The 69,142-nt window shown below is 45.3% G+C and overlaps 9 protein-coding genes across 9 annotated transcripts; 7 read left to right on the plus strand and 2 right to left on the minus strand.

Annotated features, from left to right (window-relative positions):
* The first annotated feature begins 1,040 nt into the window (after nt 1–1,040).
* LOC121347557 (olfactory receptor 6B1-like) lies at nt 1,041–2,000 on the plus strand. Its single transcript, XM_041426271.1, has one exon. It carries the CDS (start codon nt 1,041–1,043, stop codon nt 1,998–2,000), a length of 960 nt encoding a protein of 319 aa, XP_041282205.1.
* A 4,108-nt stretch (nt 2,001–6,108) lies between these two features.
* LOC121347558 (olfactory receptor 6Y1-like) lies at nt 6,109–7,056 on the plus strand. The gene has a single exon (XM_041426272.1). The coding sequence runs from the start codon at nt 6,109–6,111 to the stop codon at nt 7,054–7,056; it is 948 nt and encodes a 315-aa protein (XP_041282206.1).
* Nucleotides 7,057–13,229: 6,173 nt separating this feature from the next.
* On the plus strand, nt 13,230–14,162 carry LOC121347693 (olfactory receptor 12-like). Its single transcript, XM_041426540.1, has one exon. The coding sequence runs from the start codon at nt 13,233–13,235 to the stop codon at nt 14,160–14,162; it is 930 nt and encodes a 309-aa protein (XP_041282474.1). The 5' UTR covers nt 13,230–13,232.
* A 2,889-nt stretch (nt 14,163–17,051) lies between these two features.
* Nucleotides 17,052–22,541, plus strand: SDR39U1 (short chain dehydrogenase/reductase family 39U member 1). Its single transcript, XM_041426541.1, has 7 exons — nt 17,052–17,109; nt 17,385–17,491; nt 17,806–17,888; nt 18,940–19,061; nt 20,116–20,259; nt 20,474–21,227; nt 21,340–22,541. Exons 1-6 carry the CDS (start codon nt 17,079–17,081, stop codon nt 20,887–20,889), a joined length of 903 nt encoding a protein of 300 aa, XP_041282475.1. The 5' UTR covers nt 17,052–17,078; the 3' UTR covers nt 20,890–21,227; nt 21,340–22,541.
* A 5,619-nt stretch (nt 22,542–28,160) lies between these two features.
* Nucleotides 28,161–29,150, plus strand: LOC121347559 (olfactory receptor 4D1-like). Its single transcript, XM_041426273.1, has one exon. It carries the CDS (start codon nt 28,161–28,163, stop codon nt 29,148–29,150), a length of 990 nt encoding a protein of 329 aa, XP_041282207.1.
* A 4,671-nt stretch (nt 29,151–33,821) lies between these two features.
* LOC121347630 (olfactory receptor 10A5-like) lies at nt 33,822–34,781 on the minus strand. The gene has a single exon (XM_041426424.1). The coding sequence runs from the start codon at nt 34,770–34,772 to the stop codon at nt 33,822–33,824; it is 951 nt and encodes a 316-aa protein (XP_041282358.1). The 5' UTR covers nt 34,773–34,781.
* Nucleotides 34,782–39,718: 4,937 nt separating this feature from the next.
* On the plus strand, nt 39,719–42,093 carry LOC121347560 (cathepsin G-like). Its single transcript, XM_041426274.1, has 5 exons — nt 39,719–39,776; nt 40,218–40,371; nt 40,874–41,015; nt 41,132–41,389; nt 41,914–42,093. Exons 1-5 carry the CDS (start codon nt 39,719–39,721, stop codon nt 42,091–42,093), a joined length of 792 nt encoding a protein of 263 aa, XP_041282208.1.
* Nucleotides 42,094–52,868: 10,775 nt separating this feature from the next.
* LOC121347561 (olfactory receptor 49-like) lies at nt 52,869–53,807 on the minus strand. Its single transcript, XM_041426275.1, has one exon. The coding sequence runs from the start codon at nt 53,805–53,807 to the stop codon at nt 52,869–52,871; it is 939 nt and encodes a 312-aa protein (XP_041282209.1).
* An 8,627-nt stretch (nt 53,808–62,434) lies between these two features.
* On the plus strand, nt 62,435–64,590 carry DAD1 (defender against cell death 1). Its single transcript, XM_041426445.1, has 3 exons — nt 62,435–62,678; nt 63,756–63,905; nt 64,406–64,590. Exons 1-2 carry the CDS (start codon nt 62,447–62,449, stop codon nt 63,884–63,886), a joined length of 363 nt encoding a protein of 120 aa, XP_041282379.1. The 5' UTR covers nt 62,435–62,446; the 3' UTR covers nt 63,887–63,905; nt 64,406–64,590.
* The last annotated feature ends 4,552 nt before the right edge of the window (nt 64,591–69,142 follow it).

The following is a 69,142-nucleotide window of genomic DNA, read 5'->3' on the forward strand; positions in this document are numbered from 1 at the left end:
GACTATGTAAAAACTGTTATTTGAGGGGACAAGTGGCCTATTTTAGTAAATTCACTGAAAATGAAAGAAATTTTCAGCTGCACAAATCCTTTCCAATTTTGAAAGCAAAACCCAAAGGCACATATCCTTTAACCCTAGCAAACTTATTTAAAGTGCTCTGTGTGAGAGAACAAACACTTATTTTCTTCTGGAAATATTCAGGAGTAAGGGAGACATAAAACAGCTCAAGTTTGCTGTGCATGAGTGCAGTCACTCAGCAGAACTGTGCTTCTGCCTGGGGGGTAGCTCAAACTCTGATCAAATACACATTTAATAATGTTGTATCTTCCCCTCTGGCTGTGTTTTAAGTGAAGATAGGGGTAAGAAGGTCTGTGAAGAAATCAGTGAAGCCCAAATATTTTCTTGGAGCCAGGATCTGAATCACCAATCCTGCTGCAGGCACAAAAAAAAATTTCAGAAGTGGTTAAATAATAAGGGATGTCAAGTAAATAACTGGTGTGGAATGTTTTAAACTGTGTATTTGCAAGTCCAGTATGAAGAGGGTGCTTGGGGGAGATAATACAAAATGTTGCCTTATTTCTTTCCTTTTTGCTCCTCACACATTCTATTGTGTTTGAAGGGATTTTCATGGCAGGGAGGAATGATGACTCTGACTCCATGTTCACAGAAGGCTAATTTATTACTTTATGATATTATATTATGTTATATTAAAGAATACTATACTGTACTAAAGAATACAGAAAGGATACTTATGGAATGCTAAAAAGATAATAATGAAAACTTGTGATTCTTTTTAGAGTCTCGGCACAGCTTGGCACTGATTGGTCAATGAGTGAAAACAACTCACACCAGAATTTAATGAAACAATCACCTGTGGGTAAACACATTCTAGATGAGCAAAACACAGGAGAAGCAAATTAAATAATAAATGTTTTCCTTTTTCTCTGAGGCCTCTCAGCTTCTCAGGTGAAAAATTCTGAGCAAAGGGGTTTTTTCAGAAAATGTAAAATACCACAACATTCCAGGTCTTCAAGATCATCATGGCACAAGAAAATGATACCCACATCCATGAGTTCATCCTGTTGGGATTCCCTACCACCAGAGAGCTCCAGGCTCTGCTCTTTGTACTTTTCCTCGCCGTGTATTTGCTGACTGTCACCGAGAACATCGTTATCATCACTTTGATCATAACCCACCCCCAGCTCCACAAGCCCATGTACTTTTTCCTGGGCCACCTCGCTTTCCTAGAGGCCTGCTACATCTCAGTCACCGTTCCCAAGCTGCTGCTCACCTTGGTGGTGAAGAACAAGAGCATCTCCTTCGCAAGCTGCATGGCCCAGCTGTACTTCTTCATCGCCCTGGTGTGCACCGAGTGTGTCCTCCTGGCCGCCATGGCCTATGACCGCTACGTGGCCATCTGCACCCCGCTGCACTACGCGCTCACCATGGGCCGCAGGGCCTGCCTGCAGCTGGCCGCGGGCTCCTGGCTGCTTGGCTTCCTCATAGCTGTGCTCAAGATCTTCTTCATCTCCCAGCTCTCCTTCTGTGGGCCTGGGGTCATCAACCATTTCTTCTGCGACATCAGCCCGCTGCTCAACCTCTCGTGCACGCAGCGGCGCCTTGCTGAGATGGTGGATTTCATCTCGGCCTTGTTTACTTTGTTGATCCCTCTCTCTGTCATCATAATTTCTTACACCTGCATCATCAGAACTGTTTTGCTCATTCCCAAGGCCCAGAACAGGACGAAAGCCTTCTCCACCTGTGCTTCTCACCTGGCTGTGGTCGTCATTTTCTTCTCAGCCACCCTCTTCATGTATGCTCGGCCCAGGAGTGTGAACTCCAGGGATCTCAACAAGCTGGTTTCCATCATTTACACCATTGTCACCCCAATGCTGAACCCATGCATCTACTGCCTGAGGAACCAGGAGGTAAAGGACACTTTACTGAAGGTCTTGTGTAGCAGGACTGCTCTCTCCAGAGTTTCTGCCTCTGATCACTAATGTAATGCTTGGGAGATTGTTGATGTGTTCGTAGGCCGCAGGATAAGGGAAGAGATGAATCTGACTCAATTCTTAGAAGGCTGATTTATTATATTATGATATGATATTATATTAAAGAATACTATACTAAAGCTATACTAAAAAAGAATAGTGAAAGGAATACATTAGAAGGCTGGAAAGGAATGAATAATAAAAACTTGTGACAGACCAGAGTCCCAACACAGCTGGACTGGGATTGGTCATTACGTAAAAACAATTCACATGCTGGGATAAACAATTCTCCAAATCACATTCCAAAGTAGAAAACAGGGAGAAGCTGAAGCTTCCCAGCTTCTCAGGAGAAAATATCCTGGTGAAGGGATTTTTCACAAAAATATCACAGTGACAGGAGATGATCTTCCAACTGAATGTGTCTAAATCCTATGAAAGCCTAATAAGATTTCTACTTTGACAGAAATAGTTATTGGGCTCTCTTTCAACATCAGTGCTTAACAATTTCTTCTCCTGAGTCAATCTGCATGTTCAGCTAAAGTCTATGAATCTATGTGAATGTAAAAGGTTTTTCTAACTGAACACATAATTCATCTTTCCCGAGGAGTGGAAAAGGCAATAAACATAATTGCCTTCTCAATGCATTTTTTTGGTATGCATCAAAAAAGAATATTGCATTCTGACCTTGATCCAACTTAATATGAAACTAGGATTCAAGAACTTGAGGCACCAAATAAATAGTTATGTTGACTTTCTTCACAGGAATGAGTGAGGAATGCAGTATTTCAGTAATTCAGATAAAAACAGTAATTTTAGATAGCTGTTATAGGAGACCATGAATGACCACTGAAGAATTTAATCTTTATTAACTTCAAATATAACTTTGGGAAGTAGCTCAGATTCAGAAGACAAACATTTACTTTCAGGGAAGAGAGTTAATTTGCAAAGTTTAGTTTCCATTTTAAATGTTAAATGAGCCTCCTGATTTTTAAATGTTATTTTCCTGTGGTCCTTCTATATCACATGAGGATATAAAGGCACTAAGAGAACAATCAGTTGTCTGAACACAAATCTTTCCTAAAGGAACATTCAAAGGAGGGGGTCAGGAAGAACTTTAAGGTAATTTAACACACAGACACAAAAACTTGCACCAGCAGGCCTGATGGTAAATGATCCTGGGCTCTGTTTGTTACCCAGGACTACATCAATATTGCTGTGTCTAGTTTGGCATTTCCCACTAGAAGAAGGACAAAATGGAGATTCCAGCAGAGAGTTACCAAATGACAGAAGGGTGGGAGCACACAGCACACAGAGAGAGACAGATGGGAGCAGTTTTTGAAGTCTGGAAAAGAGAATGTTGAGGAGGTGTTTAGCTGCAGTCTGTCACCACCTGAAGAGTGTTACAGAGGAGATAAAGGCAATTCTTAATTGTGCATGCCTGAAAAGACAAAATCAACAGGAACTTGTTAAAAAAAATTAAATTCAGATAAGATAGAGTGATGAAGCACCACAACACAGTCCCAGAAAGGTAATGAAATCTCTGTCCTTTGAGCTTTGCAAAGCTTGACCTGACAAGTCCCTGAAAAACCTGACCACCCTGAAATATGTTTGTGACAGCAGAGTGAGTTAAAATATTCTGGAAGTAAAGTTCTGTCCTTCCAACCCAAGGTTTTGTATGATTCTTTGATCTGAATGTCTAATGGAAAAGGTTGTGATATCTCAAACTGCAACAGAAATTGATGTTTAGGGAAGTGAATCTGGTACCCACTGAGCAGATTTCAACATTGAGCAATGTGTTCAGTCCTGTCCAGGGAATGGATGCTCTGCAGATGATCCATGTCATGCTTCCTGGGGAGCCAAGAGCTGGATGCAGTACTCCAGATGTGAATATATTTATAATTTCACTTCCCTTTTAGAGCATAACTCTGCCCATGTCTCTGTTACATCAGCTGTGCCTTGGTCTAGCTGAGAGATGAGAATGTCAGAGGTACTAAAATCTCTCAGGGAAGCTGTTTAAGCACTGCTCTGACCTCACATCCAATGGCCTAAATAGCAGCTACTGAGGTGCAAATCATTGGTTTTGTCCCTTTTTATAGCTTTTCACTGTCAGACCACAGCACAGCCTCCAATATCCCATACAGAAAAAACCCAGTAACTTCTTTTCATGGTGCATGTACCCTGAGTCATATCTTCACCTCTTAGCAGGCCTTGGTAAGCACCTCTCTAGTTTATCCACGTTTTCCTTGAATTGCAGGGATCCCAAAACTGGTCCATGGTAGTTGGACCCTCACCAGCCTGACAGAAATGAGGTAAGAACTAACACTACTCTCCCTTCTCCATGCACTGACATTATTTCAAATAATTTTGTCTTCTTCATGAGATGCCTTTACATTCCTGAGCATGCGCATGTGGCTTTGGCCACAAGTTAGAATTCAACAGCATACCATAAGGTATGTCAAATGTCACTAGATTCTTACATATTTGCAAAATAAATCAAACTATGCCCCAACAGCCAAATAACTTCTGTAATTCCAGCTCTCCTAGATGCTAAATTCCCATTATTCTCACTGTATGAATGTAATTTTAGTCATCGTTCTGGCTTAAGGAAGATACCTGATTCACATGAGATTTTACAAACTGACTCAGAGACTGCTCCCCCCTGGCAGCATGGAGGAGCCACATCAGGTTTTGTACTTTCTGTGCTACAAAATCCTGCAGCAGCTCTTCAGCTCTGTTTGGGAGGCAGCTGACCTCCTCAGGTGACAGATCAGTGTTGTCTCTGATCCTCCTTTTGCTCTATATTATAATGTATATATTATAAACTATGTTATAAAATTCAGAAAATGCATAGCTTGGCTATTTGTGTCTCTGAAGATTGTACACATAACTCCAGTGTGGGTACAACTGCACTTATTCAAAATCACTCACTCCAAAGGCCATTACGAGTTATGGTTACTGATTTACATTAGGGCACTAAAATATTTTTTGAGAATACCTTTTGGTAAAAGACTGCCATATCCTCTGCCTCAGGGTATGTTTTTACTTTCTTCTGCCCTATAAAAATCAATAGACACTAGCTGATATTATTTCACTGTTCAGTGTCTCACAAAAAATCTTCAGAGTTTCTTCTACTCTGCATGGAATCACAGAGGAAACAATAACATCCCTCCTCTTTCTGTGATTGCTTCCACTGGGAGGCTAGCTACAATTTCTGAATCAGACCTCATGAGACACCACAGGTAAATAAACTGTTGATTTCTCTGTGCTGGTATAAATCACAGCACTGACACATCAGTCCACACTTCAGCTGTACCCCACTGATCACATTCTCCAGGACCAGCCAAGGCAGTGGATTCCCACTACAGAAGGTTGAGAACAGTTTTGTTTTTAACAGCACAGGCTGAGCCATTCTTACTTTTGAAGGATTAATCTGAGTTAGCTGCAAACAAACCAGACCCAGAATTAGAATTTGCCTGCACTTGTGCTGTGTCTGAGATGCTCTGTGTAGATGTAAGATTTGTGTAGATGTAAGATTTGTGTAGATGTAAGATTTGTGTAGATGTAAGTGTGCTCAGAGCCAGATACAGAAACCTCTAGTGGGCACCTTCAGATGTGTTTGGAGAGTGTATTTAATTATCAAAATGAATATATCCTTGTGGTACTTCACATTTCTCTTAGAGTTCATGGAATATATATGATATAACTTTAGAAATGTTTAGATGGAGAAACTAAAGCATTGGAAATGTGAATGTCTGTCTTTAAGCTCATAACCTGTCACTTCTTTATACTGGATGGATAATATATTAGCATCAGTCATTATTTGTCTAAGGTGAGATGTGTAATGTATATTTATCTCCATGAAATGTAAACTTGTAATGTATATTTATCTCCATTAAATGTAAATTTAAAAGCATGCTTTAATTTTTAAAATGAAAAATTCTGAATTGAGTAGATAAATTCACAAAGTTAATTTCTAAAAACCCAGCAAAAATATGTCTGAGCTTTTACAGAGTCTTTAAGTGGTGGTGTAACTTATGGCTATGAATCTAAGCCTGGTGGTTAGGTGTCATTGTATTAATTTATTGCAGGTGGATAAGGTTCATCTTTCTTCTACAGAATGGGTGGGAGGAATGAAACCAAAGTCATGTATTTCATTCTCCTGGGTTTTCCCACAACTGGTGAACTGCAGCTGCTTCTCTTCTCTGCTTTACTTCTGGCTTATTTATTAACTGTGTTGGAAAACTTCCTTGTCATTCTCATCATCCAAAATAACCACAGCCTGCAAAAACCCATGTATTTCTTCCTAGGGAACCTGTCTTTCTTAGAGATCTGGTATGTTTCTGTCATTGAGCCAAAGATGATCATAGATGTCCTGTCTCATGACAAAAGGATCTCCTTGCAGGGCTGCATGGCACAGCTGCATTTCTTTGTGACTTTTGTTTGCACTGAGTATGTTCTGCTGGCTGTCATGGCCTACGACCGCGTTGTGGCCATCTGCAAACCCCTCAGGTATCCCCTCATCATGAGCCACAGGCTCTGTGCTCAGCTGGTGGCTGCCTGTTGGATGTGTGGTTTGATCACCTCTTCCATCAAGCTGAGCTTTATAGCCCAGCTCTCATTCTGTGATGTGGACAAAATCAATCATTATTTCTGTGACATTTCCCCCCTCCTGAACATCTCCTGCAGCGATTCCTCTCTGGCCGAGCTAGTGGACTTCACCTTGGCTCTGCTGGTCATCATGCTGCCTCTGTGCACTGTGGTGGCCTCCTATATCTACATCCTGTTCACTGTGTTGAAGATTCCTTCTTCCCAGGGGAGGCAAAAGGCCTTTTCCACCTGCAGCTCCCACCTGACCGTGGTGATTTTGTTCTACTCCACCACTCTCTTCACCTACGCCCACCCCAAGCTCATGTACACCTACCGTGCTAACAAGCTGGTGTCAGTCCTGTACACTGTGCTTGTGCCACTTCTGAATCCTCTCATATATTGCCTTAGAAACAAAGAAGTCAGGGTTGCCCTGAGGAAGACTTTCACTTGCAGAAGAGACACCAAAGAAATCAAATGAAGAGTCCCAGAGAAGGGGCTCTGCTCATGAAGATCAACGGGCAGCGCTGAGGAGCTGAAGTCAGGAGGTCCAAACCTTAATCCATGCAACCACTACTCATATTTATTGAACTAAACCTTGATATATCTATGCATATACTACGGTTTTGACTTGGGTTTGGGGTTTTTTTGCTTGTTTTCCCCATAAGAATCTATGCTGTCACCCTTTCTTAAAAGTTTCCGGCTGAATGACTGCTCTGTTTTTAAAGATGTTTGGAAATGCTGGAAAACGAACCCAGATTTGTTTGCTCTAGATGGAATAGAGTCCAGAAAACATTGTAAAATGTATGTGACAATCAGCTATCTATGTGTTTATTTAGTCCAAGATTTTGTTATTATCCCTTGAGAGAAATAGGCAGCAGAAAAGGACGGGTAATTGTAACATTCTTAGATTCCTGGTGTAGGATAAAAGGAACCATCCTCTGAAGAAGAAATTGTTTCAAAAATGTCATTAGAGAAGGTATAATGTGAGTATTTACATGGTACAGCTGCATTGTCACTTGGCCTCTGTCTCAGCTCCACAACAGGACCAAGGTACCCTAAATAACCTCATTGCACACCAAATAATGTATTCCATGAAGAAATTCAGACAAAGGATAAATCACTTCAATATTTTCCTCAGGCTGCAGGAGCATTGGAGGCAGCAATATTTCATCAGGAGTAATGATCTCAGACAGGAGTCTGGAAGCACAGCTGGTGAATCTGAGCTAAACATGGATTGGCTGGGAGAAAATCTGATTATCAGTTAGAAATAAAATGGTGCCTCTAAGAAAACTGCTCTGTGTTCAGACTATCACAGTGCTTCAGAGCTTTCAATATTCTGTAGTAAACAAACAAATAAATAAATCTGTCAGCATCTCCATGTGAGCATATTAAATCTGGGTTTGAGTTTATAACTAAGACCATGGTATCTGATATTCTGTGCTCTGTACTAGCAAAATACTGACTTCTGTTTGGCAGATGAAACATTCAGATTGCCAGGGAAGAAACCTGGAAGAATCTTGTCTGTGCATACTGTGCCATGTATTGCCTTGTTTCAAACAAGACCTTTTTGAGGATTTGAGCACAATTAAGGAGAAATGTCAGGAACAGTTTGAAGTTAACCATAGTGGGGAGCTCTCACCAGAAATGCAGGGTGCTGGCTGTAATCCAGGTATTAGCAGAAAATCTGCTATGAGAAAATAGGTAATTAACACAAAATGAATCTACAGTACAATATGAACCATTGGAAAGGAACAAAAAAAAAAAAAAATCAGTAGTTCTTTAGATTTGCATTAAAAATCAAGAGCCACAGATACAGCTAGATATGAATTCTTCTAAAAATACCTGAAGTTTAGACATGTCTATTTAGATACCTAAGCAAACTACCATCAGCTCCTTTACTACTCATGGATATGGATTTTCACCCTAGAAATATGTAATTTATCTATAAGATATGGTTTTATGTTCAGCCATCTGCAAGGAAATGGGGGTCACACCTAAGGGTTCTTTGGAAGGGACATCCCTTTCCCCTTCTTCCTGCAGTTTTTATTGCTGAGCATGATGCCAATGGCCTGGAATGATTCTCTGAGTGTCACAGCTGGAGTCAGCTGTCCCTCACAGCTTCCTGCTCCCTCCCAGCCTGTGCCAGCACTACTCAGCAATAAAAACATTCCTGAGTTCTCAATCTGGTTTTCATCACAAATCCAGAATTTAGTCCCATACAAGCTACAGGGAAGTAATTTAACTCGACCCAAGACAAAATCAGTACAGCATCAGGCTTGCTTCATTCTTACTGCAATGTATTAAAGTACTGATACACCAATAATCACCATCAATTTCTTCTCTTATTTCAGTTTTTCATATATAAAGTGCAAACCACAGCATTTCAGTACTCCTTAGTGAGCTTTTCATTGCAATTCTGCAAGGTGTGAAGTTCCTTTAATGCAGTGATTTGGCTACACACATTGACTGGTTTTAAAGCACTGATCTGAAGTGATTGTTCTGAAATAATGTCAGGAAAATCCTTCAAATACACTGGGAAGAGGATTATCATCCAATTATTATGGGGTTTATGTACACTAATAATAATGTTGTTAGATAACCTGAAACAAATAATTTATAACCTGTTCAACAGGGGTTCCCTAGGGAAGGAGAGAACACAGAAAAGTCATATACAAACACAGACCTTTTGAGAATGCAAGTTCCCTCTTGCATCTAAGCTTATTTCTGGAAGTTTTCCTAACAAACACTTTCACTAAGTCAAGTACCTTTAAAGTACTGTAAATAAGTCACTACCCACAAGTAAACAAGGTAAAACTAAGTCCAATCTCAGCTTTTGAGAAACTTTCCTTCTCTCTTAATCTCACTCTCTCCCTCCAGGAGCTGATAAGAATGTATGCAAATGTTAAGATAATCTGAGTTTAGAAGACATTGATCTGTTGTCAGTCACAAAATTTGGGAAGCCATTATACCAAGAACAGAAACATCTATTTCAAGCAGATTTATTTAAAACCACATGCCAAAACAAAGAAAATTTAATATAGTGCACTGTAACTAAACGTGACACTCCTGTGCTGAGAAGAATGCAAATTTGCTTTTTTAAAAACAGCCACGTCCTAGGGTGTGTGAGATACACGAACAGGAGTGTGAGATGCTTTTTCCCTTCCTGGAGCTGCTGCAGCCCAGAGCAGTGCTCCCTTAGAGGCTCCCTTGGAGGCTGGGCCCTCACCTGAGCCAGACTCTAAGTTTCACAGGTGAGTGCACTGCTGGAGTCAGAGAAGAGAACACAACTGGTGAAAACTTACTTTTGTTCAGAGAAGAGAAGAATTATTGCTTGGGGAGAAGGCAAGGGTGTCTGTTCTATTTTGAGAATCTGGAAGAGGTTTTCCAGTGACTTCTGTGAGCCAGAGGGAAGTTTGAGAACAGGATCCATGTTTACCCCTCAAAGAATTTCCTACCAAGGTCACTGACACAGAAACCAAGAAAGAAAGAAGGAGAAATAAGAGAAACCTGCAACTGTCCCTTCCAATAAACACTTTGCTTGTCTTTCCTGACCAAACTTATGAGCTTTGTAAGAATGTATAAAAAGCATGCATGTCATAATAAAAAGTTTGAAGCCTTCTGAAAATGAAGGGTGTTGCTTTGTGTTGTCTCTGTCTCAACCAAAACAGAAGGAAGCAGATTCTAATGGTTAATGAGGTCTTGATTAGGTCCACAGTGTTTTGTTTAGCAGGAAAAAAAAATCTACAAGGGGCAGGAAGGGTTCTGCATAAGAAGCAGTGAAAAAAGTAGGGGTAGAAGACACACAGAAACAACTTTACACTTTATTTTTGATTTTTTTTATTTTATTCCTTATATTTTTCTTCCCTTACAGGCAAAGAAAAATGGCACAAGGGAAAAATATCTCATTTGAGATTTCAGATGTCTGCTGTGAAGATCCAGGACTCTGGAAACTGAATCCCTGGTGTTTTTTATGTACACTTGTTAGAGTATATATAAGCAACATGCTAAGGAGAATGCTTTTAGAAGCAGCCAGGGGAAAGGCCAGTGATGTTTTGATTACAGGGGACTACTGAAAAATCAGCTGAGTAGAAAAAATGTTCGGTATTTTTTGTCAATGTGTTCAAGAAACCTGAATTCCAAAAAAACCCAAACCTGGCTTTAATAACTGTATTACAAGGTATGTGTATTGGGGTGTGTGAAATCTGAGCTTTGCTTTGTTAAATGTGGTGACAGAACTGGACTAAAAGCTGCTGTTTTCTCTTTTTTTCGTTATATAGAATGTAGTAATCAGGGCTTATGAATACAGTTAGTTCTTCTGGAAATTAAATTCATTAACAGAAAGCCAGTTTTTAATGGATTCGAGACTTTTTGTTTGATCAACTAAGAGGCAGAGACTTTTCAGGTGAATCAAAAATCTTCCTTTCTCACTAGCTAAAAAAGTATCTCCAGCATCTTCATTCTTAGCTGAGGTTTTTTTAGCCTCTTTAAAAAGCTATTTAATTAAGCAGTAGTAATTGTTTTTCCAGCTGAACAATTTTGGATAGGATATAGGATATCCTTCAATGGACAATATGTTTGATTATCAGGAAATTATTTAATAAGTTCACATCTATTACACTTAAATAATTGACACTTACACATAAAACCAGAACAAAGATAAGAATTTAAAAATAAGGTCAATTACACAAGCCAAGACCACAGACCTGCTAAGTGCCTGACCATAATCACACATGATTTTGATGTTTTCTTTTACATTATTGTAGACAAAAGTCTCTCTTTTATTCTTATTCTCTTCTGGCTGGCTTTATTAATTTTTTATCAAAGACAGCTACTTCTAAAGGACTGGTTTTCCCCTGTTTTGAACAGGTAGGGTGAGGCAAGAAGAATCACTCTGTGGATGCATCTGTTTATCTCTTTGACAATATGGGAAGTTTAGGAATTGTGAAAGTTGTAGCCAACAAGTTTGAAAAGGCTTTGTCTGCATACTTGACCTTAACTGCCTAAACCTGAGCTCTCTGCACACAAAAATCCCCAGGAAAATTCACCAAAATATGTGATGAGCAAGGTTATGCAAAGAGAAATTCTTTCTCCAAATTCATTTCCCTTTCCTAAGACTTGTGGCTTAATAAGAACAAAGCATTAAATAGAAGAAATTAAATATATTAAATATCTTCTGAGGGTACCTAGAGGTGAGGTTACATTTCAAGGACCATGGAGGGACAGGTGGAGAAATGTGGTAAAAATTAATTCAATGCTTTTAAAAGATTAAGTACACGCTGGTTAGGAAAAATTATCTAATGGAAATGACAGCAAACCAAACAAAATACCATTTCTGTCACTCAGCTTTTTACATCTACATCCAACTTTTCACAGACACAACAGCTGCACTTCCCTTCAGATCAGTGGAGAAAACCAGAAAATCTTAAATATGATTCATATTTTACAGTATATGAAAATATACTTCTACAGTAAATATTCCAAAGCTGGAGTGTTTATCTCTGGCCACTGAATTTAAAGGCATCCAAACTATGAGTTCTAATGTAGGTGTCAATCCACAGAATATTTTCAAGCCGAGGTGAGAGGACAACTAGCTTACAGAAAATAAATTTTTTTAATAGAACTGAAAAGGAATTACTTGAACCAGCCTGTCAATTAGTCAGTTTTTAACTTATTGTGTGAATTAACATTTGAGTAGAGAAAATTTATTTCAGAAATCTCAACAACATTTAAGGTGGTTTTTCCAAGCACTTTTCTAAAAGAAAAAGCTCAATATCTCACATGAAAAAATGTGGGCTTTTAAAAATAATAGATTTGGGATTTTTTAAAACAATTATCTACATTAATACATTTCTTGGCTTATATATATTTTAAATTCTTTTATATCATCTGAAGAATCATGTTCCCTTGTTCTTTTGATTAGGGGAGAGCAGTCTTTTGTGGGTTAGTTGCAATCTTAGTATACGATTTTTTTCTGTCTATTTAAATCTGAAATAGGTCTTCAGCTGTAGAATGAAATGTCTGTTTCTAGTTGGTAGTAAAGTTTATTAAATTAAAATAGGTTGGATAAGCTGCATGCAGAATGTTTCTTTATACTGAAGAGAATATTGCAGGATTATTAGCTTACAAACTACCCTGTAATAGTTGACAAAAATCTGCAGAGATGATATATCAATAAATTTTATATGTTTTTCCATCTCTCTATACATATTTAATTTGATTAATAATTAAATTATAATAATAGATATATTATATAATCAACATTGTTACATATATAAAATATTACATTATATATAAATTATATTTTACCATAATATATCTATGATTATATTGTTAATGTTTATCATTAAATCAATAATTATAACATATTGATATTTTATATATTATTTTAATTAATGCTATCTGATATTATAATTAATGTAATTTTGAATTATATATAATTTACATTGTATTAATATTTTTAAATAGTTTAAGATTTTATATTATTTATATTATTTTGTATAATTAATACAGATAATTTACAACAAAAATTAATTTTATTAATTTATATTTCTTATGTTTCCTATATCTCATTGTTTGTCTTCTTCTTCTACAATTGTTTCTCCACGCACAATATCTGCAATCCACTGGATCCTAATTTCCTTTTGGAAAGCAAAGATGGAAAACCACACCAGGACAAGTGAGTTCATTTTGGTGGGGTTCACATCCCACCCAGGATCCCAAGTCCTTCTCTCCGTTCTCTTCTCCACAATGTACATTGTCACTGTGGTGGGAAACATCTGCATGATCCTCATCATCAGGATGGAGCCCAGCCTGCACACCCCAATGTACTTTTTTCTGGAGAACCTGTCCACCTTGGACATCTGTTATTCCTCTGTCATCACTCCCAGGGCAGCGCTGGCATTCTTGCTGGGCACAAGGAGCATTTCCTACACTGGCTGTGCTTCACAGATGTTCTTCTTCTCTCTCTTTGGCACAACAGAAGCCTTTTTCCTGGCTGTGATGGCTTATGATCGCTTCACTGCCGTCTGCAAGCCTCTGCTCTATCAGGTCATCATGAGCAGAAGGCTTTGTGTGCTCATGGTGCTGGGCTCTTATCTGTCAGGCTGCATCAACTGCACCATCCAGACAGGCTTCACGTTCAGCCTGTCCTTCTGTGGGCACAGAGAAATAAACCACTTCTTCTGTGAGGTTGCTGCAGTGATGCACACCTCCTGCTCCAACACCCTTGTCAACGAGCTCGTAATGCTGGCTGTGTGTGGACCAATAATCGTGGGCACTGCCCTGGTGGTTTTTATCTCCTATGGTTATATAATCATCACAATCATCCAAATGCCTTCCCCTGAAAGCAGGCACAAGGCCTTCTCCACCTGCTCTTCTCACATGGTGACAATCTGCTTGTTCTTTGGGACAGTGTTCTTCATGTATGCTCAGCCTGGAGCTGCATCCTCACCCAGCAGAAGCAAAACCATCTCCATCTTCTACACTGTGGTTATTCCCATGCTGAACCCTTTCATTTACACCCTCCGAAACAGGGAGGTAAAAGGGTCTCTGAAAAAACAGTTAAAAAGGAAAGGGTTTTTTTAGCACCTTTTCTGAAGTTGAGAATGAGCACAGTGTCCAATTTGTAAAATAAAGGACATCAGGAGCTGAATGTAAAATAAAGGACAGAATGTAAAATAAAGGACATCGGGATCTGCTTCTGCTTTCAAGAGTCTTTCGTGTTTCTAGATGGTCAGTAAAAGCAGGATATATAAACAAATCTATGAGAATCTAGTAACTGTTATTTCAACTAAGCAATTTTTGATAGGATATCCTTCAATGGGCAATATGTTTGATTTCTATGAAATTATTTCATAAGTTTACATCTATTACACTTAAATCATTGATGCATACACATAGAACCAGAATAAAAATAAGAATTTAAAAGTAAGGTCAATTAAGTAAGCCAAGACCACACATCTGTTACATGGCTGACCACAATTCTGACATCTTCTTTTCCATTATTGTGGAAAAAAGTATCTCTTTTTTTCCTATTCTTCTCTGGCTAGCTTTATTCCTTTTCTAGAGCACAAGAAAGTGAGGTTTCCTTTAACCATAATTAGACATTTACAATCCATCTGACCTGTAACTTACAGGCCTCTTACAGCCATTAAAAGATACCAGCATTTTAAAGCTATAATTAACATTATTGGATTGGACAATTTGAAGAGTGTACCAAACATGTGAAATAGGACAGAAAACTCAGATTCTGGCAGCAGAATCTGCTGCCACACCTTAGTGTACTGAACATGTGAAATAGGACAGGAAACAGATTCTGGCAGCAGCTTATTTCTGTACACTGGAACACAGCCAGTTCAGGTGGAGGCATTCTCACTCTGCACATCCACAGCTAAGTCAGATGAGAGTGAAGCACAGAGATGCATCTTCCTGTGCAAATAACTCTTAAATCTCAAATTTCCAAGCTGGCTCCTCCTTGAAAACCCATTTCTTCTTTTCTTAACCACCAGACATGGCACTTTCATAGAGCTGGTGGCCAGAGGGATAAGGAGAGCTGTGGTTGCTCAGTGAAGCAAGGGAGATACCACTCCTGGAAGTGCCCAAAAAGAGACTGGACACGGCACTTGGTGCCATGATTTAGTTCATGATGGTGTTCACTCAAACACAACGATCACAGAGGTCTTTTCCAACCTCTGGTTCTGTGACTGACAGACTGGGGGAAGGATGATGGATGGATGATGGATGGATGGATGGATGATGATGGATGGATGATGGATGGATGATGGATGGATGATGGATGGATGATGGATGGATGATGGATGGATGATGGATGGATGATGGATGGATGATGGATGGATGATGGATGGATGATGGATGGATGGATGGATCGATGGATGGATGGATGGATGAGGGATGGATGAATGGATGGATGGATGGATGATGGATGGATAGATGGGTGGATGGATGATGGATGGATGATGGATGAATGATGGATGGATGGATGATGGACGGACTGATGGATGGAACCACTCCTGGAAGTGCCCAAAAAGAGACTGGACACGGCACTTGGTGCCATGATTTAGCTCACGGTGGTGTTCACTCAAACACAACGATCTCGGAGGCTGCTTCCAACCCTAATGGGTCTGTGACTGAGTGACGGACTGGGGGAAGGATGATGGATGATGGATGGATGGATGATGGATGAATGATGGATGGATGATGGATGGTGGATGATGGATGGATGGATGATGGATGAATGATGGATGGATGATGGATGGTGGATGATGGATGGATGGATGATGGATGAATGATGGATGGATGATGGATGGTGGATGATGGATGGATGGATGATGGATGAATGATGGATGGATGATGGATGGTGGATGATGGATGGATGGATGATGGATGAATGATGGATGGATGATGGATGGATGGATGGATGATGGATTGATGATGGATTGATGGATGATGGACAGATGATGAATGGATGGATGATTGATGGATGGACAGACAGTGCAATAGCTACAGCTGTATGTGCAGACAAGGATAGATGATTAGGTGAAATAAGCCGGATAGGTGGGTAGAAATATCTCTGGCACTTGTCCCTGGTCCAGAAGAGCCACCAATGTGTAGAGATGTTGCCTACAGGCTGTTGTCACCCTCTGTTCCTCACAGGACACAGGTAAAAGGAGCTGACAACACAGGCGACTCTGCGTGAAGCAAAGGCTGCTCCAGCTGCCTGCAGGTGGGAGGCTGTGTCTCCAATGTGTGTTTCATGGCATCTCAAAGGAGACATTTCAAACCCAGTGGCAGAATCACATCCTTGAAATAATTTCTTTTCCCATGACCCCAAGGAGACAGGCAAGCAGGTGTCAGAGAGAAGGGAGGCTCAGGGTCAGTGAGAACAGCCCCCACCTAATTCCCAACTGCACCATTCTTTGTTTTCTACTAGCAATATTAAAAACACTTCCTAGAATAAGAGAATCATAGAATCTCGGATTGTTTTGTGTTGAAAGGAGCCCTAAAGCTCACTCAGTCCCACCCCTGCCATGGGCAGGGACAGCTTCCCCTGTCCCAGGCTGCTCAAACCCTGTCCAGCCTGGCCTCGGGCACTGCCAGGGATCCAGGGGCAGCCAGAGCCTCTCTCTGCGTTCACTCCTGCGCTTTTACGAACTGACAAACTGCCCACACGAGCTCCTGGGGCTGCTGCGTCCCGCTGCTGGCCTGCTCAGCGCCGAGCCAGGCGCAGCCGCGGGGCCCGGGCGGTCTCCGAGTGTCCCCTCGTTCCCAGGCCGTTCCCGGAGTGTCCCCTCAGCCCCGGGCCGTTCCCCGAGTGTCCCCTCGTTCCCAGGCCGTTCCCCGAGTGTCCCCTCGGCCCAGCCCCGCTCCCCGAGTGTCCCCTCAGCCCCGCTCTGTTCCGCGCTGGCCCTTTAAGGGCCTCCGCGCCGCTGGGGAGCGCCGTGCGCGGCGGGGAGCGCACGCGCGGTGAGAGCTGCTCGGCGCATGTGCGGTGCTGCAATGCGAGTGGTGGTGGGTGAGTGTGGGCCTGAGGGTGCGGGGTCGTGAGGGAGCGGGAGTGTTGAGCCGAACGGAGTTTTGGAGAAGGGGCGGGCGGGCCTGGATTGCAGCTGCTGCCCGCTGGGTTGGAGCTCGGCCGCCTCTTCCCCCACGCCGGGCATGGGGGCTGGCCGTGTGCGCGGGCGCTGCTCCTGGGGGGCGGTGGTGCAGCCCCTGGCACGGGCCGCCTCTGCTGCCGGGGGTGATGGCCCAGGGACACAGCCCTGACGGTCTGTCTCTCTCTCTCACCAGGTGGTGGGACAGGCTTCGTGGGCAGAGCCCTGACCCAGCTGCTGCGGAGCCGAGGGCACGAAGTGACCCATGTGTCTCGAAGAGGGGGCAAGGACCGGATCAGCTGGGTATGAGATGAGAGCGGTCACAGCAGGGGGAATGTGACAGGGCTGAGAAACCAGGCTGCGTGCCCTGGCTTTCCGTGGCACAGAGGGACCCTGCCAAGGCACGTCTGGCTCCTCTGGATGTCCTTTATGCTGGGTGCTCCATGGGTCACAGTCTTTGGAATGGGTACAAGACGCAAAACCTTCTCCATTTGTGCTTGTCTCTGCAAATATCAGGGAAAAAGTGGCTGAAGTTCTTGGGAGCCTGCCCTCTTTGTTTGCAGGGAAGGCTTGAGCAGAGGGGAGGCCTGATGTGTGATGTCTGTTACTCTGCCTAGGAGGAGCTGTCCCGCTCCGGGCTGCCCCTGTGTGATGCTGTGGTCAACTTGGCTGGTGAAAATGTCCTCAACCCTTTCCGCAGGTAACTTGATGTTCCATAGTGCTGTTGGGACAAGGTGGAGGCAAGACAGGCCTGTGTTGCCAGGGAATGTGGAAAGGGGGGAAACAACATGACCAGGAAGCTGTTGAGTTAGCCAGCTGTTGACATTTGCATCCTCAAGTACCCAGAACATTTCTGTGGTGCCTGGTAGGTTCTGAGAGACCTTTGGAAGAAAGGTTCCCTCCTGGATCTACAGCTGGAGGCCAGAAACATTAGTTCCACATTTCCAAAAAGACATTGTGTGTCGTGCCTACCGTGCCTACATTTGTTAATGCAAAATGAGAGCCACAGTGTGATTTCTGGGAAGAACACCAGCTTTGGTGTCTAGCTCCTTTGCTGACTTTGTCTGAAGGCAGTCCAAACCCCACAATCTTGTAAAGGAAGAACCACCATCTTCCAAATTTCCCCTGCCTTTGTGCTGTAAGATGTCATGTCCTCCCTTTGCTCTGGGGTGAGGGGAGTTCTGTGACCTCTCCTTGATGCCTTGTGCAGGCTGGCCTAGAACAGAGACTGGACAGAGTTAAAGAATAAAGCAGGGATTTATTAAAAGGCCTCAATGGATCCACCTTGGGCAGCACAAGAGCCCAGCCAGGGCTGCACCCCAGGTGAACCAAAATGGTCACAAAATGCCCCACTGGTCACAGGGTCTCTCACTTTTATAAGCTCTGATCCATTTGCATACTGGAGTTAATTGTCCAGTTACAGCTTTAGCCCATGCAGTCCCATCCTTCTTGTTTTTCTCTCTCCAGCCCACACTGTTTGTGCTCTTGGGCCTGAGATCTGGATCATTTGTCCTTGGTCCCCAGCTGGAGCAGGAATTGTTTTGTCTCCCTGCTCTGTGCAGAGAGCTCACCATCCCCTCATGTAAAGGCCAGACCCACACCCTAAAGCAGCTCAGAACATGAAAAATACAAAAGCCAAAACCTGAGGCATCACCTGTGCTTGTGAGCTGGTGTTGGCTGGGGTCCCCCTCAGTGGCAGTGTTTTCTGGGTGTCCTGTGAGGTGTTTAATCCCTGGCTCTCCCTTTCCCAGATGGAGTGATGCCTTCTGCAGGGAGGTCATCAGCAGCCGGGTGGAGACCACCAAGACCTTGGCCAAAGCCATTGCTGCTGCTGAGCAGCCACCCCGTGCCTGGGTCCTCGTCACTGGCGTAGGTATTGGTTGGGCCTGGCCCAGACAGCACTCGTGCTGACCTGGAGAGGCTTTGCCTGCAGACACACAGTTCCTCAGGAGCACCTGTCTTGCCTTGAAACATCAGCTTTATTGCCATCAGTGTCACTGTGTTTAGGCAAGCCTTGCTAAGCTTTTAGTGCTGCTGCAGAGGAATTTGGGTCCCTATGTTTTTTCTTGGTGTTATTAGGGCAGAAGTTTTTCTGTGTTTTCCTGTGAAAGCCTTTAGGGATCTTGTAGAATCAATTTGTGTCAGTAAGGCCTCAGCTGAAGCTCTCTGCATAATCTCCAACTTCCTGCTTGCAGCAGTTTTTAAAGCTGAGGTTTATCTTTAAAGCATTGGTTTATCCTCTGTGATGCCCAGTGTTAAAGCAGGCCCCTTCCAGCCATCTCAGTGTGTTGCTTGCAGGCCTGTTTGTGTTTTGGGGCTGCCTGAGTGTTAGTGCATCCTATTGAACCTGTGGAGCACGTTGGTAGTTCAAAAACTTGTCAGCATTGCCATCAGAGACCCTGTGCTGTTCCTGTGAGGATGTTCCTGGGGGAGTGATCGCGCTCACAGAATCCCAGAATGGTCTGGGTTGGAATGGACCCTAAAGCCCATCCAGTCCCACCTCCTGCCATGGCAGGGACACCTTCCACTGTCCCAAGTTGCTCCAAACCCTGTCCAGCCTGGCCTCGGACAATTCCAGGGATCCAGGGGCAGCCACAACTCTGGGCACCCTGTGCCAGGGTCTGCCCACCCTCACAGGGTACATTTTCTTCCTAGCAGCCAGTTTAAACTCACTTTCAACTTGAAGCAATTCCCCGTTGTCCTGGCCCTCCTGGCCCTTGTAGTCTCTCTCCAGCTTTCCTGTAGGCTACCTTCGGGTACTGGAAGATTGCAGTTAGGTCTGTTTTCCAGGCTGAGCAATCCCAGTTCTGTCAGCCTTTCCTCACAGGAGTTCTGGGCTCCTGGAGGCAGAGAAGATGGTCTGATGGGGAAGGGGGGGCTGGGTGTGATCACTGACCCCTGACCCCCTTTCTGCTGTCACCCTGCAGGTTATTACCGCCCCAGTCCCACAGCTGAGTACACTGAAGACAGTCCAGGAGGGGATTTTGACTTCTTCTCACGCCTGGTGAGCTCGTGGGAGGCTGCAGCTCTCATCCCTGGGAGCCCAGCTCGTGGTGTTGTGGTGAGATCAGGTGAGACGGGGCATTGTGCTTATTAATGGTGACTGCTTTACTGCTGGGGCAAGAGTGGGAAGAGGGTGGTAAAGGGCATCAGGTCTTCTGTCTCTCCTTGCTGGGGTCCTGTTCCAGGCCAGCCCTGTAAGGATTCTCCTGCTTGTAGGTGTGGCTGTGAAGGGGGTCTTGCCCTCTGGGCAGGGGACCTGGTCTCACTCTGTTCTCCCCACAGGTGTGGTGCTGGGTCGAGATGGCGGTGCAATCTCTCAGATGCTCTTGCCTTTCCGTCTGGGACTTGGAGGCCCCATGGGCTCTGGACTGCAGCCCTTCCCGTGGATCCACATTCAGGACCTGGCTGGGATTGTGTGTCACGCCCTGGAGAAGGAGTCTGTGCAAGGCATCCTCAACGGCGTTGCCCCGTCCTCCCCTGGCACCTCCAATGGCACCTTTGCCCAGGAGCTGGCGGCAGCCCTGCGGCGGCCGGCGCTGGTGCCGGTGCCCGCCTGGGCCGTGCGGGCTGTCTTTGGGGCAGAGCGGGCGGTCATGCTGCTGGAGGGACAGAGGGTGCTGCCCAAACGCACCCTGGAGAGCGGCTACCGCTTCAGCTTCCCTGAGCTGCCTGCAGCTCTGAAGGACATTGTGGCTTAAGGCCTCCCCTGTTGGCTGGGCACTGTTTGTGTGAGCTCACATTCCTTCCCATCAAAGAGGGGAGCCCTGCCCCTTGACACTTCCCCATCCACGTACAGAAGGGGTGAGCAATCCTTTCCCCTGTATCTCACTGTGTGCATCCCCAGTTTAGGAATCATCCCTCTTACTGCCACCTGAATGTTAACATCACCTGCATTTGGGGAAGGGCACGACCCCTCAAAGGACTGTGACTGTGGAATTGCCCATCTCCCCTTTTGCATGGTGTGTGTGTGAAGTGCTAGCAAAGCAGCTGGGGGTGTCATGTCTTCTCCCCTGAGAGATGTGGCAGCAGGAAACAGGTCCTAGTTCCATCTCCCCTTTTGCATGGTCTGTGTGTGTGTGTGAACTGCTGGCAAAGCAGCTGGGGGGTGTCATGTCTTCTCCCCTGAGAGATGTGGCAGCAGGAAACAGGTCCTAGTCCTGTTGTAATTCCTCCATGGTACTGGAAGTTGCCCTTCCTGTTTTTCCCCATTACGACAGTCAAAGCAGAAGAGCTAAAGTCTCTTTCTTGGTCTTGGTGGTTGTGGGAGAAGATCCATCTTAGGGTGCTGAATACAGATTGCTTGGAGACTGCCCTCTCTTGTGGCTGGTGCCAAGTTGATGTCTCAGTACCTTCAGCTGAGTCTAATCCAAAGAGTTACACCCTTCTAGGGTTCCATACCCCTTGTGCTGTGGCAGGGATGAGGGAGAACTGCTTTGCCAGCCCATGGGGGAAAGGGTGACAATCATACTGTGGCCCCTGGACTGCTTTGCCTTGGTTGAGTGCCCATCTAAGCTTGAGCTCAGGAAAGCTGGGTGGTACCTCACTGTGTGAAGCATTGCAAGTCACAGCTTTAGTCCAAAGGAACATTTCAGCTATTGCCTTCTTGTGCTTACCTCAGACCAGGGTGGTTTTCTTTTATTGATCCCAAGAGGTGGTGCTTGTGTTCAGGGTGTTCCCCCTGACTGGGCACTGAGGATATCCAAGCTGCCTGGTCTGCCTTGGGAAGCAGTACCTCTTCCCTTGTAAAGCAAATTGCAATTTCATCATCTACAGTGGCAGAAAATGTATCCATGTGCTTCCCTTGCCCCACTTCCATATCCCAGAGGGGGTTGCAGGGTGTGAAGCCCACAGGGCAGTGAAGTTTATTATAGCAGTACTTCTGGAGAAATACTCCTAGTGTGATGTAAGTTGAGGCTAGAAGATTTTATTAAAAGGCACTTCAGGTAGATAAAGACCTACTCTTTGCCATCCAGAACAACAGCAGTCCACGTATTTCTGCTTTATGCCATGCTGTAGTCAGAGCAGCTGAAGGATCAGTCTTGGTGAACTAAATGCCTCACTCAGTTGTCTCTGCTCAGTACATAGTGGAGACATCTGTGTGACATCTGTGACCAGGCTGATCCTGGAGTTTTGGTCTCATTCTGGCAGAGCTGAATGGTCTGCACTGCTGCCTTGCTTTGGGGTTAGTTCTGGGCTGACTGCTAAGTAGCAACACAGTATTAAAGACAGCAAGGCTTAATTCAGAGATTTCTGTAGCAGTTGTAGTTCTGCACCATTTGTATTGTTGGTCTGCTTTACACATTCACAAATTGTAAGACTGATTCCCTAATTAAAGTTGGTATTTCCCTTCCTTGTACCCCTTAATTTCTGGTGAACCACGGACTTCATTAAAGCCTTGGACTCAATTTTCCACAGTGCTCTCCTGGAGACACTGGCTGCTCATGGCCTGCATGGGCTTACTCTCCACTGGGTACAAACCAGTCTGGGCAGCTGGGTGCCAAGTGTGGTTAAGGATTAAATGCAGCTGGTGGCCTGTCACAACTGGTGTTCCCCAGGGCTCAGTACTGGGACCAGTCCTTTTCAGTATCTTTCACCAGTGATCTGGATGGGGGGGTTGGGTGCACTCTTAGTAAGCTGGCAGACACCAGCTTGGATGGCTTTGGGAGGGTGGGAAGACTGGCAGACCCCGGCTTGGATGGCTTTGGGAGGGGGGGAAGGCTGGCAGACACTGGCTTGGATGGTTTTGGGAGGGTGGGAAGGCTGGCAGACACTGGCTTGGATGGTTTTGGGAGGGTGGGAAGGCTGGCAGACACTGGCTTGGATGGTTTTGGGAGGGTGGGAAGGCTGGCAGACACTGGCTTGGATGGTTTTGGGAGGGTGGGAAGGCTCTGCAGAGGGGTCTCTGGCTGGACCCATGGGGCAAGGCCAGTGGTAGGAGGCTCATCAGGGCCAAGTGTGGTTGTGTTCGAGGGTCCCAGGATGAGGGAAGAGATGAGAATCTTGACTCCATGTTTCAGAAGGCTGATTTATTATATTATGATATTATATTAAAATGCTATACTAAAACTATGCTAAAAAGAATAGAGAGAAAAGATCCGTCAGAAGGCTGGAAAGGAAGGCAGAGGAATGGAATGATAATAAAAGCTGACTCTCAGCGAGTCCGAGCCAGCTGACTGATTGGCCATTAATTAGAAACAACCAACATGGACCAATCAAAGATGCACCTGTTGCATCCACAGCAGCAGTTAATTATTGTTTTTCTTTTCCTCTGAGGCTTCCCAGCTTTTCAGGAGAAAAAATCCTGGGCAAAGGGATTTTTCAGAAAATATCATGGCGACACTACCCCTGGGTCACAAGCCCATGCAGTGCTCCAGGCTTAGGGAAGAGCTGGAAGGGCCTGGGTGTGCTGGTTGACAGGGGCTGAAGATGAGCTCATGTGTGGCCAAGCAGGCCAATGGCACCTGGCACCACGTGGGCACTGTGACTCCAGCTGCAGCGCACACAGGCACACAGAATAGAGACCCCTCACTCAGTCAGGAAATCCTGACTGCGCTGAGCAGGAGCAGGGCATGGCCTCACAAGTGTGGCTCCTCCCCTGAACATCCCTGGTAAATCTTGGAACCATCTGAGATGCTTTTCTCCCTCCATTCCATAGTGGGTCCTTTATCTCCTGGGCATTAACTGTGCCTCAGGCTATGAGCTGCCCCCAAGCTGTTCCCACTGACCCACTGGAACAGGTACCACACCCAGCCCTGGGGCTGCTGGATCTCCTGGGACAGCCCTTGGAAGAGGTGGACCACAGTGTCCATTTCTCTGATTAGGTTTCTCTCTGGTTTCTCTATCTGCTGGTGGGCATCTGTGCCCCTTTGTGTATGTGCAGACCAAGGTTTATTATATAACCAGAAAAATTCACTTTTTTTTTCTGAGCAAAGGAGCAGAGAAGTGTTTTAGAATCACTGCCCTGAAGGCTTTAGTATGATAGAACAATCCTGTGGCAATGACGGAACTTTTATTTCAAAGCACAGTTGAACACAAGCTCCAGGCAGCAAGTCTGTAGTTGTGAGAGTTGTAATTTGCATTTTTTCATCTTGCAAAGGGGAGGAGTGACTACACTGCCATGAAAATTCCCATTTTAGTTCTGCTCCAATTATCACAAGGTTCCTTCATCTGCACGTGGTCCTGATCCACATGATGTAAAGCACTCTAAGAACTTTTTAATTAGCCCCACAGTGACAAAATCTACTTTTGCTAATTATATTATTGTTATTCTTTTTTGAATGACCAGAAGTGCAAGGTGGTTTGGGATTTCTTCTTGAATCCCATCATTTCCCTTAACAAAGGCATCAGGAATCCTATAAGGGAAGGTTGTTGGAGTCTTCTGTTGGAGGTAGGTTTGCATCCTTCTCTTCTGAGTAGAGCTGTGCTGTTTTATCTTGTAACTTGAGAATGACATCTTGTAGCTTGTGTGAAGTTGGATCACAGAAACAGGAGTTTGCTGAAGGTATTTGCTCTTTCTACCAAAAATACTGGAAGGATGAGTGATTCCACATGCTGCCAGTGGCAATGATTATATTGTGAAAGACAAAATGACCTGAAATGCTTGTTTATCACTTTTAATATATAATCTTACTTGACAGAGTGAGCTTCAGAGACACTCCCCATGTGTTGGGAGAGGTCTGAGGGAAGGCAGGCATGAATCATACCTGTCTCAGCATTTCTGTATTTCAGGTTTTTGCTGGAGCTCAGTCTTACTTGTATTTTAGGAGATTACCGAGGCAAAAGAGAAAGGTTGGATTAGAGTTGAAAGCAAATTGTGTTTTCTCTCCTCCAAGTTTCTGTGAAAATACTATTTTTTATGGGAAATGAGAACAAAGAGTACACAGTATTAACTGTGTATTGTTAGAAAATGTGATTTCCTACCAAAAGTGGTTTTCCTTTTTGGATCTGTGGAAAAAAACCTGCAATTTTCAAGCAGAAAATAGGATTAAGTATATAGGGATTTAAAATGGAATTACTCACTGACACTAAGGAGGAAACTGTGATGGGAAAAAATGACAGTATCCCTGCAGAGTATTCACCAGAGGCAATGGAAATGTGCAGAAACTCTAATTTCTATAGTTATCTGAAATTCCATTTTGGGAATAGTTTATAGGGGAAAATAAAATAGTTGTGGTTTATTCTGCATGTGGTTTTTTCTTAGAAGAAATTAGAGTTTTGTTTCAGCAGCCAAGTAGAGGTAGTAACTTCCCATCAGGGAAAGGGCTCAGTCATCTTGGGCTGTGGGTGCAGGTGAGCAGCTGCCATCTTCTCTTAGAACTCCCCCACAGTGTCTCCAAATTCACTGAATATTACAACATTATTTTTCTAAAACTTGAGACACTGATTTTCAACTCATGCCATTTATCTGACTGAAAAGAAGTTTGAAAAAGGACTGTGATGCAGAGATCTTTGTAATAAGGCCACAACTTGGGAAGAAATTGGGGTTGAGACTGAGCTGTCCATGGAGCCCAGGAGGAATAGCCTGGCCACAGAGATGTTGACTTTAGGGTGATCACATTCCTTCTGCAGACTCCTGGCCTCTGATGGGAGCTGAGACAGCCACCTCCCCTGTCCTGACTTATTTTTTAGTGCACAGATCACCCGGCCCAATGTGGACTTCCAGGCAGCCCCAGTGGTGGGAGTGGAGGATTAGGGACAGCAGGTCCTGTGTGGGTGACTCTTTTGTCTGTATTTTCACAGAGAGCCACTGCAGCTCCATGGATAAGTTTCAGCTCAGCCTAACTTGCAAGTCCTTGCTTTAGGTGAGGATTCCAGGCAGAGGTGCTGCTTCCCAAGCTGAGTGCTGTGGTTGATGTTCCAGAGGGAGGGGATGCCATACAGAGGAACCTTGACAGGACAGAAGTGGGCTGGGCAAACCTCAGAAAGTTCAACAAGGCCAGGCACAGGGTCCTGCTCATGGGTGAGGCCAGTCCCAGGGCTGGGCAGTGCATGGATTGAGAGCAGCCCTGCAGAGGAGGACCTGGGGGTGTTTGGTGGATGAAAGACTCAATATGTCCCCTCAATGTCCACTCACAGCTCAGAAACCAATCATACCCGGGGCTGCATCAAAAGCAGCGTGGCCAGCAACAGTCCATGGAGATAACTGTGCCCCAAAACTCCCCTCTCCTGAGACCCCACCTGCAGAATGGTGCCCAGCTCTGGGGCTCCAAGCTAAAGGAGCACATGGACCTGCACAAATGGACCATGCACCTCCTGATCCAAGGAGGGCCACACATACAGTCAGGAGGCTGGAGCACCTCCCCTGTGAGAACAGGCTGGAAGAGCTGGGGTTATTTAATGTATGGAGAGAAGATAAAGCTCTGGGGAAACCTTTCAGCAGCCTTCCAGAACCAGGAAGTGGCCTACAAGAGAAATAGAGAGGGACTTTACACAAACTCAAGTGGTGATAGGAGTTGTTGAGGACAGCAAAATGGGGAAAGTAGTCAGTACAGTGGATGGCAGGGCTGGTATTTGTAGGGACAGTTTGGAGAAAAAGGTTGGCATGAACATTATAAAGTCTGACATAAGTAAATATGTCATCTTGCATCTGGGAAAGGACAAGCCTGTGCAGTCAGCAGAGGCCAGGGGCCTGTTCAGGAAGCAGCTTTGTAGATAATTGTCATAGCTGAGATGGAGACTATGCAAAGCAACACTCCATTTTCAGAAGGCTTCAAATCCAGTTTTATTATAGCCTGCATGCTTTTTATACATTCTTACAAAACTCATAAGTTTACACTTTACTCATTGATCACAAGAGACAAACGAAGTCCTCATTGGAATAGACAGTTCAGGTTTTTCTTATTTATCCTTCTTTCTTTCTTGGTTTCTATGTCAGCAACCTTGGTAGGAAATTCTTTCATGGGTAAACATGGATCCTGTTCTCAAACTTCCATCTGGCTCACAGAAGTCACTGCAAAACCTCTTTCACAGATAATGACCCTGGCAGACAAACAGCTGAATAGGGGATGGGAATGTGTTCCTCTGTCACAGAAGGTGACAGCTTCAGCTCTGCCAGCAGAGGCCTGGCCAGCTAGTGCAGGGAAATGATCCCACCCCTCCTCAGTGCAGGACTGGGTCAAGAGCACAGCACTCCAGGACAAGAAAGACAGTCCTACATACACTGGACTGACTACCTTGGAGGGCCTCAAAGTTAATCACTGGGCTGGATTACATGACATTCAAGGAGAGGCTGAGAGAACTGGGTCTGTTCACCCATACAGAAGAGAAGGCTAAGGGAAAACCTGATTTCTGTGTATAACTAGCTGATGAGATGAGGATAAAGAGGAGACAGAGCCTTCCTGGAGGTGTACAACAATAAGATGAAAGGGAACAGACACTAATTGGAACATACTAAGTTCTCACTGAATGTAAGGGAATTTGTTTGGGTTTTCTTGTTTTGTTTTGGTTTGTGTAGAGGATTTTGTGTAGAGGATTTTGTGGACAGTTGGCTAGCTGACAAAGGTCACTATGCCCTTGCTGCAACATAAATTTGGGGGAGAGGATCGTTAGCTAGAAACATGAAGAAAAGGTAAGAAATCTACAACAGAGTAACCACAAGAATGTAGAAGTAGGCGTAGTTAGCTGATAAGTAACTAACCAATATTGAGCTCGCCTTTTGCAATATGCATTAGCCTCATTAACACCAATATAACTATGTGTGCCTATCAATAAAGTTCTGAGATTTGCTGATCACTCATATTGCGTGTCGCATTTCTCCTGCCGATCTCAACAGGTTTGGGTTTTTTCCCCGGTATAAGATTGGTTACATACTTGAACAGTCCACAGAGTTTGTTTGTGAGACTTGGTGACTTCCAGAATTACTCCTGGATTAATCATAAATTGTGATATGATTTTGTGTTTTAATAATTCTCTAGTCCAACACACTAGTTTATAATCATCTTTATTGCTCTTGTTTATGCAGGGATAAAGAATGGAATCAAAGAACATCACCACCACTGTGACAGAATTTGTCCTGTTGGGCCTGACACAGAGCCACAAGCTGCAGTATTGTCTCTATGTGATCTTCTTCCTCATCTATGTAATAACCTGGCTGCTGAACTTCACCATCATTGCCACTGTGGCTGTGGATCACCAGCTCCACACCCCCATGTACTTTCTCCTGGCCAACCTCGCTTTCCTTGACGTCAGTGATTCCTCAGTCAACACTCCCAAACTGCTGTCAGGCCTCCTCACCCAGCACACAGTCATCTCCTTCAACCAGTGTTTCCTCCAGATGTTCTTCTTCCATTTCATTGCAGGTGCAATGTCATTTTTGCTCCTGGTGATGACGGTGGATCGGTACGTGGCCATCTGTGAGCCCCTGCGCTACCTGTCCATCATGAACTGGAGCACCTGCACAGGGCTGGTGGCAGCTGCATGGCTGGGTGGATTTCTTCATTCTATTACACAAACTGGTTTTCTTCTCCAGCTGCCATTCTGTGGCCCAAATGTACTGGACAATTTCTACTGTGACGTCCCTCAAGTCATCAAACTGGCCTGCAGTGACACTCGCAAGGCTGAGCTACAGATGGTGTTTAATAGTGGAGTGATCCTCATCAGCCTTTTTGTAATCTTGATTATTTCTTACATTGTCATCTTGCTGAAGATAAGGACGTGCATCACAGAAGGGAAGCGAAAAGCTCTGTCTACCTGTGGAACACAGATAACTGTTGTGAGCTTAATATTCATCCCCTGCATCTTCACCTATGCCCAGCCTTATAAGAAATACCCAAGGGACAAGGTGGTCTCTGTTGTTTACACTGTGGTCACTCCAATGCTAAACCCAATGATCTACACACTCAGAAACACTGAGATGAAAAAGGCCATCAGGAGAACACTGGGGAAAATATTTCTGTCAGCAGGAAAACAGAAACCAGAGCGGACAGTAGATCCAAAGACATCAAATCTGGTGCTGCCATGACAAAACTGTGTTCATCACGGATATTCCTGTAGAGAAGAATGTAGGGTGCCCCTGACTTTGGGAACGATTGGTATCTGACTCCATTGATCCAGAATGTTGAACAATTGCTTTATTAAACTCTACTATATTACATTAATACTATACTAAACTACATACTAAAGAAAACTTGTGACTGTCTCTAGATAGTTAGGACACAGCTTTTTCTAACTGGCTAAGGAAACAAAACAATCCTCAGCAGAATTTAATTACTAAATCTTTTCAGGTAAACAATTTTCTTAACACATTCCACGTGTGTAAAAACAATAGGAGTAGTAAGTAGAGATAAGAATTGTTTTCTCTTTCTTCTCTCTGTGCTTCTCCAGGAAAAAAACCTGGGTGAGAGAATTAGCTCTCTCTCTGTTCAGAGAACGTGAATGCCACAATTCCTGCTCCTTCAGTAAGTGAGCAACTTTCTAGATGCGAGATGGGACAACATTCACCTCCCATCCATTTAGGAAGGTCAGTCACAAGGAGTGTGCAGCATGGTGCAATGTCCAGGGCCTAATAAAAGTTGTCTGCAATAGATCACTGCAAAGACATCTCCATGACACACCAAGCCCTAAACCAGGACAAACAGCCTGGTACTGACCATGCAAGGTCTGCCTTGTTCTCTGCTGTGGAAACCACTCCAGCATGTCTCACTTCTCTTCAGCACTCTGGTGTAGATCTCTAAGTTAGCTTTGATGCCTTACTGAAGCTGCAAATAAAACCACACACTTTGGAGATAATATTTATATAGAGGGGGAATATAAAGATTGGTCTTTATTGAAGGTCTCCAGCGACAGACACAGAAAATGTGTGGAAAATGTCCACAAAATGCCCACCTCCCCCCCAGAGTTCTATAAGTCAAGCAAATTAGCATATTTGGCAAAAATAACCAATTAGGAGCACAAGAGGTGATGCAATTTCCCCCACTTCAACCTTCTCTGAATCTTCCACCCTCAGACAGAAACCAAACTTTGTTTATAAAAATAAGTCTGGAAGAGCTGGTTCCTAAGGAGAACCAAGATGGGATTGGGGCCTTGGAATGTGTTTTGTCTTTCTGCCTATCAGGGCAAGGAAAAGTACTGGGAAAATGAGCTAGAATACAATAATAGGCTGCAGAGATACAAATGTATGTACAAAGAATAGAGAGAATAAATAAAAGAAAAAAGGCAAAAAATCAAATTGGCATCAGCATGATGGCATCTGCACATTCCTGCATTAGTAACTTCACCAGCAATGTTGAGATAGAGGAAAAAGCATTCTGAAAATGCTTTAGTGGGAGAAAATTCTCAGACCTGTAAGGATTATTTAGGTTTAGAGCTGTTTGAGTTTCATTTCCTTAGAGTGACAAGTGAGAAATGAAATCCCTCTTGACAGTAGAAACAAAAATCTCCCACAAAACATATAAACAACTCATGGGGAGAGAAACTGATAAGAGGATGTAGATCTCAGAATAATAAAAGGAAAAAAAAAGAGAAAAGAAAATAATAAAAGCAAGCAAGAGGAAAAACCTCCTTATGTCACTTTTTGATGTTTTGTCAAACATTAAAATTTCATGTCATGTCTTGAAATCAAAACATTTCTCAATATTCTTTATCTCCTCCTTTCTTCCCTCCTTCCATGGAGAGCTGAAGGGCTCGTTGTGCTGGCTGTGTGTATAAATTGAGTGATATTTAATTTCTCTAACTGCAAATCCTGACCCTTCTGCCTGCCCCAATGTCAGCACTGGCAGCAGAGGCTGCACCCAGCCTGAGCCCTGCACTCACTGCCTGCTGGAAGAGGTGAATGTTTGTGGGAAGGGTTTGTCTCTGCAGCCTTTAGATGAAGTTTTCTTTGTCTCTTCAGTGTGTTGGTTGCTTCTGGCTCCAGGGGTGATAATTCTAGAATTGTGGCATCAGCTGTGTTAGCTGGAGTGCTAACTCTGGTGCCTTAGTTAAAGCTCTGAGATGCATTAATTGATTTGTAATTATTTATTGTATTTAATATTTATTGTAAATTATATAATTCTGAACCATGTGGCCTCTAGAAGCCATTGTCTAGAATTCTCTTATTAATTCAAAAATTCAGTAAATCAAAACAACTTTCTTTCTTTCTTTCTCTCTCTCTCTTCCATTCTATACTACATAGATACATGTATATTAATAACCCCCTTGTAATGCAAATAAAAAATTAAACTCAACACTGACCTTTAATGTTATAAACTGAATTAAAGCAGCAGCACATTCCAACAGTGCTAAAACTTCATTATGTGGTTCTAAAGTGAAGAATCAAGCACTGCACCAGCAACACATAACTAATGACTAATTCAGCTCTTTTTTTGGAGCTTCCTTAAGGAGATCAAGTGCACCCATGGCAGGAGGTGATTTGACAGAACCATAAACTGTGGCAGCATGTCAAGATCTCAGCAGTCCATATAAAGACAGACATTTAAATCAGTACCAATTTTTGGCAGAAAAAGTGAATTAATTAGTTATTAAATACCATTCCACATATACTTCTGAAGTATATTAATATATTTCTGAAAATAATTAATATGAATAAATTAAAATGTTAAAATATATTATTTTTTAAAATGCATTCTTCCATAAAAATGCCAGAATCAATAGTTCACATATTGGGGTTGGGGAGATGAATCCAGGCACAAACTTCTGCCCTGGTCTATTTGTGAAGCTGTGATCCACTGAATGACATAATTTAACCAGAATTTCACTTCTTATAGAAGAGACAGGATGGTGTGAGCTCAGCTCTAGCAAAACCTGTGGCTGTGTTTCTTAGGGACCAAAGATCAGTGCTCCATGCTAGAGGTGAAATTCTGATTTACACCAGCTAAAAGCCTGCCCTGTTTCCTACCACCTCAGTTTCTGTTTGGGGTATCCTTTGTGCACATGTGGAAACAGGAAACAGAAGAGATGAATTCAGGAAAAACAGAAAGTTACTGATAGTGTTTGGTGGGAGGGCACTGCAGCAGGAATAAAAAAGGTTTGTTCTCAATGGCTGAATGATTCTGGATGTCTCTTTCTTGGACCAGAGTCAGAAACATCTTTAAAAGAGGCAAATTAAAAGCTTTAACCATTTGGAATGCAATGTCCCTTAAAGTGATTAACACTACTGTTATTATACTAGAGTCATTAAACTTTTCTTTTTTTTTTTAGAAACGCTTTTTTCAGTATTATCTTTTTGAATAACAAAACAAGAAAAAAATTCTCTGTTTTTACAGAGGTAAAAGTAGATGAGCTCCCAGAAGCAAAGTCTGTAGAAATGCAAATGAAGTTTCACTAACTCTTTCTCCAGCACTCCAATTATGAAAAAAAAAAAGGGTTTCAACAATACAGAGACAAGTTAAGCTCCCCAGAGGAGTCTAGCAAACAACATTGCCAAATGCAATTAACCACTTTGCCATTAACTCCTTGTTGTGAAGTTTCTGAAGTCAGGCAATGACTTCATCCTGAGATAACTTACATTGCCTTTCTCTTTCACAAGCAAACTAAACCAAAAAAAGACCATTATACTCAATTTTACTGCCCTCTTCTGCCTTTATGGCCAGGTAAGTAAGTCAGATGAAACAGAGAGACCTCAAAGGTCAGCATGGCGCAGGCAATGACTTTATCCTGAGATGACTTACACTGCTTTTCTCTTCTAGAAGCAAACTAAACAAAAAAAGACCATTATGCTCAATTTTACTGCCCTCTTCTGCCTGTATGGCCAGGTAAGTCAGATGAAACAGAGAGACCTCAAAGGTCAGCATGGCCACATTGGTAATGGAGATTTCTTTTGCTTGACCTCAGTTGGAAAGTGCAGTTTGAATGTTGCAGGCTCTGGCCAGGCTCTTCACTGAGCCAGAGCACCTCTTCTATCCAGAATAAACTGCAAAACCCTCCCAAATAAATACTCCCAGGTTGTAGCAGCCCTTTTCTCTGTGTGCTAATCCTCTGTCTCAGCTAATCCTCTGGAAACTCTTCTTTTCAAGCCAGGATGAATTTCTCCAGCTGGGACTTGCAGAATGCTCTTTCCCATGGCTCACACTCCACAGTGCTTGGAGGGTGTGGGCACTGCACTGCATTAAATGCTGAGTTCTTCCTGGAAATAAGGAATGGAATGACCATCAGTTCATCTCATTCCTTTCCTTCAGTTTCCCCACACCTCAAATGAAAAACACAAGGCTCTGAAAGAAGTGAACTGATTTCCTTATCCCTTTCATTCATTGGACCTCTTTTCTGCTGGAAGGAATGGAAAACATTTGACAAGGGGAAAAAAGACAAAGCAAAAGATGTAGTCTCTATCAATTAGTATACGCTTAGTCTGGAATATTCACTCTAAAAGTATCTATTCAGTAAGAGGGTGAGGAGAACTCCTGCAATAGAAGTGAGGAGTTGCAGCCTGGATACCTGAATTAGACATGGGAAGTGCTCTGCTTTATATTTTATATATATTTATATTTAGAATAAATATATATATTGTACTCCTAAGGAAGAGAGGGAGAGAGAATTTCTAAATAATTTGCTTGTGAAGCAAAGAATAAAGACAAATTATTTACAAGTGGGAAACGGATCTTTGTGCCTGCAGTTTCCCCTGAGCTAGTAAACAATCAGAACTCACCAAAAATGGAAATAAGGTTTTTAATCCACACATTCATGGAGAAGAAAATCTTTATTTCTTTGTCAACACAGCCATCCCTCTGATTAGTACTTCTTTCACTTCTTTATTCCTCAGGCTGTAAATCAGGGGGTTTAATGTGGGAATTACAGTTGTGTATATGAGAGCAAAGATTTTCTTAGCCTCTTGCGAATTACTGGATTTTGGCTGTAAGTAAATCAAAGTCCCACTCGCGCAGTACAACGTTACCACAGTGAGGTGTGAGGAGCAGGTGGAGAAGGCCTTGTGTCTGCTCTCTGCAGAGGAAATCCTCAGGATGCTGGAGATGATGCAGCCGTAGGAGAGCAGGATGAGGCAGAAGGGCGCGAAGATGACGAGCACCGTGGCGGAGAGGAGCTGCCGCTCGTAGCGCGACGTGTCCGCGCAGGAGAGCAGCACCAGCGGGGGGATGTCACAGAAGAAGTAGTTGATCCTCCTAGGCCCACAGAGGGGCAGGGTGAACACCCAGGCTGTCTGCACCACCGACACGACCTGGCCGCTGCAGCAGGAGAGCAGCACCAGGCAGAGGCAGGCCCTGGTGCTCATGACGGCCGGGTACCTCAGCGGGCAGCACACGGCCACGTAGCGGTCGTAGGCCATGGCTGCCAGCAGGTACCACTCCGTGGCCGCCAGGAACACCACACAGTACAGCTGGGTGATGCAGCCCACGTAGGAGATGCTCCTGTCCTCCGACAGGAGGTTTGCCAGCATCTTGGGGACAACCACTGACGCTGTGGAAATATCCAGGAAGGACAGGACGCGGAGGAAGAAGTACATGGGCGTGTGGAGGGTGGGGTGAGCTGTGACCGTGCAGATGAGGAGGTTCCCGATGAGAGTCAGGCTGTAAACGAAGCAGATTGTGAAGAACAGCAAGCGCTGGAGTTCTGGGCGGCTGGACAATCCAGAGAGGATGAATTCAGTCAGCTGGGTGTGGTTTCCTGCAGCTTGTTCCTCTGCTGGCTCCATCTGGGAGGAATCAGACAGACAGTCAGAGCTGTACTCACTGCACCAGGATCACACTGCTTCAAACCAGGAGCCTCTTGGGGATACCTGGAGAGCTGCTGGATCAAAGGGGGGGAGTCTAGAGCAGGCTGGGCTGAGCACACTGAGAGGGCAGTGGCTGGAAGTGCGTGGTGCCAGTGCCCTCCGAGTGTCATTGTCCAGTGGTGTCACCAAGCCTTTGACCAAGAGGAGCTGGCATTGAAGGGGTGGCTCCCTCATGGGTGCAGGGTTAGCTGCTGAGGACCTGCTCTCCCCCCATGTCAGCTCTGTGCTCCCAGCTGCTCCCACAGGTGCTTCCTGCAGTCAGGGGAACACCCGGGTGACAACTGAGACACCCACAGACCAAAGAAAGAAAGGAAAACCCTTGTGCTACCTTAGGGAGCAGTGGGCAATGCTCCTTGCACTCTGTTTTTCCTCCTGAGTGGGCTGACAGGGCAGGCAGCCTTCCTCCAAGACATCTGAAGTTCAGAGCAACTCAGCTTCAGATGGCAGCCAGGGAAGCTCAGGCTGGGGGAGGCTTTGGCTCACATTCACATCAATCCCCAGCTGCCAGGGGGACAGAAATCCTTCCACGAGCCCAGCTTTGGGGAAAGCACTCCCAAATGGAGCAAGGAGAAGCTGTGAAGGGAAGAGCTAAGCCAACTCCTGTCCACCAAAACACCCACAGAGCAAAGAAATCAGCACCAAAGCAAACCAAACAAAAATCCTGTCTGTAGGCAGGCAAAGGAAGGAGGAATAACTCGAGGCAGAGGTACCCATAGAGGGAATGGTGAGGAAGGGCAGAGGATGAAGCTCAGGACTGTCACATTTTCTGGAAAAATCCCTTTGCCCAGGATTCTTCTCCTGGGAAGATGAGAAGCCTCAGAGAAAAAGGAAAACAGTATTATCTGATTTGCTTCTCCTGTGTTTTGCTCATATGGAATGTGTTTGGAGATTGTTTACCCAAGGTGATTGTTTCATTGGATTCTGGTGTGATTTGTCTCATTGCCAAGCTGTGTTGAGACTGGAGAGAGTCACGAGTTTTCATTATTATCTTTTTAGCATTCTGTAAGTATCCTTTCTCTATTCTTTAGTATAGTATAGTTTAGTATTCTTTAATATAATATAGTATAAAATAATAAATTAGCCTTCTGAGAACATGGAGTCAGATTCATCATTCCTGCCTTTGTCTGGGAACCCCACAAATACAACACAGGACCATTTGTTCATGACTCACATGGCCTCGTTCCCCTGAGGAGGGTTCTGTATGAGGGATGCTAACAAAGTGCTGGACCAGCTCTGTTTTCTCACTGCCCAGAATGGGAAACTGAGGCACTGAAAGAGAAGAGATCAGCCTGCCACAGAGGAGAAAGGATGGTTAATTCTGTGTCCTTCAGACTCAGCATCTCTTACCAAAGGAGCCACCAGCCACTGCCCTACAGCAGCAAATCTCAAGGCACAAAATGCATTTTGGCACCAGAAATGTGTCCAAGAACAGAGGGGGAAGCACCTTTGGCTCTGTACACACAGGGACCAGTCAGCAGAGCTGGCACACAGAGAAGGACACAGCTCCAAGCCAGAGCAGTCCCCAGCTCTGCCACCACCAGCCACCCCTCAGGCTGCTCTATAGATGATACAGGGAGAGAATGATGCATCTGACTCCGTCTTATCAGAAGGCTAATTAATTACTTTATTATACTATATTATTCTGTACTATATTACATTTCATCTAAGCTGAATCTGCCAAGCACTCATCTCTGCCCACACTGCACATAATCTCGTGCCTGTCACACAGGCCAAGGAAACAAAGCACCACCACTTTGGGTGAACAATCTCCATATTGCATTCTACTTTGGCACAAACACAGGAACAGCAAATGAGATAAGAACTGTTTTTCCTTTCTCTGAGGTTCAGAGAATGTGAAACCCAGAAATATTCTTGGGAAGAACTGTGCCTTGCTTCTCTCTGTGAGGAGAAATGTGGTGACACTGCCGTGTCTGTGACTCGCACAGGACATCTTCTGCCCTGGGTTTTATGACATGAACACAAAGCTGTGGATCCTGGCACCACAGATGACTTTAACACACAGGCACAATAAAGAAACTCCCAATATTCTCAGACATTTGGTGCTCCGATGTATTTTGAAGGGATCTTTCTGGGTTTGGCTGTTTCCATTAACACAGGGATGAAAGAACACTTTTGGAGTGGTATCTCAATAGAGCCTGTGCATGACAGATAGAAAATGACATGAAAAACTCCCTGCAGTCTCTAACAGCACACATTCACACTGCTTTTAACTTGTTAGATCCATGTAGCTGAAGTACCTAATTCTGCCCTCCAAGCCCAAGTGAAAGGTTTAGACTATTGCTGTGATCTTCAGCTCTTTATTAAAGTCAACAGCACTCACAGGAGCCACCGTTTTACTGACAGTTCATCTTTTAGTCCCTAATTCAGAACACCTCGCAGAAACAACCCTCAGTTTATGTAATTTGAGAAAAAAAGAGTACACTTTTTTTTGTAATAAGTTTTGGCCTTAGCTCTTTCTTGGATTTTCTCTATACATTCACAACAGAGATTTTGAAGTAAAGTGTCCTACCTCCAGCAATTCTGCCATCCAGTGCCTCCAAAATGGGTCATTCAAATTCTGATAGAAGTATCTCCCTTGTTTTCTTACATTAGGAATGGTGTTGGGCTGATGATTCCTACTGTCAGCTTACACTGCAGATTAAAAATTATTTTAAATTATTTTAATTATTTAAAATTATTTTAAATTCAGATGCTCTTCTGCTGCAGATGGAACAATCTGTTGACATCAGCACATGGCATATACCATAGAAAGTCAGCCAAGGACTTGTCTCACAGAGAGGAAGAAAAGGAATTTGTTATATTTGTTTCAACTCAGTTGAAAGCTGAGAGGCCCCAATGCCTCTCTATTTTTTGCCCATGAAGGGAACAGCTGAGCTGCCTCTGCTGCTTAAATAGAGTCTCTTGAAATCCCTAAATCCCCTAGAGGTGGGGTTGATTTAATCTGATTTCAGAGTTGTGCTGCCTCTGTGGGCAGGCAAACATCCTTACAGCAGCACTGAAGTGCTGCTCTGCATGGAGCCCTCCCTCACTGTCTGCAAAGTGGGACCACAGGGACTCCTCCACACACAGGCATCTCATCTCTCACATGCCCAGGACTGAGAACTCTGCATCCTCACCAGCTGGGGACTGATTGCTAACCTGAAAGGTCTGAGCAGCAGCTGGAAGTGTCAAGGGATGTGTGACTCCAAGGGCAGAATTAGCCTGATGCTGCCTTTGTTAATTGGACTGGTGCCTTTGGGGGCAGTGCTGTCTCTGCTGGGAGAGTTTTCATTCAACTCCAGCCACTCACATTTCATTCTTCAATATTTAGTGACTGCTTGGCAACTGTGAATCTTTCCCTTTCCCTTTCCCTTTCCCTTTCCCTTTCCCTTTCCTTCCAAAAAAAAGATCCAATCAAATAAAAATCAAATTTGACTGGAATTGCAGGAATTAAATCTGTACCTGGTACCAATCTGCAGAGAGCTGTGAGCAGCATCACCTCCTGATGTGGTCAGACACAGCTGGTCTGGGAAAAGACTGATAAGAAAATCAGAGAACCAGGGCCAAATTTACACCAAAGGCAAAGGCATCAATGACAAAAAGGAGACTGAAGTGAGGGGGGAAATGAAGTTTCTTCATTCAATGACTGAATCTTATAATTTCACAGAATTTGCTTCTTATACACACAAGAGAGGGTAGCAAACACTACTAGGTCTCATTTCTGTAGCCATCTGATGGCAGGCAAATGCTGGTGATCTCCTAAGCCAATCCCCCTGTGTGGTCAGCAGAGAGGAAAAAAACACTCTAAGGGTGGAATTCATATGAATTTTCCAGATCTCCCATTATTTGTGAAATTGTACCTTCCACCCAATAGGTTTCAGGAGGATCCCCAGGACAGGTACTACAGCTCATGGTCTATTTAGAACACAGGGTAAGGGGCAAGGCCAGTGTGCTCTGGAGGATTTCTTGGTGGGCTGTCTCTAGATCAAAGCCAGGTATAATTAGGAACATCCTGGAGGTTTCACTGGGCTCACAGCCAAAGGAGGGTCAGGGGAACAGGAGCTGAGTCCCTTCCAGGCTGTAACACTGAGCCAGAGCTGCCAGGGAGGGCTCAGAGAGGCCCCAGGCAGGGCTGCTCCCTTCTCATGGGGACACCCTGAGCCTGGTCCTCACCTGAGCTCCAGCTGTGTCTCAGCCAGACCTGCACCTGCCCAGGGCACCTGCTGAGCTCACAGAATGACTTCCCAGCTGGACCTCAGAGTTCCTCATCACCATGGACTTGTCAGATCCTCTAGAACACCAGGGTTGAGGCCGTGAGGCTCCATTGGCCTTGTCCCTTAGCGACCCTGATTGGTGATTTCTGATTTCAGAAGGACATCTCTGATGGCAGCCAGCCCCACTGATAAAAATCAGAATCTTTGCCTGGCCCTGGCCAGCTCTCCCTATTGCGATCAGAGGATGAGGGGAAAACAAAAAACAAAAAGAAAAAAATCCAGATGCAAGCAATCCTCATGCAGGGTCCCAGGGGCTCTCTCCAAAGATCTCAGATGGGATTTGCACTCAACAGACACCCCATTCCTCTCCCTGTGCACTATGGATGCTCTGAACCAGCCCAGATCTCCCCATCTTCTTGAGAAGTTCTTCTCCATCTCTTTGAGAAGATTGTGACAAAAATGCAGAGAATGTGTCATGAGCCCCTCACCAAGCCACAGTCTGGGACTTGTGAGAACAAAAGCAGTAAATGACCTGGCCACAGGCAGGCTGAGGTTTCCTGTGGCAGCTCCACATGACATACATAGAGGTTCTGTACCTGTCTCCTGCCTGGCCACAGCTACTGCTTTGGCTCATCAGGACAGTGGAGGGAGATGCTGCTGCTCCTTCTGCTCACAAATGCTTTTGTCCTTCTGCCCTGGGCTGGGGCTGGTGAGTACACAGAGATGGGATCTGGATGGGAACATGCAAGGGCAAAGGTGGACTCTGAGTAGTCCATCTCAGGCAAGGTTCCTGCCTCACCTTCTCTCCTATCTCTGCTCTCCTACTTCCCTCTCTCCTCTCATCTCCCAGCTCAGCCTGTGCCTGCAACCAGTGAGGCATTAGAGGCACTAATTAGAGCTGTGCCTTTGATGGCATTCGAGTCATCACGAGCCAGAGGTGGTCAGACCCCAGATGATGCTGCTTGTCTTTGTCTCCATTGTGCCCCAGCAATGCCTTGGACAGCCCCAGGAAGGAGAGCTGTTGGGATCACTGGCACATGGCATTAGAGGATGACCCTTTCCTTTCATGCACCCCACACTTGACAGGGAACAGCAACATATTAACATTTATATTTAACATTCATATTAACATTTCCCATCTCTCTTCCAGGAAGGATCATTGGTGGACAGGAAGTTAAGCCCCACTCCAGACCCTACATGGCTCATTTAGAAATTAAGAGTGGCTCACAAACTAGTTACTGTGGAGGGTTCCTGATTCGCCCAGACGCAGTGCTGTCAGCTGCTCACTGTGTGGATATTGAAGGGTGAGAACCTGTCTTTCTTGTAAAGGTTATTTCTTCCAGTCTCACATAGTCATAGAGGCCTTCAGCCCTGGTCTGGACAGAAACAGGGCCCTGTGTCTCTTCAGGCAGAGCAGGGATCTCTGGAGCTGAGCTCCCCTGTCTGAGTGCAGGAATTGTCTGCCAGGGGCTGAGTGACCTTGGGGACAGTTGGGGACAGGAATGCTCACAGGGTCTCCAGGGTCATGGTTCCTCCCATTTTTCCTCTAAGCCATGAGGCTTAGAGCTGCTGCTGGAGAAAGGATCCACTGTCCCCCCTGCCCTGCTTCCCTTTGTCCTCAGCATGGGGCAGCTCCCACCTGTGTCAGTGTGGGGTGAGGGATCCTCAGCTGGGCTGGGAAAGGAACCCGGGAGAGAGAGGACAACTTGCTGAGAGCTGCTCTGGGGAGGATTCTCCCTCCAACCACCTGCCCTGGGGGCTGTGTTCCTGCCAATGCAGCTGGGATGTGTTGGTGTTTCCTGGCAGGACAGTGAGGGTCACTGTGATTCTGGGAGCCCACGACATAACCTGCCCAGAGTGGAGCCAGCAGAAGATCCGTGTTGGACAATGGGTCATCCATCCCGAATATTCCCCTGATGACTTCAAAAATGACATTGTGCTGCTGAAGGTATGGCCCAACTCATCCTTCCTGCCTGAGGGATCTCCCCCTGCTCACCTCCCCAAACTCTGAACTTGCTCCTAATCCTTTGCTGGCTCTAACCCCGTGTTCTCTCTGCCTGACAGCTGAAGCCAAGGGCCAGGATCAACCAGAATGTACAATTTATCTCCATTCCCAGGAGAAATGAACATGTGGAACCAGGAACTTTATGCACGGTGTCTGGCTGGGGCTTGACATCTCCCAAAGGGAACACGAGTAATGTGTTGAGGGAGGTGAAACTGAAGGTGCAAAAGGAGAAAATATGCCAGCAGCGTTCCAGTAACTATCAGCGTCAGTCCATGATCTGTGTTGGTAATAAAAACAGTAAAAAGGCATCTTACCAGGTAAGTGTTGTTTTGGGCTGCAAGCTTGGGAGGAGGTGGGGACTGGACAGTCAGCTTGGTTCTCAGGTGTAAATAAAAGAACACCAGAACGAGCCAGGACCTTCAGAATGATGACCTGAGGGTCCTCACAGAAGCTCTGAGGCTGATGTGCTCCCTGAATTGGGGCGCATTTTCCAACTATCAGCAATATTTGCTTTTTTACTTACTTGTGGATGTTCCACCCAGCCTAGCCAGTGCTTTGGTGTGTAAATTCCTTGTGATATCCTTGCTAGCATGGATTAGATATTTCTCCATGTCTGAAGTACGTCCATGTTCTTTTTGAGCTTTTGAATCCCAAAGAGCTTCCAGGCCTGAATTGTTTCACGGTTGGGCTTAGAGGAGCAGTGAGGCAGCCCCTGAGAGCTGGGTCTGGAGGGAGGGAGGAAGGCTCTTCACATGGAGGGAGGGAAGAGGAAACTTGCTCCTTAAGGCAGGGAGAGCTGAGCTGTGCCATGTCTGACCCCTTCATTCCTTTCATGACACAGGGTGATTCTGGTGGCCCATTAGTCTGCAATAAGAAGGCTCATGGCATTGTTTCTTATGCACGTATACACCATCGCTTCCCTGAGATATTCACCAGGATCTCCAAGTTTGAGCCCTGGATACGTGAGCAGCTGAGGAGGTTTGAACTCCAAGATACTCCTTTCTCTCCATCCTCTGACTAAAATGCTCAGTGCCCCTTCTCCACAATGCATCACGAAGCCCCCAGGGGCAGCTGAAGTGGAGTCAGAGGAGCCCCTGGGGTGCAGGCACAGGCTTTGGCACTAAGGAGAGTGTCCATGGCATGGTCCAAATGCAGGTCCCAAGTACAGCCAGCTTCCCACTGCTCCCTTCCTCCCACTGCTGCTCCAGCTCTGCTTCTGGCCATCAATAAAAGCATGTTCAAACTCTCTTGTGTCTGCAGCCTTCTTGGGAGCTGGATGCAAACCCTGAGTGTGAGCATGAGGAGATGGCACTCTGGGAGACCCTGGGCATAGGTGGGACATGCAGGACAGGTCTCAGTCCCCAAATGTTCCCCTTGTCTCCATCAGCCTCTTGCAGCCCAGCCAGCAGGCACTGCCTGTACAGAACATTTATCCAGCCTTTCAGAAACAGAGGCATCTCCACCTGCAAGGGGAGATCAGGTGGGTTTCTAGTACCAACCTGAACCCCTCTTAGGAGGCTTAGACAGACTAAAGACCAGCCAGCCTGTTTACACCCTGTCTCCCTTTCAATCTCCTTGAACCCCAGATGAAGCATTTTCTTTACACCTGTAAAATGTCTGTGGGTTGAATTGGAAACTTTCTCCCACTGGATCAGCTGATCAGATCTGACTGGGCCAGGAGGTGCCCTTGTGGTGTGATGATGGGATAGAAAATGTCAAATATGGCTGAGGCAAAAGCAGTCTTGCAGAGACAAGCCTGATCACTTGTGTGAGGAACTGCTGCACTTCTTTCAGGTTGTTTTGTTTTTCTGATCATTTATCTAAGAAGGCACAGAATGTACCCTCAGCAAGTTTGCTGATGATGCAGAACTGGAGGCTGTTCTGTCATTCAGTGGGACCTTGACAGGCTGGAGAGTTGGGAAGAGAGAAACCTAAAGAGGTTCAGCAAGGACAAGTGTAGGGTCCTGCATTGGGGGAGGAATAACCCCTAGTACCAGGCTGGGGGCTGACCTGCCAGAGAGCAGCTCTGCAGAGAAGGACCTGGGGGTTTTGGTGGGTGACGAGTTGCCCATGAGCTGGCAGTGTGCCCCTGGGGCCAGGAGGGACAAAAGGATCCGGAGGGAGAAAAGGATCCTGGCCACATCAGGAAGAGTGTGGCCAGAGGGTCCAGGAGGGGATCACGCCCCTCTGCTCAGCCCTGGTGAGGCACACTTGGGTGCTGTGTCCAGGCCTGCTTTCTCAGAAAAGGAAAGGAAAGGAGCTGGGTCCAGCTGAGGCCACCAAATGATTAATGGAGCATCTCTGATGAGGAAAGTCTGTTTGGTGGGTGACGAGTTGCCCATGAGCTGGCAGTGTGCCCCTGGGGCCAGGAGGGACAAAAGGATCTGAGGTGCATTATGAAGGGTGTGGCCAGAGGGTCCAGGAGGGGATCACGCCCCTCTGCTCAGCCCTGGTTAGGCACACTTGAGATGCTATGTCCAGGCCTGGTCTCTCAGAAAAGGAAAGGAAAGGAGCAGCAGGAGAGGGTCCAGCAGGTCCTCAAAATTAATTCAGGGAACTGGAGCATCTCTGATGAGGAAAGTCTGTGGGAGCTGGGCCTGTTCAGTCTCAGAAGGAAAGAATGGGAGGGAATCTCCTAAATGCATATAAATGTCTCAGAGTTGGGTGTCAAGAGGATGGGGACATGGCCAGAAAGGACCAAGGGTGGCCCACAGTCTGGCACATGCCCACTCCACACTTTCCATCCAGTCCTGCAGAGATTGTCTTTGATCTGCCACCCCATAAAAGCCCTTTCCACCCAAATTCCACCCCATAATGCCCCTCTCTAGATGCATCACCTTCTTCCCTTTCATGTAGCCAATGTGTGCCATGATGCCTTAGGATTTGAGTTTTATATTTTTCAAATCCTGTACTGCATAGTGTGGAACTCTAAATTCCATATGGAGTGTTAACTGTCTTCACATTTTGGGCAGAGAAAACAATCCCTCCAGGCCTGAAATTCAAGGACACTTTACTGCTTCAGGCCCTGAAAAGGATAAACACCTTAGGGTAAGAAGAAAGGAATGATGGGAGCAGTTATGCAGATTAAGTTATTCCATAGAAGGTTATGTTATGAACCCTGCTTTCTGATTGGTTAGTCTTGTGCTCTATATAAGGTATGGTTTCTGTTTCTCTTTCTTCATTGGTTCCCTGCCCTCTATATAAGTTTGAGTTTGCCTCATTTCATTGTCTTCTGGAGGAGTTCCCTACAGTGTGCAGTTTATGCATTTTTTGTGCATTTATGGTTAGTACGTCTTTTTTTTTTTTCTTTATTAAAAGGAAAATATTTTCCTTTATTTTCCCTTTATTATTTTGTTTGTTTTTCAGACACTCCAGTCATACCTGTCCCTTATTTTATTTATTGTCACGCTCCCGGCTGACCCGGTCCCAGGGCTGTGCTCGCCAGCGGACGCGGGATGCAGCAGAGCTGCCTGCCTGGGAAAAGACATGAGAAATGAGGGAAATTGCAAGTGTTCTGTCAGGGGTTAAACTGTGAGGTGTGTGACAGCAGGAGCCTGAGATGAGAGATGCAGGACTTCAGGTGGCTCTTCAAAATGCAGTTTATTGTATCCAAGATGTCACAGCAGTCCAGGGTCGTGGGTGACAGAGTCACGGCTACAGCTGTCAGCTCCAGCTGTAGACAAGTCTGAAGACCCTTTAATTTTGGTTACAATGCATGATATACTTTTCTTTGCTGAGCACCTGAATACATAATCAACCGATCAATACCTTTACTTTTACCTGTAGCCTATCATAAATACTATAATTACCATTATTATGGTCAAGACTGTCTAATCACATGAGTTAGTACTTTACAATTTAAAGTTAAAGTTGTTTTTCAGTTTTCTTGCAGTGGAAAATTCTTAGACCTTTTGTCTACTTGCCACATTGACATGTCTTGTTTGCCTGTGGTATCTTTCTGCTTGGTAAAAAACATCTTTTTGTTTGTGGTCAGCTCTAAGTCATAAAATCTCTTTCCAACTCAACATAACCTTTGCTCAGCAAACCTCAATTTACACATCTATTATTTTTCTACATCAAAACTTGCTTCCATCTCTATTTCGTTCTCAGGTTCTACATTCAGAGAGCTTTCTGCCAAGTATACATCTCTGTTAAACTTTCTTGTCAAATTTTCATCCTTCTTTACATGTGACAATGTAATTATTCCTTTCCATCTCACTGTGGTCCTGCAGATTTGAGCAGAGCTCAAATGCAAATCCCTGCGAATGCAAATCCTTCAAATGCAAATCCCTGCTCCACCATGGTCTCTCCCAAGGACAGCAGGGGAATATCTGCTCTGGCACCTGGAGCACTCCCCTCTCCTTCGGTGATTTGCTGTTCACAGGATTGTTTCTCACACTCTCTTTTGCCTCACTGCTCACTGCCATGCAACATTTTGCCCTTTTACAAATTTATTTTTGAAGAGGCACCACCAGCTTCATTGATTGGCTTAACCCTGGCTCAGAGTGGGTCCATAATCACACCCTCTGGAACTGCCTGTGTCTGGTGTCAGAGCAGCGTGAAGGCAGCCCCTGGTGTGTTCTCACAGAGGTCACCGTGCTGAGCACCACATCCCTGCTCACCACCACATCCCTGCTCACCACCACATCCCTGCTCACCACCACTTCCCTTTCCTGCTCTGGTGGTATCACCCCACCTTTGTGCTGCAAACCACCGTAGCCTTCCCCACCCTGAAGACATTGTCTGCCACTGATCACAGATGGGAAACCCTGCATGCAGATGGTCACCAGAGCAACCAGAGCATGAATTGGAGCTGTTTTCTACTCTGCTGCACACTGACACTGCCCTAGAGTCACACAAAATGGTCGAGGTGAGAAGGGACCTTCAGTTGTTGTCTGGTCCAATGCCCCTGCTCAAGCATGGCCACCTAAAGCACCGACTGCTCAGGACCAGTTCCAGGTGTTTTTGGGACATCTCCGAGCATGAAGACACCATAACCTCTCTGGCCAACCTGTACCAGTGCTTGGTCACCCTCACAGATAAATGTGTTTGCTGATGCTCAGACAGAGCCCCTCATGTGTCAGTTTGTGCCCATTGGCTCTTGTCCTGTCACTGCACACCACACTGAAATAAATGTGTATGTCTCCCACTTCTATCCTACCTTCAGAGACTTACATCCATGGATAATATCCCACCACAACCTGCTCTTTCCAGGGTAAAAGCTCAGCTGTACCAGGCATTCCCTGTAGGAGAGATGTTCCAGTCCCTTCACCACCTCCATGCCACTTTGTTGAATTCTCCCAGCACATCTGTTTCTCTTTTACTGGGAGCTCAGAACTGCCCATGGTAATCCAGGTGCCACCTCACTAGTACTGAGTAGAGGGGAAGGATCACCTCCCTCGAGGTACTGGAAACAGCATCCTAGAATAATCTGAGTAGTAAGGAATCATCTAATTCATCCCCTATGCAATGAGCAGGGACACATTCTGCTAGACCAAGTTACTCAGAGCCCCATCCAACCTTGAATGTTTCCAGGGGTGGGGCATCTAAAGCTCTCTGGGCAGCCCATTTAATTGTTTTGACACTCTCATCGTCAAAATTTTTTTTTTTATATCTAATCTAATAATTAAGATGCTAATCATCTTCTTTATACATAGTCTAATAACTAAGAGGTTTATCTACTGTCTTAATTTAAAACTATTAGCCTTATACTACTGCAAAAGGCCCCAGTACAGACATCTAAGTGTCAGGACTCATAATGATTTCCAGACTGATATTCAGTTTTTCCGAATTCATTGTTTAAATATTTCTGATTCTAATTGTGCCTGAAAATTTCTATCACCTGTCCATCTCCTCACTGAGCCAGTTCTTTTCAGGATCCATGTCCTGGGAAAAGTGGAGCGCAGGGGGGGTCAGAGTAAAATATATGACATTATTTGTTAATTAAGATTTTTTTCTTTCAATAATTTTAAAAGGCCTTGAAAGCCTTTTGCAATGGTGATGAATATTGCATCTGTCTCTGTGTATAATTAGTACAGCAGGTAAAGGTAGTGCTAATTAGAGCAGAGAAAGGCTTTGCAAACAAAGCCTTAGGCACTGCTGTGGGTTGCAGTAATAGGAGAAGAGGCTGGAATAAGAACTGTCTTATTGCCAGCACATTAATCAAACTTTGAGTCAGGTCTCTCCCTGCTTGATTCCAAAGATATTTTCCTCTCTGTGCCTGGTTCCCACCAGGGTATAAACAGGACTAATTCCCTATTAAAATGTTTCCATTTCCATTCTCCCTGTCACACGTAATTAGAACAAAAGACAAAGAGAAATTAAGCTGTAGGTATTCACTGAAACACAGCTGGGACCTCCCTAATTAACCACACAATGCTTCCAGCACAAGAACAACCACAGAGCTCATTATGCCTGTCAGATTTTAATGAGCCCCTGCAGGACTGTGGTACCAGCTCCGAGCTCCTCGTGGCTGTGGCACAGTCTGGCAGGGTGCCTTGAGGAAATGACAAGGCAGAAGCAGGAAAAAACTTACTGGGAGCTTTAATAGAGCCCAGTGCGAGGTGAGAGAGCAGAAACAGAGTTGGACAAAGTGTTCCCAGCAGGGCTCATTAAGGCACAGACTCACAGACTTTGATTACAGACAGCTCAGCAAGCCTCCAACTTCTCCTGTACCAACCTTCCCTCTCAGAAATCCAGCAGCAGGGCCCAGGCAGTGCCAAGGTGGTGTTCTGTGTCAGCAACCCACCCCCAGGCAGGGCAAAGGAGGGAACGGACACAAACCTGCTCTTGCAAACCTCGGGCAGAGGCACAGCCTGCTCTGCAGGTGTCAGCTGTCACTGCAACGCTGTCACTGCGACACTGTCACTGCAACACTCACTGCAACACTCACTGCAATGCACAGTGACTGCAACAGAGTGACTGCAATGCTGTCACAGCAACAGTGACTGCAACACTGTCACTGCGACACTGTCACTGCAACACTCACTGCAACACTCACTGCAATGCACAGTGACTGCAACAGAGTGACTGCAATGCTGTCACAGCAACAGAGTGACTGCAACACTGTCACTGCATCACTGTCACTGCAACACACAATGATTGCATCAGAGTGACTGCAACAGCGTCACTGCAACACAGTGTGCACCATTGTTACTGCAACACTCACTGCAACAGTCACTGCAATGCACTACTGCAACACTGTCACTGCAACATACACAGTGACTACAACAGTGACTGCATCACTGTTACTGCAATACTTTACTGCAACAGTCACTGCAATGCACAATGACTGCAACACTGTCAGTGAAACAATGTCACTGCAACACAGTCACTGCAACAGTGACTGCAACACTCTCACTGTATCACTGTCACTGCAGTGCACAGTGACTGCAACACAGTGACAGCAACATTGCAACACACACAGTGACTGCAACCCACACTGCCGACCCCCTGAGGGCCCAGCAGCCACCCCAGCTCCCAGCTCCCTCCCTGCACCCTCTCTGGGTGAGCCCTGCATTCAAACATCCAGGTTTTAATGCAGCAGCCCAGGCCTTGTCCTCTGCTCCAGCAGAGCTTTAGCACACCCCTCCCTGCTCAGTGAGATAAACCTTAAAGAGGATGCTGGGTAAGGCATGGCTGTAGAACTCATGTTGACTTTTGCCATCAGTGTTTGGCCTAGAAAAGTTTTGAAGTTCACATAAATGGTTGAAAACTGATGAGATGCCAATTACAAACAAATATGAATATGAAATGTCTAAAAGTGTGGAAGCAGTTAAGAGTTTTCACATGTAATTTAATTTTTGAAAAAATATTCCCACTTGCAGCTGTGTAGCATTCACACCCACTGAGACAACTGTAGTCATGTTGGTATAGTTACTTTAAACAGGAGATTGGATTGTTCCCTCTGAATTTTATTCATTCATCTTTAGACCTATCTTTAGCTGTTTAAAAAAAATTATTCCTTAAATCTAAAGATTCAGCTGTCCTTAACAACTCTGATAGAGTGAAATTGGTCACTGTGCAGAGGAGTGGGATTGCAATCAGCTGATGTGGGGAATCACTGCGTAGATGAAATCTGAACTGGACACCCAGGCAACTGGTGAAATTCATAAAGAGAGAACCCTTTCCCACAGAAAAGTGCCTTGTTCTCACTTTGGGCAGTTAAAACCACTCAGATTAGCCAATTTGATAGTAAAAAGCCAAGGGTGTCACAGGCTCTGAGAGCTAAAAATTTAATAAGAAGCTTTTCTCAAATACGTTATTTTCTTCTATTGTATTTTAGGGGGAAAAATGTGTAAGTTCCCTAAGCTTTAGGAAATATTCACATTTCTTGACCACTTTGCTCAGAGTGTCCTTCACTTCTCTATTTGTCAGACTGTAGATGAGCAGTGGAGTAGGGAGTAGCAACAGTGTAAAAAACTGAGAAGATTATTCAGTGCTTTGAGAGTCCTAGTTGTTGGTAGGACACTTAGTAAGACTCCATTAAAAAAGTGTAGTTACAGTGAGGTGGGAAAAGCAGGTGGAAAAACAAGGAAAGGAGGAAGAGAAAAGATGGAATTTGGGATGTTCCCAAATTCCAGGCTCAGAAATGCTGCAGTGACTGTTTTATTTCTACATTCCCCTTTTCCCATCAAAGTCAAGAAGAAATACATCACAGACTGTAAAGCATCAAGAACTACATTTAATCATTAATCCATCATCACTTTTATTGAGATTACAGAGGAAAGATGACACTGTCACTGTTACCATTGCCTGGTTCTACCATTTATTTCCTTTTAAAGCAGCTCTTTCACATTCTCCAGACAGTAATCTGTGATAGATCATTGTGTATTTTTCATTTTGCCTTCTGCAAATTTTGTAACAAAATAATTTCCTTGGTTTTGGAAAGCATCCCACAGAACTGCAGCAGGATGTTTTGACAACCATGTATTGCAACCACACAGGACCAATACAACCAGTGAAAACTGTAACACACATTTTCTAAGAATTGTAAAGATCGATGAACGTTTCTGGATACCAAACTTTATAAAAATCTGAAATACCCAGAAAATAACATTGAGGAAGATAAGGAATGGTATGACTTTCCTCCCTTGGCAATATTTTTTGAAGCCTGCAGGGTCAGAGAATGTTGATACTCTGGCCAACAGACACAAGCTATGATTTAGAAATCATCAATCTAAAGAAGAAAGGAAGAGAGGGGAATTCTTGAGTGGGTGACCATTTCATCATCAAATGCTATTTTGCCCTGGTTTCAGCTGGCACAGAGATAATTTTCTTCTTAGTAGCTGCAGCAGAGCTGTGTTTTTGGATTGAGTATGAGAATAATATGATAACACGTGGACGGCTTAGTGTTCGCTCCAATCAAGTTTTCAGTTTGCCAGGCTCTGCCAGTGAGCAGGAGAACGAGAAGCCAGGGGGGAGCAGGGCCAGGACAGCTGAGCTGAGCTGCCCAAAGGGATCTTCCACACCCCAGAACACATTCCCAGTATGTGAACTGGGCAGGGCTGGCTGGGAGGCACTGGTCACTGCTCTGGGATGGGCTGGCCTTTGGTCAGGACAGGAATTGTGCTGTGCACACCTTGATTCCTTTGGGCTTTATTGCTCCCTCTCTGTTCCATTATTATCATTGTTAGTATTATATTTTACAATATTTCAGTGATTAAACTGTTCTTATCTCACTCTTTCACCTTTTTCCAATTCTGCTCCCACCCTCCCTGGGGGAGTGAGTGCTGGTAACTAAGCACCATTCAGGCAAATTGGGTTAAAACTGGGTTGGGTTAAAATACAACAGGTACTGAAGGAAATAATGAGAAGAAATGTTTTTATTTTTTTTTAATTTTAATGCAATGTTAATTATTATAACTACACATTTATCTTCTTCTCCCTCTTATCTCCTCTCTCATTATTATTTTTGTAGGTTTTTTTTTCTTTTTAGGGATTGGTATCTGTTGTCTATCATTTGTTTATGAAAAAGTGATCTTCCAGGGATCTGGTGTCAATTGTTACATTAAATATTTTTGCACACACAAAGAGCAGTGAGAACAGTCAGTGTCCAAAGGACCAACACCATGAGGTTCAACAAGACCACGGGCCAGACTGGACAGGAAGCATCACTCAAGTGGCCACAGGCTCTTCCCCTGGCATTGCTGAGAATTAGAATTCAGCTAAAATCCAAGGAGAAGATAATTCCACATGAAATCCTCTATAGGAGACAATGTCAGGCTGTAATTATACCCAGGGAAAACACACAGGAAGGAATCACAATTTGAGAGAGTTTGGTAAACTTTGGGAAAGAACACTCTCATCCTTCCATAGGTTTATTGTTTTAGCATCATCAGTGACCTTGGGTGTTCAACCACACTCTCACTGTCCAGGAGATTGGGGATATGCCCAGACTTGGAGCAAAGAACCTCTCAAGCAAAAGTGGAAAGGACCGCTCCAAGTTCCTCTGACTATCTACACAGCTGTAAAAATTACTGGTGGAGATTCCTGGATTCACTACACACAGCCAAAGCCAGCCCTAAATGTGGAAATGCATTTACAGCTAAGACTGAAACAAAATGTTCCATCAATTGTGCTTGGGATCAAGGATTATCCTCTACTGAATTAGAGGGAGGACAAGGAATTCTGTTGATGTATGTATGTATGTGTATGTATGTATGTATGTATGTAGTGACTGTAATCCCTTCACCGTGGAAGCTGAAGTTATAAAAACAAAAATATTAATAAGAATGGTATTTCTGAACTTGCTTTCTGGCATGGTATCTCATTGTGTTCTCTGTAGCCTGTGGAGAACTCACACTGGAGCAGAGGAAAAGTGTGAGAGGAAAGAAACAGCAGAGGGGAAACCCCACCCCACACCCCCTGTGTGCTGGGAACAGCGCTGGAGTACTCTGGAATGAATGAATGAATTTGTTTATTCAGGTGTTTACTATTTAAGTTTGTTTCTCACAATCTCAGCTATCTTAGTTGGCAATAAATTACACTGGTTTTCCCCAAATCCAGTATGTTTCACTCCTGATAGAACCTGGAAATCTCTCTGCCTTTATCTCAATCTGTGAGAGTTTTTGTTTCTGTTTTTCCTCTTTTCTCACTGTGGGATGGAAGGTGTGAGTGGGAATTTGGTTACTCACTAAGGCTAACCCATCCCAGCAAGGGGGAAAATGCTGAGGCAAAGCTGACACCAGGTAACAGAGGATTAGAAAATCCTTTCTGTGCTGGCATATTTTCATTCCCAACAGGAGGAATTACATAACATCTAGAAATCATAAACCATTTGAAATCAACATCTTTAATTCACAATACAGATGTTACATCTAGGAAACAATTCAGATACTTGGATGGGCTACTCCACTGTCACTGCCATATTTTCTGGAAAAATCCCTTCACCAGGATTTCTTTCCTGGGAAGCTGAGAAGCCTCAGAGAAAAAGGAAAACAATATTATCTCATTTGCTTCTCCTGTGTTTTGCTGCTTTGGAATGTAGTAGGTGATTGTTTCATTGGTTTCATGTTAATTGTTTTTACTTAATGACCAATCAGGGGCCAAGGTGTGTTGGACTCTGGAGGGAGTCATGAGTTTTTCATTAGTATCTGTCAGCTTTCTGTCTGTATCCTTTCTGTATTCTTTAGTATAGTTTATATAGTTTTAGTATAGCGTAATATGATATGATATAATATAATATAATATAATATAATATAATATAATAATAAATTAGCCTTCTAAGAACATGGAGTCAGATTCCTTCATTTCCTTCCAGCATTGGGGGACCCAGAAAATACAAAACTCCACCATTCACATCTGCCTCAGGGAGCCAGAAAACTTCAGAATTCTCTCCTTTAAAGCTTGCTTGACTTGCCTGTTCCTGAGTGAGTAGATGTAAGGGTTGAGAGTCTGAGTCAGCACAGAGAAGAACAAAGACAGAACTTTGTCAGAGTCCTTCCCACCTCGCTGGGATGGGCGGATGTACCTGTAAATGCACGTGCTGTAAAACACCATCACCACCATGAGGTGAGCTGAGCACGTGGAAAATGCCTTCTTCCTACCTGCAGACGATGGGATATGCAAGATGGTGACAATAATGCAGCCATAAGAAACAGCAGTTACTATCAGGGTGCCAGGGAGGATGATGATGAGTATGATGAACATCAGCTCTTCGATGAAGCCTGTGTCTGTGCAGGACATCTGCAACAACAGGGAAGCATCACAGTAAAAGTGGTTCATGACATTGGGACCACAGAATGGCAACTGCACTGTCATGATGGTGGGGGGAAACATCAGGAGAAAAGTCACTGCCCAGCAGCCCAGGATCAGCTGCAGGCAAAATCTGCTGTTCATGATGGCTGGGTAGTGCAAAGGGTGGCAGATGGCAACGTAGCGGTCCAGGGACATCACTGCCATGTAGAAAAGGGTGCAGGTGCCCAGGCAGTAGAAAAACAGCATCTGGAGGAAACAGCCAGGCAGGGAAATCGTCTTCCTCTCTGTCAGGAGGCTGTACAGGGTGCTGGGAAGGAATGTGGAGGTGAAAATGATTTCCAAAAGGGCAAAATTCCTGAGGAAGTAGTACATGGGGGTCTGAAGGAAGTTATTGGTAAGAGTGATGCTGATGACAGAAATGTTTCCAAGCAGGATCAAGAGATAGGCAATGCCAAGGAGCACAAAGAGGCTGATCTCCCAACAGCGGCTGTTAGCCAGTCCCAGGAGGACAAACTCCACTACAGTTGTGTGGTTCATTGAGACATCATTGCTGGCAGAAAAAGAAAAAACATGGTTTGGGAATTGCTGGAAAACAACTAAATATGTGTCAGTTTGGCTTTGCTAACATTACAGGGCAATATCAGCAACAAACTTCTTGTAAAAGACTGCAGCAGCCACAGTAACCACATATTAAAAACCCTGGTTATGTAAAAGGGGTCCCAAGCTCCATTTGTAAGACTGTCTTCAATTCAGTCAAAATTCCTACAGTTCCCTCATGAGAGAGATGCAGAAGCTGTTATTGGGTCTCTCTGAATGATCTGACAACATCCACCATCCAACAAACAAAAAAAAAGCCAAATGTCCAGAGTGAGAACTCTGCTGACTCTGAAGCATGTTAGATTGGTTCAAGGAAACATTAATATTGCAAAAGAGAAAGTTTCTGCAGTTAAAAGGAGACAGGGAAAAAGATAGGAGGTAGAAGAAGAGACGAGAGAGAGGCAGAGACTCTTCAGAGAAGAGGCCAGCCAGACAGCATTGTTGCAAAGTTGAGGGTTCTGGATCAACTTTGTTGAGTGAGAGAAGGCAAAATGCACAGAGCAGTGCTGGATGCCACAGCAAGCACCAGTGGGAGAGAGGGAATGGGAACAACTGTGAGGAAATTGGCTGTTTCTTTACCCTCAGCTCTACAGCTCCAGTGGATCAGCTCTGATGCTGATGGACATTCTTTCTTCTTCAGAGCCCCTGTGTCCAAGCACCCCTCCTTCTCACAGCCCCCCACCCAAGCTCAGTGTGCTCTGTCCAGTGACCCTGTCTGTGGCACTGCTGCCCTACTCCACTATGCCATCACCTCCTGAAGTGAAACCTGAAATCTCTGTCTGGTGCCCTTCAATCACAGTCTGTTCTTGCAGGTTTGCCAGGGCCCATCTGTGGTTTTTCAACTCTTCCTCCCCGACACCAGCCCTCCTTGCCCTAAAAAGAGACCTGTCCTGTTTTGCACTCATGTTATCTATTATGTTATCTGGATATTTTAATCTGGTTTTAGATTCACTTCAGACTCATTGCAGATATTTCTGAATGGCTGAAGTAAACAATAACACAATAAATTTCCAGGAAAAGCAAGCCCATCTTATTTAGCTGATAACTCATATCAAACAAGACACTCAAATATCCCTCTTGAAATGTTCAACAAAAAGATAGCTATAAACTGGGATGGTACTACCCTTCTTAATGCACTATTCCCATAAATTCTTTCCCCTTAGAGCCCTTTTCCCAGCAAAACACAGGAGTTTATTGGTATCATCTTATGGTTGTTTCTCAAAAAACAACAATACAAAACTTCCCTCTCACTAACCATACTAAATATAGGACATACTTTTCAATACCACAGATGGACTGATATTATCTGGAAGCTGAGAGAGGTTTCCTAAACAAAGAAACTCCCTCAGTAACAGCTAAAGGCTTTTACCTTAGTTTGAAGATTAAAAGTTCTGTTTTCCAAGTCAATGTTCCTTAAAACTTTCCCTATTCTTCAGAAAACTATACCTTCTAAGAACTCTAAGAAATGCTCCAGGTAGTTACCAGTATATCCACAACAATCCAGGATGCTACAAAGAGTATTCTGAATCTGATTCGATTCCTCCTGAACTTAATTTGACAATTGATTTCTGGGGAAAAAAAATCTCCTCTCTCTTCAGCTCCTTTATATAATAGTGGCAGGGTGTTACAGTCCTGTGTTTCCTCACTGTGTCAAAGCTCAGGGACCAATTAGGTATCAAAATCTGAAAACACACCTTGTGGGAAAACACTTGTGAAAGAACAGCAAGAGTATAATCAAACCACAGAGAAAATGAGATTGGGAAGGACCTCTGGAGGTCCAACCCTTGCTAAGATCAAAGTAGGACAAGGTTGCTCATGCTCTTCTCTCACTAAGTGTGGTTATCTCCAGACAGGGGGTGGATTAACTTCCCTGCAGTGCCACAACCTCCCTTGTGTTTTCATTGTGAATATTTATTTCCTTTTATTTATTTTAAGCCATGACCTACACCTTTGTGAGAGATCTGGCTCTAACTTGTCTCTGACTCCCCCTCAGTGGCCAGTTCAGGCAGATCCCTCCTCTTGACTTTGTCTTCTCCCTGTTTCTCCTCAGGTGTGATGTGCCCCAGCTCTCTGATAAACTCTCTTGTCCTCCACTAGACTAACACCATTCTAATAACATTTTTTGGGGTTTTTTTTTGTACTGTGCACAGCTGTACACTCTCACAAGTGCCAAGGAACAAGAATGTAGTGCCTGGCCAGACCAGCCTGTGGGTGCAGCCCGATGTGCAGTGACCCTTCAGTGTCCCAGAGGCACTGCTGGTGTGCTCAGCACATCCTCCCCAGGAGCCAGGGGCTGTCCAGAGCTGCTCCACAGCTGCAAGTGGAGTTAGCAATCCCATGTGCAGGACAAGGGAGGGAGCACAGCCCACTGCACTCGGTGCAGCTGGTCCAAAGCAGCAATATCAGACAGGAATCTCACCATCAGTAAGGCTGGGAAAGACTCCCAAGATCATCAAGTGCAACCTTCAACCAAACACCACCATGTCCTCTAAAGCACATGACAAAGTGCCACATCCACTCAGCTTTTGAACATTCCAGGGATGCTGAGTAGAGTATTAAACCACCCTTTGGTACTATTGCTGTTCTCTCTTCACTATTAGAAATGAAATTACTAACGCGGATTCCTAAAGTGAGGAGGAAACACACCCTTGTAAGAACTGGTAAACCAAATTCACTTCTAAGTCAGTGAGAATGAGTACCCCAGATCTTACTTAAATTGGGACTCACTCATCTTAATCAGCTCATTTGTACTTGTGGAGAGGAGGAAAGGACAGTCATTATTGAAAATCTCAGCTCTGCAGAATCAAAACTCTACGTTTGACACTTAATACTGTCCCTCTTCCTGAGGGAAGCAATTCAGAGGTTGGGTTTAATTCCTTCACTGCACACCAAGAACAAATAAACAAAATTACCAGCAACCATTTAGTATAGGAGGAAGGACAGGGACTCCAACTACAGCCCATCTCTTAATTTGTAACCAAAGTGAGTTAATGACCAATTGAAGAGGAGTGATTGCCCAGGGCAAACCAAATGGGGATTGTCCCCTCCTAATGTCAGTTCTTGGTTGCACAAAAGGAGAGATTAGCAATTCAGAGATCTGCAAGTGAAATAAGACTTTTACAGGAGTCAAAGAAATCATTGCAGGAACAATAGGAAAGGAACCTTCACAGTGAGCTGCTGAGCATGAAGCAGTTCTGGTGGAAAGGGAAATTTAACCTGTTGCCTCAGTTGGCTGTCCAGGAAGTGGATGAGCAAAACTAAACATTTAAAAACCACCTAGAAACAAAAAAATTGCGAACTATGGGCCATCAATTTAAGATGCCCCAGACCAGAGTGGGTTAGTAAATCTTTGTACCCCTCTGATGAATTGGAAAAGCTTACACAAAGTTATTCACAGGATGAAGAAATACATAAGTTTCCCTTCATTAAAACTGAAACCATTAATGGTGCTGGGGGAGCTCAACAAACTGCCACACAGACTATCCTGTACATGGGGAAAGCCCTGGCTGAAACAAGAGAAAAACACACCCATAAAATGTATGGAATGAGTGAAGAAACTGAGCAGAAAGAATGAAGAAAAAGAAGAAAGAATGAAGAAAATGAAGCTGAAACTGAGCATGTGTGGAGGGTCTCCATAACTGGAGGAGATTGGATTGGATTGGATTGGATTGGATTGGATTGGATTGGATTGGATTGGTTTGGATTGGATTGGATTGGATTGGATTGGATTGGATTGGATTGGATTGGATTGGAGGCCAAAGCAAGAGGTTGCTGTGAACCAGGGGTCTTGCTGACCATGACTGATAATTGAGCAGGTGGACCCTGACCCAGAGGGCTGCCCACAGGGCAGGGGGATTGGACCTATGGAAAGGGGAGATCCCTGCATGATTAAACCCTCCACAGTTGTGGAAGGTGTGGATGTCTCCAATTAATGCAATTATTGCACCCACAATGACATTCTCCTATGGAAATTGAGGCAAATCCAGAGATTTCCTCTCAGTCCTGAGGCCTGATGCACTACAAGTCCATGTTAAACAATTAGAAAAGCACATTATGGCTATCCCTAGGCCTGGAGAAGGGGTGCATCTCCAGGAATGACCTGGTGGGAGATAGCTCAAGAATTAGTAACTACTGGTCAGAAATTGGGGCTCTGTGGGACAGGTGGTCCTAAACCAAAAACGGATATCAGGAGGGTAGGACAGGTCCTAAAACCCCCCTCACCAGGGAATTGCTGACAAAATGTGTCACGTTGTGGGAGAATGAGGTAGAGTTTGTGGGTGGAGGGTGCTGCAAAAGGTAGTCCTCGAGAAGTAATGGACAAATTACCCACCACTGATCTAGAAGGCTTGGTAAGGAACTGGGATGAGATCAAAGAACCTCCTGAGGGTGGCCCTCTCAGAAGTCCAACACTGCCATCCCCCCAGCCCCTCTGGAAATTGAACTAACCTGTTTAACTTGTTCTGAGTTAGGAAATTGGACTCTACTGCTCTCAGCAAGTGATCTGGGGAGTGGCAGGTGGATTTACTGTGAAGGCTCACAGAGATGTGACAATCCCATTCATTTCCCAAAGGCCCCTTTAGATCCTTGGCTGTGGTTGTGGTAGGTACTGGAGCACAAATGTCAGCACTTCAAACTGCTCCAAGTCTGCTCCTTTCAAAATAACAAATGTGAAACCCAACCACAATCCTTGGGAACATGTGCAGGAATTGCTGCAGTAACTGCAGGATTGCAGCAGTGAGGGACAGTGGTACAATTCTCTCCTGTGGCCTGTCTGTAAACCTGTGGGAAATGGATTTGTAGGGAATTCTCCAAGCCTGGCAGGAGGCTCACACAGTGTGCATCTGTGTGCAAACCTGGAGAGAAGAAATGCTGACTTAGAAATGCCATGGAACAGGACAGACATTGCTGAGAGAGAAATGGAACTAGAAACAAGTTTCAAAGGACAGCCTTGCAAATAACAGAAGATACTTTGGAGAAACAGAATTATGAAAGATGCATTGTAGTAGGACCACAAGGGGTAATTTCAGATGATTGGCTTTAAGGCATTTACAGCATGGTGTAGCAAAAGCTGATAGGCCAAGATACACTTATAGTGTATTGAAATTAGAAAATACTTGGCTTCTGATTGTGATTATGTGAATTATAACATCTGTATTCTCTCACCCTTCTCACGAGACTGAAAATGGAACAGAAGTTTTTAAAACACCTCTCAATTACCCCATCTCTGAGTCAGAAAAGGGCTTAATCCAACATAAACTCAGCAGGGAGTGGTGGCTGGCAGTGATTACCAACACCTCAGAGCTGACACCAGCCTGGCACAGCTGCTGTGCCTCACACAGCCAAACTGATTTCCACAACCCAGCCTCAGGCCCATTGATCTGTGTGACTATTGGTATCAAAAACATGTTTTTTATGGTTCTCTTGCAGTGTCACTGAAACTGTGGGAAAAACCCTCCAACAACATATTTAGTGTTACAGAATCAAGGCATTACTTTATTCTGGTCAGGAGGTGCAACAGAAACAATTTCATCCACACATTGCCTGGGTGTGCAGTGAAAATCCTTCTATCACACACCACTTTTTACTTGATTTTTCAGATACTTATACAGTCAAAACCCATAGCAATTCTTTGTTCAGTGTTCATTGGTTTCAAGTTATGCAGCTCTTAGTGTTTGATTTCCCGTTGGTTACAAATCTCTTGGGCTCTGATGTTAATTACATCCTCATTCCTTGGTTCTCTCATTTTTTCTCAGACTGGGTGTCTCAGACCATGCCAGGGGTGATGTTTGAGTTGGTGTTCATTAATGGTCATTATCTTTTGTTTATTTTCTGTGCTGCTCCCAGTCTGCTGAGACGTTGAGCTCATCACACCTTGAGTGATGATCCTTTGAAAAGCAACTTCAATTCCTTTCCCCTCGAGGCAAAGGCGAACAAAACTAAGTTACAAAAAATTCTAAATTTTGTATCATTTTCCAACAGCAGGAGGCAGACTGGGATCGTTTTGCTTTTACCCGGGAGAGGAATCAGTGTGTCCCTTTACTCACCTGCAGAGCACCGACCCTGCCCATCACAGAGCACCCTGGAGAGGGCACTGAGGAACATCCGCACACTGATCCACAGCCACACTCACACAAATGTTATCACCCACCTGCAGAGCCTGGGGCTTCCCACAGAGAACGTGCTGGTGCCTTGGGATTTTAGCTTTTCTATTTTTCAGATCCTCTACTGCATTAGTGTAGAACTCTAAACTCCAGATACAGTGTTAGTTACTGTCTTCACATTTTGGACAATCAATTCCTCCAGGCCTGAAAGTCAAGGACACCCTACAGCCTCAGGCCCTGAAAAGTACAAACAAAAGTGAGTTGTGGGGAGCAAACTGGGGGCAAATTACTTAATTAGCTGAAACTAATTGGAGGATTAACCCCTGATATGTAAATGGACCAAATTTATAATTGTCTGAAAATCTCACGACCATTGTCCACCATGGGTGCAGCCTCTGGGAGGCTTTTGACTGCCCAAGGTGTGTGTATTGAAGACCTTAAATAAATTTATAAATATAATTTTAAAAATAATTACAGTTAAATATTAAATAAAATACACATATAAATGTAAATATAAATATAAATATAAATATAAATATAAATATAAATATAAATATACATATATTCTCTTAACCTTGTCTAGCCTCTGTTCTAGGTAGAACTTCAAGGCATCAGTACAACTTCCATCCTCCAAGGTTAAATTCCTGGGGATATGGTGGAAAGGAGGATCAGTGTGTGTTCCCTATGAAACCTTGCCCATCCCAGAACAAGTAAAATACTGGGGAGTGTAAAGGAGCTCTAGCATGCTTTAGGTTTGTTGTATTTTTAAAGAAAATCTGTTTCAGATGTCTCCATTATTGCTGCTCCAGTGGCGTTATGCCAGACAAGAAAAGGAGCTGGAAAAATGGATAGTTCCTTCTTTTTAAACTGCTCCAAGTAGGATGTAATTTTCTTTTCTTACAGATATTCCATAAAAAGATAATGTGGCCATGTGAAGATGAAGTAGCAGCAGGACTGGAGAGTTCTTTGCTGCATTGATTGTTTACATTTGTCCTGTTATATCCCACCTGTTGTTAAAACCTGATCTAATCACACCCTGTGATTATTTGCCTCGTGTTTACTGTTTTGTGGGTGGTGAGATCTTTCTTCCCTTATCCTTCTATATTTTCTTGAGTGGTAGTTTTATAGTTTTATACCATATTACTATAAATAACATAATACTATATTACTATGCTATAATATATTACTGTATTATATTATTATACTATAACATTATATATATTAATATAATATTACTATAAAAGTCATATTACTATAAATGACTACTAAAATGGTTACATACTGGTTTTGTGGGCAACCAAAGTGTCCTACAATAAACCTACAAGTGTATATCTACAAACACCCATCATTCAGAGTCATCTCACTCTAACCCACCCCAAAGGCTCTGCTAGCAAGGAACTGGGCTGCAGAGGGTGAGGGTAACATCCTTCCAAGCTGTGATTCCATGAGAGGAAAATGCCCTTCCCTCATTGCAGAGTGTGTGTGGGAGCATCCACTGCCACAGTGAGAGCATCCCTCTCTTTGGAGAGGTGGGAAGGCTGGGATGATTTAAATACAATATAGAGAAAAGTTCTGCTTTGGCTCATTGAAAAGTCGTTCCCCCCTTCAGAAACTGAAAAGCAGCAGAGTTGGATTGCTCTCCACTGTTTTGCTCAGTTAGGCTCCATGAGGTTAAAACCATAATCGTTTTTGAGGATAAAAACAATAAAAAAGGGAAAGCAGTGGTTTGCCTTTGCCCAGCTCCAAGTAGGGCGACGCAGGTCTGTTGTCCACCACCTTTGTGGTACATTCTGGATGCTCCTTCTGCCAGGAATGCCCCTGGACACTGCTTGGGTCACAAACCCCCTGAACATTCCTTCGGCCAGGAATGCCCCTGGACACTCCTTCGGCCAGGAATCCCCCTGGACACTGCTTCGGTCACAAACCCCCTGAACATTCCTTCGGCCAGGAATGCCCCTGGACACTCCTTCGGTCACAAACCCCCGGACACTCCTTCAGCCAGGATTCCCACACACTCCTTCAGCCAGAACCCTTGGACACTTTTTGGGCCACAAACCCTAGACACTCTCACAAACCCCCGGACACTCCTTCAGCCAGGATTCCCACACAGTGACAGGACAAGGGGAATGGCTTACTTTTTGGGCCACAAACCCTAGACACTCCTTCAGCCAGGAACCCCTTGGACACTGCTTCATCCACAAACCCCCAGACAGTCTTTCAGCCAGGAACCGCCAACACTCCCTCAGCCGAGCCCCCTCAGGCAAAGCCCCGCCCCCAGCAGCGGCGCAGGGCTCTGATTGGCTTTTGGAAGGAACAACTCTCTAATCTGCCCAGCAACAGCCAACTCTGCGTTCTTATTGGCTCTTGGCAAGCACAGGGGCGCGGACTCCGCGGATCCATCGGCGCATGCGCAGTTTCCCCTATCACTCACCGCCACGTCAGTGCGCGCCCGCGCGGTGCGGGACGGCGGCGCGGCGCATGCGCAGTGCGGCGGCGGCAATGGCGGGCTCGGTGCGGGCCGTGGCGCGGCGCTTCCTGTCCGAGTACGGCGGCGGCACCGCCGGGCGCCTCAAGGCGCTGGACGCCTTCCTGCTCTACGTGCTGCTCACGGGAGCCCTGCAGTTCGGATACTGCCTCGGCGTCGGCACCTTCCCCTTCAACTCCTTCCTCAGCGGCTTCATCTCGGCCGTCGGCAGCTTCATCCTGGGCGGTCAGTGCCGGCCCCTCACGGCCGTGGCGCGGGTCGGGCTCACCCTGAGCCTCCGGGAGTGGCGGGGAACCTTAGGGATCAGCAGTGCTCGGAGCTGTCCCCGCAGCCGGGCAGCCCCGCGCCCTCAGCACCTCCAGCCTTTCCTGAGCTCTCTGATCCTCTCCCCCTCAGCCGGGCAGCCCCGGGCCCCTCAGCACCTCCAGCCTTTCCTGAACTCTCTGTTCCTCAGCACCCCCAGCCGTTCCCGAGCTCCCCGTTCCGCTCCCCTGCTCTGCAGCTGCGGGGCCGGCCCGGAGCCTCGTGCCCCCGGCTGTCCCTGCAGCTCGCTGGGACCGAGAGTGCCGCAGGGACACGTGCACGGTGCTGCTCCCCAGAATACCCCAAAGGCGCTCTGTTTCTGTCAGCCCTCCTCATGGCTGTGAGAGCTGGGGGTGTTCAGGAGAGGAGAAGGCTGCAGTGAGACCTGAGAGCCTCTTCCAGCGTCTAAAGGGGCTTCAAAACAGGAGAGGGATTTTGGACAAGGGCTGGAGTGACAGGACAAGGGGAATGGCTTCCCACTGCCTGAGCGCAGGGATGGGTGGGATAGTGGGATATTGGAAGGAATTGTTCCCTCTGAGGGGGGGGAGGCCCTGGCCCAGGGTGCCCAGACTGCTCTAGTTCCTGGAGGTGTCCAAGGTGAGGTTAGATGGGGCTTGGAGCACCCTGGGATAGTGGAAGGTGTCCCTGGGATTGGAATGAGACGATCTCTAAGGTCCCTTCCAGCCCAAATCATTCTGTGTTTCTAACACACCCAACAGAGGAATATCCACATTTCTGTGTGAGCCCAGTCCTGCTCTGAGCCTGTTCCCCTCAGGACTGGGCACCCTGTGGTGTGTGTGCTGTTGTGGGAGCACTGACTCCGTGGCAGCCCCATCCAAATTCCCTGGCAGCGTCCTGCTCCTCTCTGGGAACAATGGAGTAACTTCTCCCTGAGGGAACAGTGACCCATCCTGGGCTGGGTTGTTCCAGGAAGGCTTTGTTTTCCCCAGTTATTTCCTCCTGTGCTAACTGTTGGCTCCTTGTCTCTCTGCTGTGCAGTTTGCCTCCGGATCCAGATCAACCCCCAGAACAAGGGCGAGTTCCAGGGCATTTCCCCAGAGCGGGCCTTTGCTGATTTCCTCTTTGCCAACACCATTCTCCATCTCGTCGTCATCAATTTCGTTGGCTGAGCCTGGGAGAGGCTGACAGGTACTGATCTCTGGGGTCACAAAAGGGGCAACCCAGGCCTGCAGTGCTTTTGGGGGGAACTAGAATGAGAATAAATGCAGGAGTCCCCTGAGCTTGTCCTGGCCAAGCACAGCTGAGCTGTTGTCCTCTGGGTTGGCACAGAGTGAGGATTTATGCCTTTCCGGTTTTGAGCCTGTCTTTTTTTGCCTTTTATAATTAAAGATATTAACTAGGACTGCTAGAGAAACCTACCCACATTCCTCTCTTATGAGAGAGATTCCCCATTCTTTGCAGGAGAAGCTTTGGGAGCTCCAAGTCCTGGGCTCTGTGAGGCTGAGGCGTGGCTGGGGTTCAGGTCTGGAGTTTCTTTGCAGCTGGGGACAGGGACACTTGGCTGTTGGGGAGTGGGGACATGTCCTGCGGTTACTCTTGCAAGGTGCCACAGGGTCACTGGGGCTTGGGGGAGCTCTGTCCCCTCTGCTCTGCAGTAACATTGCTGATGTTGCCTGCTCTCTTTCCAGGTCTTGAACTGCTCCTGATGGCAAAGCCTGGCATGGGGAAGTGCCCAGCACACTCTCATCTTCTTCCTTTGTGGAGGAAGGGGACACAGGGCTCAAGATTTCCCCCTCTCAGAGTGTCCTGTGGAGGGGTCTGCAGCCTCACTGTGTAACTGTGATCCTTTCCATCAATAAAACCCTTTATGACACTGCAGTCTTTTCCATACTGGGGACACACACAGAGCTTCTCCTGCAGGTTCCCTCTCAGGCATGACTCCCTGGTTTTACCTCTCTCCCTGGTTTGACCTCTCTCCCTTTCTACCCAGCAGGCTTTTTTTCCTGTGCCCCACTTTTGGAGGGAAGCAGGAAACAAGTGATCATGGAAACTCAGTTGTCATCCACCCTTTTCATCTCCCTCTTTCCTGCCTTTTGATCTCCCAGAGTGTTGCCAACGTGCCCCTGGGCTTCAAAGCTGTGGAAGATTTCAGCTGAGGCTGTGGTTAGTGGTACAAAGGGAGGGAAGTGTCCTCCAGCACCTCCTCAGGTGTACCAGGTCCTGCAGAGCCTCCCACATCCCTCAGAGACATGAGGAGCACACCTGGATGTCCCAGCTGCACTTGGAGGCTGACTGAGGCCTGTGGGTGATCCGTGGTGTCAGTGTGCCTGCACTCTGATGTGCTGACAAACACAGGGATGTTGGCATGGACTGCCCAGCTGGCAGGGCTTCGGAGTGCCACTGCAGCTGCTCTGGGCCAGGGAGGAGCTGCCCCCTCAGGATCACGCAGTCAGGGCTGGAGGATTGTCCAGTCCAGCCATGCACCAGCACTGCCTCTGTAACCAAACCTCATCACCCAGCACCAGATCCTGGCACCTCCTGAGCAGCCCAGTATGGTAAAATCAGACAACCCCAGCTCTGGGAATGATTGGCATCTGACTCCAAGGCTTTAGAATGCTGAAGACTCACTTTATTAAAATTATATTTTATTACACTATACTATAACTATACTACATCATACTTTCTTCTAACTCACTACTCAAAACTTGTGACTGTCCCCCAACAGTCCCAACACACACACGTGGAGCCAAGTGGTCAATGAACCAAAACACTATCACCAGAATCCAGTCAAGCCATCCTCTTGGGTAAACAATCTCCAGGACATATTCCACGTGAGTTCAACAGGAGCAGCAAATGAGATAAGAATTGTTTATTCTTTCTCTGAGTTTCCTTGCGATTCCCAGGAAATATTCTTGGGAAGTTTTGCCTTGCTTTTCTCTGGGAAGCGAAATGCAGCCACGCCCCAGGGGTGGTGGGGCACCTCCCTGGGCAGCCCTTCCAAGGCCTGAGCACCCTGCTCTGATCTGAACCTCTCCTGTCTCAGCTCAAGGCCATTCCCCGGTGCTCTCACTGCAGGCACAGCACAAGAGACCGACCCCACCTTGCTACAGGTGGTATGTGAGCCCCTCTGAGCCACCCTCCACTGGACACACTCCATCCCCTCAGAGTCCTTTTTAAAGTGAGGGGTCCAGAGCTGAAAGCAGCACTCGAGGTGCAGCCTCACCAGCAGGAGTGCAGGGGTGATCCCCGCTCCACTCTGGACAGCAGCCGGGCTGCTGTTGGCCTCCTTGGCCGCTTGGGCTCACTGTTGGCTCACAGCTGGAGCCAGCACTGCCGGGTCCCTCCTGCTGCACATTGAGCCACTCCTCCCCAGCCTGGAGCTGTGAGCCCAGTGCAGGAGCAGCACTTGAACCTCATGCCCTGGAGCTTTGTCCACTGATGGAATCTCTTCAGGCCTCTCTAGAGCCTTCATGAGGTTATGTGCTCACGCTGGTGCTGCTTCGTGCTTGTCTGGTTTTCTCTGCAGCTGAAGCACTGGGGAGGTAAAACCCTGAGAGCCTTGAGATGCCATGGCATGGAAACGTTTGTGTGCTGCTCTGAGGAGATGGAACTTTGGTTCTCTGATGGCTTCAGAACCTCTCAGAATTCTATTTTGACTCCTCTTTATCACCTTTTTAACATTTCCAGCTGTGCTGCAGCAATTAAACCTGTAAAAGCCTGAAACCTGGGGCTCCCAAATCTCTTGCCTGACACTGTCTGTGAGGGGTCAGGGTTTTCACTATCCTGGACGATGGGTCTGACTCTGTGTCAGGGACAAAGAACTCGTACCAGCACTCCTGGAGTTGTTTGCAATGGCAGCAGGGCTGGGAGAGCAGGCAGGGACTTGTCACAGTTGAGATAGCCACAATACACAGAGTATCAGCATACAGCATCAGAAAGCTTCAGCCCAAGCAGAGTAACACCACAGCACTTCAGGGGGCTTCAAGCATTGACCTTTCTTGTTCTTTAGCCCAACCTTTTATCCCCTCCTGTATAGGCATGTGTCCCTTGTGGATGGAGTGACCAAATTATCCTTTGTCTCCTTAAAAAGGAAAAAAGCCCACAAGTTTCTCTCCTCAATTGGGTAAAAAGACACCTCATAGGATCTTGGGGACTTCACCTCAAAGTTAAGGATGCCCAACTGGACAGAAGCCAAAAAGTCCCACCTAAGCAATTCACTAGAAAAAGAAGAGAAAAAAAATGAACTAATTGCTTTTGTGGGGTGATTTACCAGGAGCAAGAGCCTCTTGCCTCTGGCTCAGGTTTTCTCTGTAAAGAGCTTTGTTATTTCACCTTTTAATAAGAAGTACCACTGAAAAACAGAAAAGCTAAACCCTGAGGTATCATCCCCACCACGCTTTACAATGCATTTCTGCCCTCCTTTCCCTGCCCACTCTATTCATAGCTCAGTCCTTCCTGCTGCACCCAAAACAGCTCCCCAAGCGCAGGCTGCGGCGAGGGGAGCACACCTTACCCTCATTCCACCTTGGCTTGTGGTCTAACGTCTGCTGTTCTTTTCCACAGCCTCTCCCCTCCCTGCCACGTGCCACCGATCCCCCTTCGTGCTGCACTTTCCAGAGGAAGTGGTTTTTGTGGTGGGCTGCAGGCGGGCACCAGTGGTGACCCAGATCTCGACTGTGGCGTCATGGAACTTGTGCTGTGGCCTCTTCCTGCCCCAGCTGCACCAGCCCCTTTGCACCTCCTGTCCTGCTGGGTTATTTCCTGGCTTCGCTTTGCTCTGTGGTTTTTGTAGCTCGAAATAAACAACAAAATGCAGGGAAGTGGGGGGGGTGGGCACGTTGTGGTGGTGGGAGATTGGCAGCCTGATATCTGAAAGTGGCTTTTGTGAAAAACACCAATCACTTGTTTTTAAATTTTTAAAAGTCTAATAGTAATAAAATGGTTATAAAAATAGCAACATAATTAGAGTAATAAAAATTTGGACAATTAGAATTAGGACAATACAAGACAATAAAAACAGAGAGTTACAGACAGTCTGGGTACCTCTTTCTGGGCAAAATAAGCCCAAAAAAGGACCCAAGTTAACAGAGATTAACCCTTAAAAGCAACAGCCTGTTGGATATTCATGTACCTCATACATGATGAATAAATTCCATTCAAACAAAGGATTCTGTCTGGTCAGTGTCAACTTCTTCCTCTGAATCCTGGCAGTTCTTCAGGGCTGAGGAGGCAGGAAGAAGTTCGTTTATTCTGATAATGGGGCAATAAATTCTTTTTCTCTGAAAGATTTAGGTGTCCTGTGGCTGCTATCTTGGTGTGAGTACCTAATTCCTCTTTTAAAAAAGTATCTTACATAGCACAGTTTCTATTTTAACATTATGTTATAACCTAAAACTATATTTAACATACTACTTTAAGAAAATTAATACATTATAACATTCTAACATAACACATATAATATTCATTTTCATATTTGGGAAAAGCTAATCATAAAATATGCATTTTTCACATCTTTGAAGCAGACCTTGCAAATTCACGGCTTTGCAGGTCACATGCCAGGAGCCATTTTAGTAAAAATATTTAACTCATCTCCCACTTGGCAAATCCTGTCCCTGGAATCAGTTTAACCTGGAAGAAGAAGGACTCAGGTGTGGCAACAGAAGCAGCACAGTCCTTAACTCCTGCCCTTTCATCTGGAAGTGAGTTTGAAGTGCAACATAAAAAAATTTACGATGGTTATTAATTTTAAAAAGTGATGCTAAAGGTAGATGAGTATGGAAAGTTTTCTTTCACATCCCTGAAAGTTTCTGGGATGAGGTTAATTGGTTGGAAATCTGTGAAATGCAATGACTTATGACTTGTTATATAATTCAAATATGGTTTAGGCAGCTTCTGCAGGCTGTTTCCCAGTGACACGGCAGATTTCATAATGAGTGGGATGCAGGCTCCAAGAGCTGCCTGGAATCCAGCACTTCCTCCAGCTGGAGAGATGAGAATGATGCCTGTGCCAAGGGAGAGACAAGAACAAATCGCTGAATCTGCACTGTAAAATAATCAGGGCAATCCCCAGGGAAGGTTTAAAGTTGTTCTGTGTCAGGAGGGGTCAGCAGCTCTGTCCCCCTGTGCCAGGTCAGCTCCTCAGGGACCTGCAGGACCCAGCAGGAGCCAGGGAGGCTGTGTGTGCTGCTCAGCAGAGGGGGGTCAGATCCTGGCATGGCCCTGCCACAGAGAGCACCAGGGATTTTGGCTAAAATGCTTGAATGGTGACCCTTTCCAAAAACAGCTCCTTGTGCAGGCTGTGCCAGCTGGGTGAGGGACAGCCACCCCCACTGTCCAGAGAGGTTTTTCCTGCCACTCTGGGGACTTGCACAGGCAAGGTTCAAGCTTTGCAGGGACAGTGGGTTTCTGTCAGAGCACACTTCTCA

The sequence above is a fragment of the Onychostruthus taczanowskii genome, unplaced genomic scaffold, assembly GCF_017590055.1.
Source record: "Onychostruthus taczanowskii isolate IOZ18803 unplaced genomic scaffold, ASM1759005v1 scaffold91, whole genome shotgun sequence".
Taxonomy (NCBI): Eukaryota; Metazoa; Chordata; class Aves; order Passeriformes; family Passeridae; genus Onychostruthus; species Onychostruthus taczanowskii.

Coding starts and splice junctions, on each gene's coding strand:
- DAD1 (XM_041426445.1), top strand. CDS start 62,447: ATGCGCAGTGCGGCGGCGGCAATGGCGGGCTCGGTGCGGGCCGTGGCG. Junction 62,679..63,755: donor CGGCAGCTTCATCCTGGGCG/GTCAGTGCCGGC, acceptor TCTGCTGTGCAG/TTTGCCTCCGGATCCAGATC.
- LOC121347558 (XM_041426272.1), top strand. CDS start 6,109: ATGGGTGGGAGGAATGAAACCAAAGTCATGTATTTCATTCTCCTGGGT.
- LOC121347559 (XM_041426273.1), top strand. CDS start 28,161: ATGGAATCAAAGAACATCACCACCACTGTGACAGAATTTGTCCTGTTG.
- LOC121347693 (XM_041426540.1), top strand. CDS start 13,233: ATGGAAAACCACACCAGGACAAGTGAGTTCATTTTGGTGGGGTTCACA.
- LOC121347561 (XM_041426275.1), bottom strand. CDS start 53,807: ATGAACCACACAACTGTAGTGGAGTTTGTCCTCCTGGGACTGGCTAAC.
- LOC121347630 (XM_041426424.1), bottom strand. CDS start 34,772: ATGGAGCCAGCAGAGGAACAAGCTGCAGGAAACCACACCCAGCTGACT.
- SDR39U1 (XM_041426541.1), top strand. CDS start 17,079: ATGTGCGGTGCTGCAATGCGAGTGGTGGTGG. Junction 17,110..17,384: donor TGCAATGCGAGTGGTGGTGG/GTGAGTGTGGGC, acceptor CTCTCTCACCAG/GTGGTGGGACAGGCTTCGTG. Junction 19,062..20,115: donor GGTCCTCGTCACTGGCGTAG/GTATTGGTTGGG, acceptor GTCACCCTGCAG/GTTATTACCGCCCCAGTCCC.
- LOC121347557 (XM_041426271.1), top strand. CDS start 1,041: ATGGCACAAGAAAATGATACCCACATCCATGAGTTCATCCTGTTGGGA.
- LOC121347560 (XM_041426274.1), top strand. CDS start 39,719: ATGCTGCTGCTCCTTCTGCTCACAAATGCTTTTGTCCTTCTGCCCTGG. Junction 40,372..40,873: donor CACTGTGTGGATATTGAAGG/GTGAGAACCTGT, acceptor GTTTCCTGGCAG/GACAGTGAGGGTCACTGTGA. Junction 41,390..41,913: donor GTAAAAAGGCATCTTACCAG/GTAAGTGTTGTT, acceptor TTCATGACACAG/GGTGATTCTGGTGGCCCATT.